This window comes from Leucopleurus acutus (genome assembly GCF_964270905.1).
Source record: "Leucopleurus acutus genome assembly, chromosome: 18".
NCBI classification, from domain to species: Eukaryota; Metazoa; Chordata; class Mammalia; order Artiodactyla; family Delphinidae; genus Leucopleurus; species Leucopleurus acutus.
Genome location: NC_139160.1, coordinates 23917895 through 23989983, shown reverse-complemented (window position 1 = coordinate 23989983; position 72089 = coordinate 23917895). Strand labels below are relative to the sequence as shown.

General features: G+C 41.7%; 1 protein-coding gene across 1 annotated transcript; it reads left to right on the top strand.

Moving 5' to 3' along the window:
* Positions 1-25810: 25810 nt before the first annotated feature.
* Positions 25811-60074, top strand: TNFSF11 (TNF superfamily member 11; the record flags this gene model as incomplete). Its single annotated transcript, XM_082859365.1, has 5 exons — positions 25811-26047; positions 33026-33193; positions 54034-54079; positions 54159-54257; positions 59653-60074. The coding sequence occupies 5 exons, from the start codon at positions 25811-25813 to the stop codon at positions 60072-60074; spliced, it is 972 nt and encodes a 323-aa protein (XP_082715491.1).
* Between the last annotated feature and the right edge of the window lie 12015 nt (positions 60075-72089).

The window sequence follows — 72089 nt, the reverse complement described above, 5'->3', positions numbered from 1 at the left end:
TCTCAATTTGTGTGAACAAGCTAAAATTTTCTTTTGAACTTCCATGATACTGGAGGCCCTCGTTCTGCTGGAAGAATTTTCCTGAAGCTTGGGGATAAACGTTTATCCAACATTTTTCTCTTTTTCCCCTAGCATATGGTAGACATCATAACAGGAATATGTTATAAAGTTTTTGTTAAGCAAGGTGGTATTAGACAAAGACAAATATCATAGGATATCACTTATTCATAGAGTCTAATGATACAGATGAACTTATTTACAAAACAGAAATAGACCCACAGACATAGAAAAAACCTTATGGTTACCAAAGTGGAAGGTGAGGAAGGATAAATAAGGAGTCTGCAATTAATAGATACACTCTACTATATATAAAGTAGATAAACAACAAGGACCTACTGTACAGCACAGGGAATTATATTCAGTATCTTATACTAACCTAAAATGGAAAAGAATCTGCAAAAGAATATATATATGTGTATATGTATAACTGAATCACGTTGCTGTACACCTGAAACTAACACAACATTGTAAATCAACTCTACTTTAATGGGGAAAAAATAAATGAGGTGTTGTTAAGCACTAACTGGATGCCCAGGATATAAGGAATTGTCAATGCATGGTTCCATTGGGAGCTGAAATGTGGATACGAAGCTAAGTATCTAGTCAGGGACAGGATATTTGCACAATAAAAAGGTTGAGAGCTGACTTTACTTTCACTCTACTCAGTCTCACCAAAGGTCTCTGCTGCTCAAGCTTCTTATACCCACCACGTCCTGCTTATATTGCTTCACCTTCCTTCTCTTTTCCAATTCCCAGGCTACGTCATGGCACTAAAGATACAAACTCCCACTCACACAATATACACACGAGCAATTCCATGGCTACTCTTTTAAGATCTCATATTTTTTATTGCATGATCTAACAGAGCTATTCCACTATTTTTGAGTCTGAATCACTCACTGCGAATTTGTGGTGTGTTATCGATTGTTTAGATCACTAATATCTCTGTGTCCATTTTTTTACATTTGCACCGTGAGAATGTTCTTATTTATACCACAGTATAGGTCTAGAAGAAGAAATGCTGGAGATACAAGGAGGAGGAAGCAAGTCATGTTTCTATTCCCAAAGGAAACTCAAATAAGTTTTCAATCGCTACCATATTTCTTTGAATCTGTCACCGTTGATTTTTAGCCTAGCAGTATTTATGTACCACTAAGAAAGAACAAAAAATGCTGTCAATTGAACTTACCACTAAGAAAGAACAAAAAATGCTGTCAATTGAACTATGACACATGATTTCTCAAAACATCAATTTTAAGATACGTATCAACTTTGGAGATGTTAAAGTGTGAAAAAAAAATCAACGAAACATGTATGTTCAACTTATATCATTAGAGCTAGTGGTGTGTCATGCCCAACCCAAGCTACATTTCCAAATTATAAAGTAGGCATTATCAGTTAGGTGTGTTATTATTTTAGAAGCATTTTTGTTTGTTTGTTTTACTACGATTATTGTCATGTGAATCCCGAAAGCACTGAAAGCACAGAACCTGTGAGAGCTGTTTTCATGAGTAGTGGATGGACGCGGTCTAATGCTCGGCATTTGACTTACATTACAGTTTTATTCAGCTTCCATCAGCCCATTTATTTATTTTAAATCCAACATTCTTTCTATGAGAATTTCTTTTAAAATAATAGCCACTCTTTCGTGCCTCCCACAAATAACCATCCTTGCACACTTGCTGCTGACTCGGCATTGGCAGTTAAACACAGTCTGTTTCCCAGGGCTGTCCTGGCTCTCCCATCCAGCAGGGGGGACGCTAAGGCAGCGTGGGCCACAACACTGTAACTCCAACTGGCCTTGGTTGTACAAGCTCATCAATCAGACTGTTGTCAGTCTGCATTTAAAAGTACAGTGAGGTTTATACTTTCTGAGAGAAAAATCTAAACGTATGGCCTGCTTCCTTTTTTCATTTTATAATAGGAAATTTTGCTCAGTAAATAATATATACATTCAAAGCTGTGAAAGGTGACTTAGGAACCACTGTGACCACCTTCATAATGAACTGTCATGGAATTTTGATGGTTTGCTTACACATCAATCAGTCCAACTTTCCTTTGAAAGCAAGGCATGAGTGATCAAGACAGATGGTCAGGGTTAGAGAACATTCTATATTCCTTTGTTAATTTGTGTAAGATCAAGTCAGATGGTCAGGGTTAGAGAACATTCTATATTCCTTTGTTAATTTGTGTAACACTAGCTATTATTTTCTAAGTACTTACTATGTGTCAAGCACTGCTAAAAGGAAATTAATAAGCTCTAGTGACATATTTCTCATAACACATATAAGAGGTAGGTAACACTACCAGGGACATCTCACAAAGAAGGAAACAATGATATGTACCGAGTTGCATCCCCTCAGAATTCATATGTTGAAGTCCTAACCCTCAGTGTGACCATATTTAGAGATAGAGTCTTTAAAGAGGTAATCAAGTTAAAATGAGACCACTAGGGTGGCGCCTAGTCCAATAAACTGGTGTCCTCATGAGAAAGGATAATTTGGGCCAAGACACAGTCATAAAGGGAGAGCCCTGTGTGAACATGAAGAGAGCCATCTGCAACCCAAAGAGAGAGGCCTGGGACAGATGCTTCCCTCACCACCTTCAGAAGGAACCAACCCTGCAGACACCTGGATCCTGGACTTCTAGCCTCCCCAACTGTAAAACAATAAATGTCTATTGTTTAAGCCAAGTTTGTGGTACTTTGTTATGGCAGCCCTAGCAAACTAATCAAACCAAGCTAATGGAGGTTATGCAATTTGCCAAAGGTCACCCAGAGAATAGGGTCTGTAGCTCACACTTGAACTTCTGTATCTGAGTCTGGAGCCTGGGATCCCCTTAACACCACTCACTACAACCTCTGCTGAGTCAGAATGGACTCTCTTCCCTGGGCTTCACGCTCCACCAAAAAGGATGAGCCCATCAGTGTAAGGCTGGTGGTTCCTAAAAAAATTTTAATAATCACACAGCAATTGTTTACCTGCCATGCCATACTACTGGTGAAATATTGGTTACGTTATTATTCCCCAGGGAAAAGTGAGGGCCAAATCGACACCTTCCATCTGTCCTACAGTGTGTAGGCCAACACTGGAGCCAGAAACACTTCAGGGACACTGTTTCCAAGTCATCCTCTGGGTCTGATGATTAGGGTCACCATGATCTGCAGCTCAGGTGTACTTCCTGAGGACACTTTAAATCTTCTTAAAGCCCTGATCATGTCATTGAACTGCTCGGAAACTTGGATGACCACCTACTGCCACACGTGCAGGATAAAGTCGCTAATCCTCCAGCTCGTAGGGCGCTGCCCTGGCCTGTGTTTCCAGATCTCATTAGAGTACCCACCCCTTTTGTACCCACACGCAGGCACATCACGGCCCACAGTCATGCCGGCCCACCCCCTTCGTCCAGGACTCCCCGTGCAATCTCTCACACTGGGCTTTTACTCCAGGTATTTCCTTGAGCTGAAATTCCCTTCTTTTCCTTTATTCATCTTTTGACATCCTAGTCACTTGCAGAATCCAGTTCGTACCTCACATTCCCCAAAGACATTTCTTTCATCCCCTCAAATAGAATTATTTCCCCTCTAATTCAAAGTCCCAGGCCTATTTCCCAGTCTTCCTTCAAATGGGGATCGTTATGACTCTGTTATCCCCATGAACTCTTAGGAGACAGAGCCCTTGCCTTTTCCATTTTTGTGTGTCCGCCACAATATCTAGAATGGTCTTCTTTACACGGTAGGTACTCAAGAAGTTTTTGCTGGATTTCATGTAGTCTTCTGGATCATCTCAATGAAGACTTCTAAACGAGCTCCAGAAACTTCACCAACCTTCAGGAACAAAAAGCAAACCCCTGGAGCCTTGCCCTTGGCTTTCATTTTAAACAGAGCCAGCCCATAAGGGCACAGAAACTTTCTCATGTTTTTCCTGGAAGACTAAGTACGGGCCTATGATCACCAAGTATGCTTTGTGGTCTCAAGTTCATTGTCTACCAACTTAGAAAATTTATTTTGTTCCTAGACTTAACCACTTTGAACTCCAGGAGTCGATAATTCCCAACAATTCTTTCGATTTAGGTCAGGTGACAAAATGACAGCTCAGATAACATGGTGGCCCCAAACAGAAATGACATTCGGTGTCACACTGGAAGCTGCATATGGTCAACATCTATTTTATTCCTCTAGGTTGCTTTCTACTTAAGACATGTGAAGGGAGCACTTCCCAGCTCATAGGCCTCATTGAGGGTGACTGTCCAGTTTAAAACCACTCCAATTACAATTGCAACAACTTCATTAGCAGCAGGATCAAAAACTTCAGTTCCTTTTCCCTGGGATATGTTGTTTTTAAACCTGACGGCAATTGTTCAGTTCTCAATGGCAGCTGGGTGTAACTGTTAATTGCATGGAACCTGGAACCATCTGCCCTCAAACAAATCCTGGCTGTACCACTAACTAGACCGTTGGGATATTTGATAGGACTTAACTTTCTGGCCCTCAGTTTCATTATCTGTAAAATGGGGGCAGAGGACTGTTTTAAAGGAGTGTTATGACAAACTAACTGAGTCAATAAAGAGAAAGTGCGTTGACTAGTAACCAGGACGTAGTCAGTGTTGGATTTAATGTTAACTGTTATGATTTCAAAACGTTCCCTTCACCAAGGAAAGGAAAGAGCAGAGGATATTATTGGCTTCTGTTATGGACGCCATCTCAAACTTCTTTCCCGCTGCTTTTTTTTTTTGTCTTTTCAGAACATGTTGGAAATTATAAGCAAACATGCAAGTGATGCATGTATATTTAGTTTCACATACAACCTCATTCCTGGCATCCTTCCAAGATATCTTACAAGTTATCAATCTCGCCAAGACAGAGTGTGTTTTCTGACCACTTCCCCTTTGCAATTAAGGACTGTGACCACTCGCTTACGCAGACTGAGACCAGCATCCTTAACCCCAAAGGAGGTCAGAAACTCCCAGCTCTTCCCACCGCCGAGGGGGCTAGCTGAGAACCCTACACCGTGTGTTTCAAGGCTGTGGCTACAACTGTGACCATAGGAACTGAGAACACCCACCAACACCCTGTTTCCCCCAGCCCCACTTCCTTCGCTTCAATGCCATTAAGCATGGTTGCAGTGCATTTGTGAATGTTTTGAGTGGAGTTAGGTTTCTGGTGTTTATTATTGAATTGCTAAAGATTTGGAGAGAAGACAAACAGACAAGCAAAGCAAGAGACAGAAAACACCCTTGACAGACTAGCACTCTGAGCCGGCCTGGGGTCCACGAAGGTCTGGGCTCTCACCAGAGCCCCAGGATTTGGTCAGTTGCTCTACAAACAAAACCCACCCTAGACACACAGCGAAGATGCTTTATTTGCATAGGAAACCTGCCAGTCTGGCTCTGCAGATAAAAGATCATAGTCAGTGTGGTGGTGAGTTTTCCTGTTTACCTTCTACCTTCATGGAAGCACTGAATGCAGGGCCCGCAAGCGTCTGGGAGGGCCACCTCTTCTCCTCCGTGCAGATTGAAAATTAAATCCGGGGTGTTGCCTCTTGGCTCTCTGTATCACCTCTCCTCGATAGCATGTTGACATAGAGAAGATAAACTCACAGAGACTCCTCTTCTGAGCGTGTGGGAAGGCTTGGGAGTGGGGCTGGCAACTGAAAGGTCAGACTGCACTGTGTTGTCCGCAGGCTTTCCAAGCTGGGCAGGAAGGCTTCCCCATCTGACTTCTTGTCACCTCTTACACATATACTCATTCACCCACATAAACTAAATCCATGTAGGTGGAGGCTGTGTCTATGCTGTTTGCCATCTGTAAGCCCAACATCTACCACATGTGTGCCTGGGTCACATCAGACTCTTAGTGCATATTTGCTGAATAAAAAATAAATGTCTATTAATAGACAAATACATAGCCATCGATATGGTCTGGATTTAAAATATTCAGTCCCACTGTCTTTGTATGTAGGTTTATGTACAGTCATGCTAGTTTTTGGTTCACTGTGTCTGTTTTCTCTTTTTTATTGTTGAAATAGGCATGGCAACCTTCCAAGGACTGGGGAGAGAATACATTTGAGAGCAGCCTGTGATTTCCTGGGAGAATGGACTCCAAAGGCTCTTCCATCATAGCTGAAGAGTCTTGAAGTTTGCAAGCTTCTCCATCTGAGATACATTATATATTCCTTGGGAGTCTAGAATCTTATCACTCCTTTGAGAGGAGCTTAATGTTTAGAGAAACTGAAGTCCCTGGATCCGGTGAGGGGGAAGCTGAATGGCACATTTTAAGATTATGAAAGATTATGCTCTTTAAAGATGATGTTGGCTGCAAGAGTACAATTTATAGCTTAAAAGGCCTTAAAATTTTACCTTTTGTCTAATAATTCTTCTAGGAATATAGCCTAAAGATACGATGTGGAAATCAGCAAAGGATCCACACCCGGAAGTTCATTACATCATCATTTATGACAGCCAAAAGGTGGAAACAATTTTAAAGTCCAGCAATGGGCAATGGCTAAGTAAATTATGGGGTGTAGTCATTAAAGTGGAAAATAGGACACTTAGTTATGGCTGTTTTGATACCATGGATATTTTCTGTCCCCAAAGAACAAACTATTCAATTCGTAAGTTGGAAAAAAAGTGATGTATTTAACATGTGCTCCAACTCCGGAACCCTATTTCTTCCTACTTTGATCCTAACCCCAGGACTTTAGTGATTGGGTGGACTTTAGAGATAGGATGAGTCTATCTGATATACAAATAATTTAAAATCAAAAGCTTAACGAGGGCTTCCCTGGTGGCGCAGTGGTTGAGAGTCTGCCTGCCAATTCAGGGGACGCGGGTTCATAACCCCGGTCCGGGAAGACCCCACATGCCGCGGAGCGGCTGGGCCCGAGAGCCATGGCCACTGAGCCTGCACGTCCGGAGCCTTTGCTCCACAACGGGAGAGGCCACAACAATGAGAGGCCCTCGTACCGCAAAAAAAAAAAAAAAAAAGCTTAACGATTTGTTTTTAGTGTCACCAGATAACTGTAGATGTTAAACATGACAACTGAAAAAAAAGGGTCATATCTTTACTTATGAGGGTGATATTTATAAAGGGTATTTATTCATGAAGAGGAATACTTATAACAATATCAAGAAAAAAATCAGGACACACATGTGCATGTACAATGCAATTTAAATAATATAAACATATTTATATGAATATATAGGATAGTCACATGCTAAATTATTTACATGGATTTCACCAGTGAGAGATGATGAGTGATTACTTTCTTCTCAATATTTTAATGTATTTTTTCATATAGGTGCATACTGCTTTTTCAATTAAAATTTTATAATAAAAATATTAAAGTGACGGTGTATTGGATTGGGTTAACTACAAAGGAGAACATATTGATGGAAAATGTTTTTAAATACTTGAAATGAGATCCTCAAGGAAAATGTGTGCCTACTTTCTCCTTGAGAGTTATGGAGAAAGGATGACCACTCTTCTTCCGGAAGGGTTAGTGAATCTGAGGGGTGGGCAATCTAGACCACTGATACCTCTTGCGTTCTAAATATCTGTTAAATTATGGAGGCAAAGCAAGGATAGTTTAGTGCTGCAGCATGAAATGAGCATGCTTTTTCTCTTGACCATGGTCTTCTGGCAAGTGCTTTACCAGTGAGATGGCCCGAATATTTGTTCCAAGGGCCCAGTGCTATGAATAAGTTCCTTACTGTTCACATTCAAGCCCCCTTTCAGTATAAGCCCCTATTATAGATGGTGGAACCCTTGAGGGCTGGAGTTCATCTACTTCTCCCAAGGCCTCCTATACACTGTGCAGTATTAGGTGCTGGATTAGGTGATGGATTAGATGACAGCTTTAGATGACAAAGCCAGAGCGCCCTAAGCTGAAATTTTCTCACCCCGAATTGCCATAACTTATTCGCTACATTTTGGATAAAGGTATCCAGGGGAGGAAAAATAGCTCCCATCTGGGGAGAAGAGTGCCTTGGTGTTTCTTCTGGCTGTGTGTTCAAGATAGTAAAGGAAGATAGAAGGTAACGAGATCATATCCCTACTAAGAAGTTTATGGCCCTATATAGAGCTGGAAGAGGTCCGTATTTGTTTTCTGGGGCTGCCATAACAAGGTACCATAGACTAGGTGGCTTAAACAACAGAACTCCATTTTCTCACAGTTCCGGAGGCTAGAAGTCTGAGAGCAAGGTGTCAGTAGGGTTGCTTCCTTCTGAGGGCTGTGAGGGAAGGATCTGTTCCAGGCCTCTCTCCTTGGCTTATAGATGGCCATCTTCTCCCTGTGTCTTCCCACCATCTTCCCTTTGTATGTATTTGTATCTAAACTTCCTCTTCCTATAAGGACCCCAGTCATATCAGATTAGGGCCCACCCTAACGATTTCATTTGAACTTAATTACCTCTTTAAAGACCTTATCTCCAAATACGATCATATTTTGAGATACTGGGGGTTAGGACTTCAAAAAAATATGAATTTTGTGGGGTATACAATTCAACCGTAACAAAGCCTGTTCGCTTCTGGCTATGGTAGCCTCTGGCATAGGAGTATTTCTCAATCTTTAGTGTCTATAGGTCTGGGGTCCTCCACTCTTTATACCAGTGGGACAGGGATGGAGAAAACCAACGAGGAGACACACTGCATGCAAGGCTCCCGTCTTACAGCAGGTACTGCGTGAACCTCCCACTCAATCCTGGCCTAGATCGGACCTGCTCTCCTTCTAAATGGAGCAGATGCGGAACAAGCAAAGCTGTGCGGTGAATTCAAAATAGTCTGAAACCCTGAAGCTGGGCAGTTTGGCTGTGTGGTGGAGCCATTAATTACAGTGTGTCCTGATCCTGTTTATTCGTCTAAACTCTTCTTGGTGCTGCAGGACTGCCCGCTTGGACATTGAACAGCAAGAAATTGAGAGCCCATGTAGCGAGCGATAATCACCCGCCCTGTGGCTGCAGGTCTGTGGTGGGGAGGTGCAGGAAGGCGCACACTGCATCTCACTGGGCTGGGGCCCTGCACGACGTGAGTTCACCTGGGTCCCATGGAGAGAGATGTTCCTGAGCACAGCTGTGGGATACCTGGCATGGCCTCCAGGACCAGCTGCCATCTTGTTTATCATCAGCCAAAGGCTTTGCAAGTTAAAGTGATGGTTTGTGAGCAAGGGGGTTGGGTGATGAGGTGGAAGAAATACAAGTCCTTTCCTAAATGCCTTTTGTCCCTGTCCCAGACTGTGGTAAAAGAGAGCAAGGACCAGCTGGCCAGCCTTGTTTGTTTAAGCTGTTGACTAATCTCTGAGTTCATGTGCTGAGCTGGCTCATGAAGTTCTTGAACTTTTATTATCTTTGGACTTTTGGCACAGTAAAAATGAAATAAGAAACTGGTGCTTTCTTTTTGAAGCCTATGGCATGGGGTGAATTTAATGTTTGAATTAAGAGATTCAAGGAATTAAAAGAAAATGTGCATAATATTTTTGACAGATACTCTGTGCCAGGCACTGTGCTGGGATGTGGAATTGGAGTCAAGTGGAATTTTCTTCTCAGTCCCATCAAGAAGTCTACTCACTTGGGCTGGCTCTAGAATCATTGGGTCCTAGTGAACCTGAGTTTCTGTGAAATGATGTTTTAAATGCTAAATACGAATAAGCATTTGTAAATCAGAGATAAAGAAAAGTGAATATAGATCTGTGCTTTCCAATATGGTAGCCACCTGTCTCAGTGGCTGGTGAGGGGCTGAAGAAACTCATTTCCTCAGTTGCACTAGCTGTGTTTCAAATGCTCCATAGCTACACACGTCTAATGGCTGCGGTACTGGACGGCACAAACCTAGAACATTCTCATTGTGGCAGAAGACTCTATTGGGCAGCACTGATGTAGATAATGAACAATGAAATATGGGTTCATATGGAATATTTTTCATTTCAAAACATTCTACAAACTGCAGCCTACGACATCTGGAAGGGCCAGTTAAGATTTTGAATTTATATCTCAGGACTGGAAATAACCTTAAAGATTACCTAGATTAACTACCCATCTGATGGTTAACCCACTCTATAACATCTCTACCAATTCTCTGTCTATTTTGAGCTCGAAAATTCTGAGAACTAGCCATTCACTTTTTAAGGCAGTGGATTTTGCCAGTGAATTCCCCCTAGTCCAAAATGGTTGGTGTCATTCAGTACAAGGCTCTTAGAATGCTAATTTTTTCTTTGAAAACCTTATGGAAGTCCATATTGTTATCAATCCCTTTACAGATGAGTCACACAATTTCATTACAAATGTGTATAGGAAGAATAAATGTCAAATATGCAAATGTCAAAACTAAAATGAGGTTATGCAGTTGTCTGCCCTGTGTCTTGTGGTATGCTAATAATAATTTAAAAATTAGGTTTGGATGTATTAACACAGCCAAACAGATGACTTGCTACTAATAGTGATCTTACACATTTCTAACGATCTTCTTTCTCAAATACATTTCACCATTGAAAAATGAGTGAATTTTCCAGATAAAAAATTAAGTTTGGGCTTCCCTGGTGGCACAGTGGTTGAGAGTCCGCCTGCCGATGCAGGGGACACGGGTTCGTGCCCCGGTCCGGGAAGATCCCACATGCCGCGGAGCGGCTGGGCCCGTGAGCCATGGCCACTGAGCCTGTGCGTCCGGAGCCTGTGCCCCGCAACGGGAGAGGCCACAACAGTGAGAGGCCCGTGTACCGCAAAAAACAAAAAACAAAGTTTACCTTTTACAACAACCACATCATGAGAATGAAAAAAATCAAGCATGATGGAAATATTTCCATAGAATGTCTCTGATTGAGTTAACAGGGCATATTGACACACCCAAATTTTTCTGAAGGTCTTGTACTCAGCCCTGGAGCACTGAGGCTGGTCACCGCACCACCAAGGCTCACTGGCTGTTGAACTCTGCAGTCACCCTGCTGTGCGTTCCTTACTTGTGAGTAATTCTTCCAAATCTTCTACTGCTCTCACCAATCATTTCTAACTGTGGTTGGCTATCCTTTACTATAGGGGAGGTCTTACTGCTTCAATTCTTTTGTTTCTTTTCATGCACACTGGATTTATGTTTAAAGATAAGAACCTGAAACAACTATTCTTCTAAGATTGCTAATTACTGTCACTAAATAAAGTGCATAGTATTTGGGACAGCTCTTTTTCTCAGTGCCCTTCCTCTCACTTCCAGTCCTGACTGATGATGACAGAAAATCTCACTGGCTGATAAATGATGCTGTGTAGTAGTTACAGTAATAATAACAAAAAGAAGAAGAAGATGAGGAGGAGGGGGAGGGGGAAGAGAGGGGAGGGGAAAGAGGAGGAGAAGAAGAAGAATGTATACATAGAGCTGATTCACTTCACTGTACAGCAGAAACTAACACAACATTGTAAAGCAACTATACTCCAATTAAAAAATAAAAAAAAAAAGAAAAACAGTAACCTGTATGTATTAAGCTCTGAGGACTTTGGATAAGTTGACTCATATTGTATTCATAACAACTCCATAATGTAAATTTCGCATTCTATATTTTTCAAATAAGTTGACCAAGGCATAGAAACATAGGCTACCCTCCAGTAAGAGTCAGAGCCTGGATTTCATCACTGGACATATGGCCCTGGTGTTCCTGTTTTCAACCATTTAGTTTTAAGATAGATTTTTAGAGTTTTCACTCTGTAATAAAGTATGAATATATGTATATTAAGCAATCAGTTCCTTTCATCCTCTATTTTTTTTGAATTTTATTTTATTTTTATACAGCAGGTTCTTATTAGTTCTCTATTTTATACATTAGTGTATATATGTCAATCCCAATCTCCCAATTCATCACACCACCACCCCGCCACTTTCCCCGCTTAGTGTCCATACGTTTGTTCTCTACATCTGTGTCTCTGTTTCTGCTCTGCAAATCGGTTCATCTGTACCATTTTTCTAGGTTCCACATATATGCATTAATATATGATATATGTTTTTCTCTATCTGACTTACTTCACTCTGTATGACAGTCTCTAGATCCATCCATGTCTCTACAAATGACCCAGTTTCATTCCTTTTTATGGCTGAGTAATATTCCATCTTCTTTATCCATTCATCTGTCAATGGGCATTTAGGTTGCTTCCATGACCTGGCTATTGTAAATAGTGCTGCAGTGAACATTTGGGTGCATGTGTCTTTTTGAATTATGGTTTTCTCAGGGTATATGCCCAGGAGTGGGATTGCTGGGTCATATGGTAGTTCTATTTTTAGTTCTTTAAGGAACCTCCATACTGTTCTCCATAGTGGCTGTATCAATTTACATTCCCACCAACAGTGCAAGAGGGTCCCCTATTCTCCACACTCTCTCCAGCATTTGTTGTTTGCAGATTTTCAGATGATGCCCATTCTAACTGGTGTGAGGTGATCCCTCATTGTAGTTTTGATTTGCGTTTCTCTAATAATTAGTGATGTTAAGCAGCTTTTCAGGTGCTTCTTGGCCACCTGTATGTCTTCTTTGGAGAAATGTCTATTTAGGTCTTCTGCCCATTTTTGGATTGGGCTGTTTGTTTTTTAATATTGAGCTGTGTGAACTGTTTGTATATTATGGAGATAAATCCTTTGTCCATTGATTCATTTGCAAATATTTTCTCCCATTCTGAGGGTTGTCTTTTCGTCTTGTTTGTAGTTTCCTTTGCTTTGCAAAAGCTTTTAAGTTCATTAGGCCCCATTTGTTTATTTTTGCTTTTATTTCCATTACTCTAGGAGGCGGATCAAAAAAGATCTTGCTGTGATTTATGTCAAAGAGTGTTCTTCCTATGTTTTCCTCTAAGAGTTTTATAGTGTCCGGTCTTACATTTAGGTCTCTAATCCATTTTGAGTTTATTTTTGTATATGGTGTTAGGGAGTGTTCTAAAATCATTCTTTTACATGTAGCTGTCCAGTTTTCCCAGCACCACTTATTGAAGAGACTGTCTTTTCTCCATTGTATATCCTTGCCTCCTTTGTCGTAACTAATTCATCCTCTATTTTGCATGAGGACCTTTGGTAAAACCCGTGTACTGTTTTACGAGAGGCAGCTTGGTATAAAAGAAAGAACATAAGATGTATAGTCCAACAGAAAGGAGAGGACATTTGTTCAGGCATTCAGTACACAGTAGTTTGAACAAAGTCTCTTCAGTTTTTAGTTTTTTCTTCTACCTTTCCTAGAAGACTAACAGTGCCTTCTTTGCATATGAGTGTGTAATACATGTTTGTTGTGGTGGTTATGATATCTGCCATACTGGTTATTTCTGAAGCGTATTTGCTCAGAAACATCTTATCATACATATTTTTGCATATGCATTTCTGTTTCAATATTTTAAGATTCAGGAGGACTCACTTTATTCAACAACCTTAATTAAGTGCCTGCTGTGTGCCAGGCATTTTGCTGGGTGATGAGGCTAAATAATGAATAATACAGATTCCGTGTCCTCAAGGTTCCTATAGTCTATGGGGGAAGTCACTCATATGGAGAAAGTCACTGTAATGAAGAAAGTGATAGGATAAGTGTGAGTAAGGGACAAGAGAGGAAGGGCTCTTAGAAAAATCTAGTGTTTAAATTAGGGAGAAAAGCCTAGGAGGAGTTATCACCTGCTCTGAGACTTAAAGGTTGAAGAGTCAACCAAATGAACAGAATTGGCAGGAAACATCACAGGTGCACCTCAGCCCTTTAAGTGTAAGGTGGAGTGCATCCAACCCGGCCTTCTGCCAGGGTTCCTTCAGTGGATGGCAACACTCACTTGCAGAAGACAGAAACCTGTGGGTATCTTTGACTTAATCTTCTTCCTCTCCATCCACAGCCAGTCAGTCACCAAACCCAAGGCATTCCACTTCCTAAACGGCTCTGGAACCCATCACTTCTCTCTACCACTTTTGCCACCACCGTGGTCATTTCTTGCCTGTAGTTGGCAATGGTCTGGTAACAAGCTCCCGGCCGCCAGCCTTGCCCTACCCATCTTCTACTACCCTCCCTCAAACTCATTCTCCACACTGTAGTCAAAGCACATTCTAAATATTATTCTAAATATTTCCTTGAGGGGAAAATAAAAATCTTTCAATTATTCTCCACTGCTCTTGGAATGAAATTCAAATTTTTACCATGACTGACAAAGGCTTGATGATTCAATGTTGCTTATTTTTCTAGTCTCTTTGTTTTATGGTATTATATCATATACATATGCAACTTACTTTTTTCTTTAACATTACCTTTTTAAAAATATTTTAAATTTATTTTTGGCTGTGTTGGGTCTTCATTGCTGCGCGCGGGCTTTCTCTAGTTGCGGTGAGCGGTGGCTACTCTTCATTGAGGTGCGTGGGCTTCTCATCGTGGTGGCTTCTCTTGTTGCAGAGCAGGGGCTCTAGGCGTGCAGGCTTTAGTAGTTGTGGCACGCGGGCTCAGTAGTTGTGGTGCGCGGGCTCAGTAGCTGCGGCATGCAGGCTCAGTCGTTGTATCACCTTTGCCTAACTCTTTCTCACACTCTGATCAAGCTATACTGAACTTCTTAAGTTCTTTGAATACATCTTATTTTGCTTCTAGGCCTCTACATGTGTGTTTTCCCAATAGTTTGGGATAACAATGACTCATCCCAAAAGTCTCATTTTAAATATGGCTTCCTCCAAAAAGTGTTTTCTGAACTCCCAGATCTAGGTGAGGAACTACTTATGTTCTCCCAGAACACATTTTACTAATTACACTATATGATAAGTGGTTATTTCCTTGTGTAACAGAATGATAAGGTGGGAATAAGATGCTAGGTGGCAAAAATTCCCATATTTTAAAAAAAGTTACTTGCAGAAAAGGAATCTGGAAACCAGGTTAAGGATGTAAATGACTGAGGTTGAAGTAATCAAGAGGTACAATCTTCCAGTTACAAAATTAATAAGTCATGGGGGGACTTCCCTGGTGGCACAGTGGTTAAGAATCCACCTGCCAATGCAGGGGACATGGGTTCGATCCCTGATCCAGGAAGATCCCACATGCAATGGAGCAACTAAGCCCATGTGCCACAACTACTGAGCCTGAGCTCTAGAGCCCATGAGCCACAACTACCGAGCCCGCAGGCCACAACTACTGAAGCCCGTGCGCCTAGAGCCCGTGCTCCACAACAAGAGAAGCCATCACAATGAGAAGCCCGTGCACCACAATGAAGAGTAGCCCCTGCTCGCCACAACTAGGGAAAGCCCGTGGGCAGCAACAAAGACCCAATGCAGCCAAAAATAAATAAATAAATAAATAAATTTATAAAAGAAAATAAGTCATGGAAGTGAAATATACAGGATGGTGACTATAGCTGACAATACTGTATTACACATTTAAAACTTGCTAAGACAGTAGATCTTAAAAGTTCTCATCACAAGAAAAACTTTTTTGTAACTACATTTGGTGATAGATTTCAACTAGACTTATCGTGGTGATCATTTTGCAATATCTACAAATATTGAATCATTGTGTTGTACACCTGAAACTAATATCAGGTTATATGTCAATTATACTTCCATTAAAAATTAAAATAAATAAATTAAGGAGATACTTTGTTTAGAGAAACTACAGGAAGGGCTTTGAAAGAACCAGTTAGGATGCTTGCTATTTGTTCTGAAGCCTGAGATGACAAAGAGACCAGGATTTGGCCTATGTCTAAGAAGACCAAAGGGAAGTGGTATATCTAAAGCTGCCTGTCTGGTGGCAGGGCTAAGATGAAGCTGCACTGGGAGCAAAATATGCTTTCACGGACAATAGGTCAGAACTGTGTACCCAGGGACATGATGTGGGCAACCAAGGGGGAGACAATCTGAGGATAATATTTAACGGGACTCCAACCAAAAGGGCTTCTAGCCAGAGACAGGTTACAGAAAGCGAGGTGGGAATTATAAATAATTAGCCAGAGGACAGGGCACTTCAGTCAGAAGTTTTGGGTGGGAAAGTCTTCATGGGAACATGAAAATGCCCCAGGAAAAGATTAGCTCTGACCATTGACCCACCAAGCGCAAAGAGCACCAATCCAGGCTATAACTGTGCCCCTTCCTTGGCCGCTCTTTACTCCACCCAACCCACAGCTGCACCCCTGCTGTAAATTTTCCAGACTCATTTTTCTAAACTGTGGGAGGAAAGAGAATTTAACTTTAAATGAATCAACGTTGTTATTATTAAACTGAATTCCTCCTTTTAATGACTAAACCAAGGGTATTCTCATGACTAAAAGTGTCCAGAAGACATTTTATTATTTAAGTGTGAACAAAAAAATTATGAGACTTGCCTGAGATTTCCAACTAAAAGGAAAAGAAAAAATATGAGTTACTGTTTCTAAGAATATAGATGTTAGCAGTGTGATTATGGTGTGTCTAGGTGTGAATTTCTTTGTATCTGCCTGTTTGGGGGTTCCTGGCTTTCTGAATCCATGGGTTGATGTTTTTAATCAGTTTGGAAAATTCTCACAATAATCTCATTATATGTTGCTCCTTCCCTATCCTTTCCTTTCTTTCTGGAACTCTAATTACACATGTGTTAGATCATTTGATAATGTTCCACATATTTCTAATGATATATTCTGTTATTTTCTAATTAGTTTCCTCTGTGTGCCTCAGTTTGGAACTTTTCTGTTGAACTGCCTTTGAATTCATTGATCCCATTTTGTATTCAGTCTGCTATTACAAAAATCTAATGAATTCTTAATTTCAGGTGTCTTATTTTTATTTTATCTTCTAGAATATCCATTTGATTATTTTTAAACCATTCCATTTCTCTGCTGAAATAGTCTATCTTTTCATTTATTTTCCTTATCTTTTCCTCTATGTTCCTTATTATACTTAAAATATATATATATTTTTTTTTTTTCTGTAGGCGGGCCTCTAGCTGCTGTGGCCTCTCCCGTTGCGGAGCACAGGCTCTGGACGCGCAGGCTCAGCAGCCATGGCCCACGGGCCCAGCCGCTCCGCGGCATGTGGGATCTTCCCGGACCGGGGCACGAACCCGTGTCCCCTGCATCAGCAGGCGGACTCTCAACCACTGCGCCACCAGGGAAGCCCTGTAATAGTTATTTTTAAATCCTTGCCTACTATTTCCAATATTTGGGTCATCTGCTGATCTGCCTCTATTGGATGTATTTTTTCCTCATGATTATGAACCACACATTTAACTTCCTATCATGTCATGTAATTTTAAAATCTGCACACCAGACACTGTGTACTAAAGAACTGATGTAGATATTATTTTGCAGCTAAGGTGAGGAAGACTACAATCCAATCAGAAATTGAGCTAGGCTGTAGCTTTAATTAGTTTCAGCACAACTCTTGTTTCAAATATCTTGGAGGCTATATTTGCTTAGTGCTTATTGTAAACCTTTCTCTCCAGTAATATTCTCTCACATACACTGTGAGACTTTTGGGAGGTCCCTCTCTACCATCTCAATCTAGTCCCCCAGGCTTGTAAGCTGCCCAGTACTCAGAAAAAGTCCTGTGAAGGAGAAAACAAGTAGTTCGAGAAAACTACCTAGGCATCTGGAGTTCCTCCAGATTTTAATGTGTCATGTCTTTTCCGGTAGAATCTCTCTGCCTGTAGCAAACTTGACCCTACACTTGCATGTGTTTGCTTGGAAAATGTTCTCGGGGAGGAAAGTGGCTAGTGATATTTTCTCCCCTAGGAAAGATTTTTCATATAGAATTCAGTCCCTTTAAGTTTCCCTGCATCATTTTCATCTCTGCAGCTTGTTGATATCTTTTTTAAAGATAATTTTTATAAAGTTTATCTGGCTTTGTCTAGTTGGTTATGGTTATGATGCCAGCAATGGCCTGAGATCTTCTACCTAATAAATAAATAAAAGCAGAGTTTACTGAATGGTTTTAAAGTCCCATTGCAGGGACAGGAAATAGTGCACATCGTTTTCTTTTTGCATTTATTAGGTTTTTGTTCTTTCAGTGTAAGTGCAACATTCGTCTTAGAGTGTAAACTCTGTGGTGACAACTGTGTACCTTACTCAGCATCATACCTCCTATGCTCACCACGGTGCCAGACTCGGGGATGGTGTTCAGTCAATGTTTGTTGCATGAATAATTGTCAACATGAACAAAGACATAGGGGTTTGAAATAAATAGCACAGAGTATAGCGAAATTATAAATTATTCTTCATGTTGTAAAACTAGAACTTTAAGTACAAGGAGCGAGTGATGGAAGATGAGGCTAAAGATACAGATGGGAAAAAATTAAGAAGGGGTTTGCAGCTCGGATTTTATCTTAAGTAATCACAGGCCACTGATCAGTTTCAAATGGGAAAATGATACAGCCAGCTGCACATGATAAATAGATTCTTCTAGAAACAGGTTTAAGTAGGACGAGGTTGGTGGCAAAAAGGACAAGAGGAAAGCTGTTTCAGTACTATAGGCAAGAAATGATGAAAGGCTGATTTAGAGGCAAAGAGGAGGGAACAAGCATTTTGGGAAACTGGCATCAAATACCTTTGTCACCCTCTCACTCCCATCTCAAAGAATAAAGTATGTAGTATGTGGGGATGGTAGGTTTACCTGAGGCTTCACGTCCTGAGGATTCAGTAGAGAAATATAAAAGCACAGGCTAATTTCTGGACAAAATTACTGATAGCAACGAGTAGACCTAAGCATTAACAGACTCTGGAAAATCTGAAAAAACAATCCCATAGCTTCCTGAGAGGCTCTGGACAGGTGATCCGCATGCATCCTGAAAGACACTGGGAATTACTTGAAATTCCCAGGCCTGGGAGAATCCCACTGGCCCTCCTTAAGCCAGCCGCCTGGTAAGGTGAGGAAACACCTTCCTTACCGGTCACTTCCTGTGTGTCCACCATTGCCGAAGACACCTCCAGTAACCTGATAGACACAGGTCAAAAGGTCAAATGTCACTGAAAGGATCTCAGAAGCTTGAAAGAGGAACCTAGCCCAAGTAAACAAAACAGCTGCCTGTCAGAGGAGGTTGAGTAAAGGAGTAGAGGTGAATTTAAAAATGATGGTAAGGAGAATTCTTAAGGAGACACCAGAAAGTATTGCAAAAGATCAATCGGAGAGGAAAAAAACAGATTTCTTAAAATAAAATTTAATTCTGCATTTAAAAATCCAACAGATGGGGCTTCCCTGGTGGCGCAGTGGTTGAGAGTCCGCCTGCCAATGCGGGGGATGCGGGTTCATGCCCCTGTCCGGGAAGATCCCACATGCCGCAGAGCGGCTGGGCCCGTGAACCATGGCCGCTGAGCCTGCGCGTCCGGAGCCTGTGCTCCGCAGCGGGAGAGGCCACAACAGTGAGAGGCCCACGTATCGCAAAAAAAAAAAAAATCCAACAGATGACCTGAAGAATGGAATTGAAACTGCTGAAAAAGGAAATAAAGATCTAGAATATCAAATAAAAGAATATATTCGTGATGAAAAGCAAAAATAAAATAGATGGAAATTACAAGTTAAACTATAGGGATCATGAGAGACACATCGGAGAGACCCAATATAATGAAAACAGGAATTTCAAAGCAGGGGAAAGAAGAAGAAAGAAGGAATAATAATTATTTCCTGAGCAAAATTGAAGAGGAAAAAGATTCAGAAAACATTTAGGAGACAAATACAGTAAGGCTCTTTAATATCATGAATCCCATTTGATTATGTTTTTAGAAACAACTACAATCTCTCTGATTAATTTCTGTATTTCCCAAAAGTTTATTTAAAAGGTCTAATACTTCAGATGATTTCATTTTAAGAATAACTCTGAGATAATGTTAATGAATTAAAAAAACCGATCAAACACAAACAACAAGGTACTACTGTATAGCACAGGGAACTATATTCAATATTTTGTGACAAGCCATAATGGAAAAGAATATGAAAAAGAATATATATATATAAAACTCAGTCACTTTGATGTACAGAAGAAATTAACACATTATAAATCAACTATACTTCAATTAAAAAAAAAACCTATCAAACACAGTTGCTTCCTAGAAAGCTGGAGGTTAAAATTACTTTAGATAGTTCCAGCATTGCGCACAGAAGACACATACAGCTGTGGACTTCCTTCAAACATGATCAAGATTTTTTTTCACCTCCACCTCCCATTCAGGATTCCCTGGAGTCTCAGGGAATAGAGACTCCTTTAGGGATAAGGCAGTATATTTCATGATGACTGCAAACATAAAGCCTTAATTCAACTGTCTATTGACACAGGTCAATGTTAAGTTGATTAGTTAATTTGTTGGCACAAGGGAATGTGATGAGAACAGGTTGCTTATAAGAGGTAATGGAAATGGTGGGTTAGACTTTTAGGGAGCTCAGACCCAGATGGGAGATTTCAATGGGTCCTCAGTGAACATAAACAGCTTGGACCTGAGATCAGAAGAGGCAGGGACACCCAGGGTAGGAAGAGCATGTCCAAAATAAAACTCATTGTTCTTTGCCCCCAATCTACCTACACCTGATTTCTCTCTTGTGTTCTCTCTCTGTAAGATCCACAATGACTTGGGAGTTCCCTGGTGGCCTAGTGGTTAGGATTCTGGGCTTTCACCACCATGGCCCAGGTTTAATCCCTGGTCCATGCGGCACAGCAAACAACAACAACAAAAAGATTCACAATGACTTCATCCTCTGTAGCATCACTAAAACTTTGTGTATTCTTTATCTAGATTCACAGCACCATCATCTACCCTGTCATCCAAGCCAATACTCCTGCGAGCCACCTCTCATGTCCAGTCATCAAGTTCTATCTGTTTTATCTCTTAACCTATTTAAAAATGTCTCCAAGACCTTTTGACCAAGTGTTTGCCACATCTAACAGAACTAGGCTGGACTATGCAGAGTGTGCCAACATATGCCTCCATCCAACAGATCAGTGGTTCTCAAAGTGTGGTCCTCAGACCTCTGAGGTCCCTGAGACCCATTCAGGGGATCCTCAAGATCTGCGCTACCTTTATAGTAATACTAAGATCATAACTTGCTTTTCTACTTTGTAGGCATTTGCACTAATGTATAAAATGCTGGAGCCATAGCGTAAATCAGTACAGTTGACATGAAAACTGTGTTAGTAGTCATGTATTCTTCACTGCTACACACTTCAGAGTTTTTTTTTTAAAAAAATATCTTTGATGGAGTAAAAACTATTACTTTTACTAAGTCTTAATACTTGAATATACATTTTTTTATATTACATGGGACAAAATGGGATGTATGCATTGAAGCACTTCTGCTACATAACTAAGAAGGATTGTCATGAGAAAAAGCATTCAAGTCATTGTTCAAGTTGCAAAGATGAATTAATGACAAACATTTATGCTTTTCAGACTTGGGTATTTGTTCATTTGAAAAATGAACAAAGTGAGTCTGTCAGTTCAAGAAAAGCAATTGGCAGTATTTGTTGCCAATACAATTCAAGTTTTCAAGGACAAATTAGAACTTTGAAAAACTCCTATTTGCCTCTGTGAACTTAACAGCTTCCCAATACTAAAGACTTTCCTGATAAAATCAGTGGTGATATTAGTGAATGTAGGTTTTTGATATTGTATAATGAAATATGTCAACACTTAGAAAATCTGTGGAACTCAGTGAATGAATATTTTCCAAATGACCAGTGTTACAAATCACCCGTGGGTAAGAGAACCATTCAAATAAAAATATAGATCAATGGATATTATTGTAACAAACGAGGAAAACTCCATGGATGGTTTTAGATTCCATAGTGCAAATAATGGCTAAGAAGTGACCACTTGTTGAGTTCTGGTGTAGTAGAAAAGGAAAACACCACAATTATCAGAAAAGGCAATTAAAATATTCTTCCTTTTTCTAACTATATGTTGGTGTGAGGCTGTATTTTCTTCATACACTTTGAGAAAAATAATGTATCACATCAGAGTGAGTACAGAAGCAGACAGAAGAATACAGCTGTCTCTTATTAAAGAGATTTGCAAACATAAACAATGCAATCCTATTCACTTATATTTTTATTTTTAAAATGATCTATGTTTCATAAATAATGTTAATGTTGTTACTGCAAATGAGCAAACGTTTCTGTTTGAATTTTTAATATGGTAAGTCTTGACAGCTACAACTCACATTAAAAAAAAGCTTTTGGAAGTTTCCATTGTAAGAGAGTAAACAGATTCTGAGGCTAAAAAGTTTCAGAGCTGCTAGTGTTCATATAATTACATAAAATCTGAAAGTCACTCAGGTTCAAATTTTCTTAAGTTCTATAAGCTTGATAATAAAATTCTACAATATTAGCCTTAAAAAATACATATATCTATTTCTCCTTATTGTCTGGGCATGTTATGCCCTTAAGTTTGCTGTATGTTTTCCTAGTCAGATTAGGTTATCAGTATAATTAGAGAGTGATGTTATTTGGGGTAATTTTCTATTTAACACTCAGTGTTCTCCCCAGTTCAGCCCTCTGTTATTGGAATGTCAGAGATGTTTATTTTCTTTTTCTTTTTACTTACTCATTCATTTCACAGAGCTTCATGAAGCACTGTGTTAAGGCAGTAGGAATACAAAGGTCATGACTTCCCTCAGGGAGCTTACAGTCTAGTAGGTGAGACACAGAAGCAAAGCAAAGATCATAAAAAGAAGTTTCAGAACTATGGTGAACATATGCACATCATGTAATAAAGAATCAGATAGAAATAGTGGGGCGTGACAGACAGCCTGGGGGTGGTGGGCTATCAGGAAAAGCTTCCTAAGGACGAGGGACCTTAACTGAATGTTTGAAGATAAGGCAATAATCAGGTGAAAAAGGGTGATCAATCCTGGTAGAAGACACTGAATGACCAAAGGTATAAAGGCAAGAAATGGGAGGGTGCATGCAGTCCTGTGTTGCTGGGGCATAAAGTGTAAGGCTGCAGGGGGGAAAAGCGAGGCAATGAAGCAATAGGAACCAGAAGTTGATCTGCAACGTGGTAAGGAGCTTGAGAGTCACCTGCTGGGCCAGTGGTGTTTAAGAGGGGCTCCATGAAGCCCTGGCGAGGACAGAAAACTGCAGGTCTGTGGAAATGCTTTGGATGGCCAGCATGATGCTTTAAAATGGATCTGTACTGTATAGCACAGGGAACCCTGCTCAGTACTCTGTGATAACCTAAATGGCAAAAGAATTTGAAAAAGAATAGATACACGGATATGTATAACAGAATCACTTTGCTGTGCACCTGAAACTAACACAACATGGTTCATCAACGATACTCCAATATAAGGTAAAAATTAAAAAAATAAAAATTAAATAAAATGGATCTGAGTGCTTTTTTCCAATCTGACAGTCTTCAGTATCCTCTATGGTCCTGTTCTGGTCTCTTCTCTTCCTGTTCATTCAGTCCTTGTAGGTCCCCCGGGCTACTGACTATTTTACTGACATTCAGGCCATTTGTACTGCACTGTCCATTCGTGTTCTACAGATGTTTCTCATCTGGTTTTTACCAAATTTTGTTTCTTAAACCCTTGATATGTGAACCTCCCATCCCCTCAAAAAAAAAAAAAAAGATGAAAACTTTTTGAAAAACAGATAATACCAAACCCCTTTTCTGGAGATTTACAAAATACATTTGTACATTCATGTCACTGATACGATCCGCATTCAACAAAAAACAACTAATTTTGTTTAACGCAGGATTTTCCAAGCGAAGCCGACCACGGGACCACCCCTTTTATTAAGCGAATGTCGAGTTAATTAGGGAGTGAAATGTTGACAAATTAATTAATTAATTAATAGGCCAGAAAGTTTCATTACCTTTGAAGAAGCAACAAGTGGACTGACAGTGGAGTTTCCAATCCAGCCTGTGGATGCGGGAACACAGAGGGATGACACCTTTAGGATAGGAAAGGAAAATAACTGCCTTGCAGGAGGAATGTCGCATGAAGAACTCTGTAGGAATGTAATATACTGTCCTATCCATGAAGCGACTAGGTCAAACACAACTGAACAGATTCATTGATTTGAGGGAACGTCTTCTAATCTGAGGATCAAGATGCCAAGGAATAAGAGACATGTATAAAACATTGAAAAAGAATGGAAAGGGCTATACAGTAAAGTAACTGTGGGTTTAGTTGTTATAACACATTTTTAAAAATCTTTGATTCTAGTAGAGATTTATAAAAAGGATGAAATATAGAATTGTTTCCCAAAAGAAGAAAAAGGAGAAGGAAGAGAAAGAGAGGGAAAACAACCATTACTTCCCTAAGTTAACCAACAAAAAGGAAGAAGAGGCCCAGACTGCATGGAATAGAAGCTCAACATTTGTTGTTTCTCTATTGGAGTTTGAAAATTGTTTTTTTCCCTCTTTCCTCATCAGACTTGTGATACATACACAAATGAATGCTAAAAGCATCTTTGAATTTGAACAAATCATTTCACTTGGGTGTTTAGTTTTTACCCATCCTAGTTGCCCTTCCTCAACACGTGCTGAGTTCTAAGTGGTTAATTGCGAACACGAGTTTTAGTAACTCAGAGATGTACCATTTGTGAAAAAATCTTCCCTAGGAAATGCCCTTTCGAGAACTATGCAGAAAGAGGACACAAAATTCAAACGTAGTAACAAAAAGTGAAAACATCCTAAGTTTTTATAGGTGTTTCAATTGGCCAGTACCTCTGTTCCTTCCTGCTGAAGCTGTATCAGAATCTGTGAGCAATGTTCGTATTCTCATTTTCTTACCAAGGGGCACAATTCTGAAGACAGACTTTTAAAAAAAGTTGTCCTTAGCGAGGAAACCAACATTTAATTACACCTCAGCTTTGTGTAACATCTTTCTTTCCTGACTGACAGCTGGATGAGTGCTCCTGGGTGGCCCGCCTCTGGGTGTGTACCTCTCTTATTTTTAGGACACTGAAGGAGAGGAACTACCAAGCAGTAGGAATGGCATGTGACTCAATTCTCTTCATATATATGGTCCTATACGTAAAGTTACTGGTTCCTACCCCTCTCTCTGTACCAAATTTCTTTTTTTAAGTCACAGTTGGTGCCTATCGGCTCTCTGCTGCCACATTCAAAATCTGCCTCATTTAAAGCCACTTTGAGGGTGCAGAAACAGGGGTTTGGGAAGTGGGTTCTGGTTTCCTAAGCCTGCCAAAATACATATTTCGGAACCTATATTTGGAAACATGCTAGAGGCTGCACCCTCAGGATCTCTGAGGGTGTTCCTTGCTAAAAAAAAAAAAAAAAGTGAGGGGGGTGGTGGGAGGAGGAGAGGCAAATAGGAAGGGCCTTCAGACATCACCAAGTCCAATTTTCTAAATCCTATAGGGGAAACTGAGGCAAGGGGATGCCAAATGCCCCAGGAATGTCTGCGATGTCACCTTTGTCCTTGACCAAGGCATTCATCTGCATCTCCCCCAGCCCACCTCTTGGACCTCCAGAAAGGCCGCTGAGGATGGGCAAGTGGCCTCTGGAACCGCTAGAACAACCCACAGCCTCCTCCTCCGAGGGCCCCGATGGGGAGGGAGGAGGCCTTTCAGGGAGAGAGTAAGGGAGGGAGGGCGAAAGGAAGGAAGGGGAGCCAGGGGTGGGAGTGGAAGAGGCAGGCTCGGCCGGGGCTGATTGGCTCCCGGGGCCAGCCCTCCCGAAGCGGTTTATAAGAGTTGGGGCGGCCGGCACCCTCCTCGCTCGCCCGCGCGCCCCAGGAGCAGCGCCCGGCTCTGAGCGCCCCTACGTCGAGGCCCGCCTGGCCGCGCGCCGGCTCTGCGCTGCCTTTGCACTTGGCCGCCGGCAGAACAGCCCCGGAGGGAGGCGAGCGCCGGAGCGAGGCGGGCCGAGCGCCATGCGCCGCGCCAGCCGAGACTACACCAAGTACCTGCGCGCCTCCGAGGAGATGGGCAGCGGCGGCTCCGGCGCCCCGCACGAGGGCGCCCTGCACGCCCCGCCGCCGCCGCCCGCGCAGCCCGCCCCGCACCATGCCGCCGCCGCCGCCTCCCGCTCCACGTTCGTGGCCTTGCTGGGGCTGGGGCTGGGCCAGGTCGCGTGCAGCGTCGCCCTGTTCCTTTACTTCCGAGCGCAGGTGAGTGCTCGCCTCCCAGGGGCGCGCGGGCGGGGCGCACCCGCCTTCATCCTCCAGCACTTTGCAGGCGATGGAGTCTAGTCCCCCGGCTTGACTCCCCAGAGCTTGCATATCTGGGGAGGGGAAAGTGACCCTAAAAAGGGAGCGTCCGGCTGGGGGACAGCCAGGCGCGGGGCCCGGCGCGCCGGCCTCTGGTCCTCGCGCACGCACCCGGCCCCCTGCGCGCCGAAGCTGAGCTCGCCCGGCCTGGTGCGTTTGAATTTCCCCCGGCGAGACCGCATTGGCCGCTCACCTCTTCGGGAAACGACTGCACACTTTTCTCTGCTTCCACCTCCCACTTGAAGCAAAGAATGAACTTAGGTCCACTCAGGAAAAACAATTGAGCGCCTACCGTTGGGAATCGACCCTTTCCTTCCCACCCACCCCCGGGAGGATTTGGGGTCCTGGGGTTGGTTGGTTTTGCACCGCGCACTGCGTGCGCTGCCGGCAGCCGCTGGAGCCCCGGGGGGCGATGCCCAAGTCGCCAGATGGACCGAAAGACATAGCGCGGCCAGAGAAGCCTGGTCTTAGGACCCGGGCTCCGCTCGCGCGGAGTGAGAGAAGAAAGAAGGGCCCTCGTGCCTTCCCACTAAGTGGGCGGAGGAAGGAGGCAAAGTGTGTGTGGAGGTGTTCTGTCCCCTGGCACAGCCTAGCGACAATCTAGCAAGTAACCACATTTTCAAAGGTGAGGAAGCCGGTTAGGAACGGCAGAGAGATAGTAGAAAGGAAGGGGTAAATCTGTAACCTTATGCTTACTGGTGGTTTATGCTCTTGTGTTTTCTTGGAAATTGCAGTGCAGTTGGTTGGATTCATTCAAGTATTCTTGTCTGGTGCCGTGAACTCTTTCTCAAAGGAAGTGGGGGGCTGACTGTGCATTTTTTTTTTTTATGGGAAAAGAGACTTGGGTTTGGACTTCATTGGTTTTCAGATTCAAAGGTGATTACTAAACCAAATTGAACGCATCAGAACAAGGCATTGCCTGGGCTGTATGGGATTTGGACGTGTGCCAGGGTCTTGAACTCCATTACTTGTAATCATAGGCTTTTTGTTAAATATTCAGTATCCACTAATTTGCATTTTATAGAACTAGTTTATCTACTAAAAGGTAGACATACTATGTGCAGTGCTTTAGAAAACTTGTATTTGTATGTTAATAAAAATAATCTTTTCCTATTGAGAGGAAGTTTTTCTAAAACTACAACTTCCAAGTGGTTTACTTGCAATATAGATTACACAAATCTATATGAAAGTGATGAAACATTTTTCTTTCATTGGAGTATGCTGTAGCCAAGAATGAGTGATTTATCCATTTTCTCATCCAGCATGTGGTCCTGTCCCCCTCCTCCCCCTGCCCCGCCCCACCATTTAATGTCTGTATATTGAGTGCCTGCACTGCACATGACACTCTTAAATGGTATGGAATATGAATTAAGAATCGTTTATTCAACATACAATGTCCACATACTGTGTGCATTGCATGATGCCAGGTAATGAAGGGGCCAATAAACAAAAGACTTTAAATTCTTAGTCCAATAAGAGAGAAGCATTCAGAAAAGGGACAGAAGATTCAGTCGTTCTCTTTTATCTTTTCTAACAATTTGGGGTTATGGCATTTTCGTAGCAGTGGTAGTGAAGTGAGTATTCAGCACTGAAAGGGCAGTAGGGAATGAATGAGTTCTAGGGACCAGAAACAGCTTAGATTGGCAGGAACCATGGAAATCGGCGTGACCATTTAGGAAAGAATGACCTGTTGGGCTGTTGAAGAAAGTGTTCAGCTTCTTTGTAGGGATTCTCAATATTAATGGCCTGGTGGGCTGAGGATTCTAGCTTTCTGATGATCATCTAGCAATCTTGATGTCACATGGATAGAAAATTTTCAGATGGAGAATTTAATGTCATCGAATTTCTGGGTACAGTTTTCCTAAATGCCATGAAGATTGGGCTTCTCCAAGACTTATGCAAATATATATTAACCATTACTCTGAACCCAACTGTGTATTACATTTTTAAAAGGTCATCTCCTTCAGTTAAGAAGTAATATTAGGAGGAATGTTTTCATAGGAGGATACTCCACTAGATGTGGTTACGTTTTGCTGAGTACGGTATCTACAGTTAATACTGAAAGGGGTCCTAATCATTTAGAGATACATTCGGAAGTAGTTACAAATGAAATAAGATGTTTGGAATTCGTTGCAAAATAATAGGTGGGGAGCCTGGGGAACAGGGAAGTGGTTGCTTATAGATGAAACAAGATTGGCCATGCACTGGTAATTGCTGAAGCTCGGTGATGGGTACCTGGAGGTTCTACAAGTCTACAATTCTTTCCACTTTTACATATGCTGGAAGCCTTCTTTCAAAGTTCTAGTTGAGAGAGTAGATTCAGTTTGACCTGACACTGATTTAACATTTTCACTTATATCAGCTTCCTTGGATTAGAACTTGGTACCAAATAGACAGTTTTTTGATTTCCACTAAATTTGTGGGTCAACTACTTGGGGCTTCTGAATGTGTTTGAACTAGAATGAAATCATCTAATATCAGGTAATATGTTTGCAGTTAACAGTTAAAAAAAAAAAAGAAAAGAAAGGGAGCCAGTTTTATTGTTTTTGTTTAAAGATGGGAGGGGAGAGCCACGCAAATCCTCAAGAAAAAACAATTCAATTTAGTCTTAAATGCATTTAGAAAAATGCCCCCAAATAATGTAAAAATTATAGTGACAAAAAATTTTCCCCTGCTCCACTCATGTTTGAATAGCTAAATGTGAATCAGCCTCCTGGATGTTTGTAGATTGCTTGTGCCTAGATTAAGAAAAAAAAAAAAAAAGTACTAGATCCAGTGTAGATTAGCTTTTCCCCTACCAACCTTGCCAAAGAAAAAATAGCATATGGCTTGTGCTATATATTTACCACATAGTATTCATACTTTGGTTTACAAAGAAAAAAAAAAACCCTTACAAAAAGTTGCTTTTAAAATTTATGTGCCCTTTTTTTTTTAAGCATCCATATAACCATATTCAAAATTTAGAGCTTAGCTACAAGATAAGCTTTTCAGGAAACTCAATCTCTGTCCCCTTTTAACCCCTTCCGCCAAACCCCCAACATGCACACCAACCTCCCTGGGCTGTTTGTTACCCAAACAGGAGCACCGGAAATCTGATGTGGAGGTGTGTAGGCTGCCTGCTTGAAAAAAAACAGAAAACAAAGTAGCACAAATGTCTAGCATCCTGCCTCATTTAACCCTACAGATGATTAAGTTTCAAGGAAGTTTGTTTTTTTTTTAAAGATTGAGTTCCTTTCACATGAACTACATTGTCTGATCACTGTATTTTTGAAGTCCAGTTTAAATCAGATATTCAAGATTCACTTAATATTTTCAGTCATTTCTAGGTACAATGAATTCATTTACTGTTTACTGTGTTTTGTTTTGTTTTTTTTACTGTGAATTTTGGATGAGTTTCTTCATTCCTCTGTCGAGTGTAAGTTCCTTGAAGGTCAGGACTGCCCATTTTGCTCACTACCTTCTTTACAGCATCCAGCCTAGGGCTTTGCATGTTGAATTTACTGAAAAAGCTTTTCAAATGATTTGCAGCACTAGAAATATACCTTCTTCTAATTTTTAATGTGTAAGTGATCTCGTTAGTAGCTAAAATAGACTAAAAAGTGCAATTTTTCCATCATATAAATTTTCTATCCAGACTGCTGTGTCAGGGGATGGGTTGTTAGGGGAGAGGTTACATTTGTCCAGCCGCTCGGTGAGTAATGTGGAGGGTCCACTCAGTCCGACGCCCTGCCCTGCAGCTCCTGCAGTGCTGAGACCACAGGAGCAGAGGCCATCATTTGCCTGTGTGTGTTGCTGGCCCTGCACCCCTGCACCTCTACGCCACCCTTTCTCCTGGTCTCCATCTTCAGGAAAGGAGAGCTGCAAGGGCACTGGAATAAGAAAGACATTTGCTTGCAGGTTAAAAATAAATTTCTAAGACACATGCAACCCTATGTTCATAGCAGCACTATTCACATTAGCCAAGACATGGAAACAACCTAAATGTCCATTGACAGATGAATGGATAAAGAAGATGTGGTACATATACACAGTGGAATATTACTCAGCCATAAAAAAGAATGAAATAATGCTATTTGCAGTAACATGGATGGACCTAGAGATTATCATACTAAGTGAAGTGAGTCAGAGAAAAAAATACCATATGATATCACTTATATGTGGAATCTAAAATATGACACAGATGAACTTATTTACGAAACAGAAATAGACTCAGACATAGAGAACAGACTTGTGGTTGCCAAGAGGGTGGGCAGAGTTGGAGAGGGATGGAGTGGGAGTTTGGGATTAGCAGATGCAAACTGTTATATATATGTATAACTGAATCACTTTTCTGTACACCAGAAACTAATACAACATTGTAAATCAACTATACTTCAATAAAATAAATTTTAAAAAATAATAAAAATAAAATTCTAACATATGACCCTTAAATAAACAAAATAAGTGAGTATATCAAAATTAATTATGCCATACTTTCATTTTGGAAAACAATTGGTGACATTTTATATATGTTTTAGCGCTAATGTGACTTTCTGAAACAGTGGTTCTCACCTGCACATTAGAAACACTTGGGGAGAGGGACTCAGTTGACCCCTCCCCTTAGGGATATTGATTAAATGGCCAAGGGTGGGACCTGGGCATGGACATATTTTTAAGAGAGAAGAGACAAAAATCTTTGCATTATATTTCTTTGCATTAAACCCTTAGCCATTATTGACCATTTCAGTAATTTTGTATTAATACTAATTGGTATTACTTGTGAAAAACTTTTAAAATTGGTGTCCAAAGAAATTTGGAGACATTTTAATAGCAGACAATCGATATTTGTATCTTTGGTATTTGAAAGCATTACTTCTCAAACTTTAACGTGCATCAGAATCACCTGGGATCCAGTTAGAATGCAGATTCACAGGCACTGCCTGGGGTGGCGCCTGAGCGTCTGCCTTTCTAACAAATTCTTGGTGAGCCTGTAACGCTGCAAGTGATTGGACTCTAGTTTCCATAGCAAGGGTCGCCAGTACTGCTGCTTCTGTTGATGACACTTAGCTTGTCAGTGGGACTGGAGCTTAACCAATGTTAGGGTACCCAGGCACTTCCCCACTAATATCACACTGTTCCTTTAGCTCAGCGACTTTCTGGTGGTGAGCCAGCTGAGGCCTTTTGCAGGATTCTTTCTTGAGGTCTGAACCCAACGACTCTTCATATCAGTTGTCCAGGCTTCTCTGTTTTTTTGTGAAACTTATTGGTATAAGTGAGCCTTTTAAAAAAAGTATGCAATTGAACACTTGCCTTATATAAAATCTCAGGTATTCTGATTCATACTAATTATTTTAAAGAAATAAAAAGTAAACTTGGATTGCAAATAGTTTTGCTTCCCGAGTCACACCGTGCAAAAGTGGAATGATAAAATTTGTATTAGCGGGTGCACGTTTGTTGAAAGGCTGTTATTTCATTTTGAGAATCTCAGGTATGTATAGGGTACTTTCTTCGCTTCCTTCTGACAGCTGGTTAATAAACCTGCACATCTTCTGATGACTTTCAAAAAGATGATTAAACCAGGGAACGAGAGACTTGATATTAATTGACTGGGCTTTGGTTATTGTAAACTTACATAATTTTCCCTTTTTTTCATCTAGCCTGTACCTAGTCATAAGCAAATGCACATGAAGCACCTTGAATTTTTTGAAAGAAGAGGACAATAAATTAAACCACTTAAAAATTAAACCAATTAAAACAGTCAGGTAGCTAATTACCTCTACTATGTACTTGGCAGTTGAAACCACTACAAAGGCTTGTAGGAGCCCCAGGAGGAGCTGGCAGACAATTTTAAGAAAAGAGTAATACTTGAAGAAATGCTTACGTTGGCACCTGTTTTAACCAGGGGACCAGCTAATAACGTAATGGGGATATTTTGGGTGGGACTATCTAGTACACTACAAGAATTTTAGCATCCCCTCAGCATGGGTCCATAGAGCTTGTTCACACCATGAGCCCTCCTCATCCCAGCTCACACCAAATACCACCACACACATTCTCAGGCCCCCTCTGACAGACGTACCACTCCAGGTTAAGAAAACTGATGAGAGGTTCAACGAAAAGGGAAATAATGCTTCTGGCTTCAGATTTTCTTTGGGGCTAGGAAATGGATTTCTCCCTCCCCTCTTCAGCTGATTAAAACACACATTGGGGCTTCCCTGGTGGCGCAGTGGTTGAGTGTCCGCCTGCCGATGCAGGGGACACGGGTTCGTGCCCCGGTCTGGGAAGATCCCACATGCCGTGGAGCGGCTAGGCCCATGAGCCATGGCCGCTGAGCCTGCGTGTCCGGAGCCTGTGCTCCGCAACGGGAGAAGCCACAGCAGTGAGAGGCCCGCGTACCACAAAACAAACCCCAAAAAACCCACACATTGATTAAGGGAAAAGGCCAGGCAAACATGGCAGCTGAACATGATGTTAATTTCACGTGATTTATATAGGTTTCATGCTTTGAACATCCAAGTGGGCTTCATAATCCCACATAGCGTGCTGCATGGGGTGGGGGGGGACTTAAAGATAAAAGGCTGTCTCTCCCTGTACTGAACACATGTAATTTCTTTGATTCCCCTCCCCTCAGTGAGCACTTTTACAATGTCAGACGATTTTGATAATTTCCCCATGAATCACATGTGTACAGGTGTGTTGTGGATGGTAGTCAGCTACTCATAAAAATGAATTAGAAGTCAATTTTTTCACCAACTCGATGGTAATTGTATTAACTATTAGTTGTTGGGGACATAATGACTCTTGCAAGAATGAATTCTTTTGTCCTTAAGTCACACTTTATTAAATAACAGAATGATCAGTGATAACCACGCTGACGTCCTCACATTTTTCCCCCCTCAGATGGATCCTAATAGAATATCGGAAGATGACACTCACTGCATTAATAGAATTTTCAAACTCCATGAAAACACGGATTTGCAAGACACAACTCTGGAGAGCCAAGACTCAAAATTAGTACCTGATTCGTGTAAGAGAATTAAACAGGCCTTTCAAGCAGCTGTGCAAAAGGTGAGTCCACATTGAGATAAGTCAAGGGCCCTCACTGACTCTCCTAATATTGAAAATTAAAACTGGCTAAATGCTGTTGACTTTGTTGTTTTTTATTTTAATAATCTGTAAAAGAGCTAAAGAGAATTTTTTGCGGGATTAGCAGAATTCTTTTGAAGTTGGTAGTGGTTAGTTTTGGTGACCAGCAACATTCATGCAAATATTCTTTTCTTTCCTTCCTTTCTCTCTCTTTCTTTCTTCCTTCCTTCCTTTTCTTCCTTTCCTTCTTTCTTTTTCTTTCTTCCTTCCTTCCTCCCTCCCTCCCTCCCTCTCTCTCCCTTTCTTTGTTTCTTCCTTCCTTCCTTTCTTTCTTTCTTTCTTTCTTTCTTTCTTTCTTTCTTACTTTCTTTTCTTTCTTTCTTTCTTTCTTTTCTTTCTTTCTTTCTTTCTTTTCTTCTCTTATTTTGGAGGAGGGATTTACATTCACACTTGGAAAGAGGACAAACATGGTTTGTGGTAGTCATTGGGTCAGTTTGCTAGTTTGAATTCCCAGCCTTAGAAGACATTCCTTTAGCTCACAGGATTCTCTGTTGGCTACTTCCTTTATATCTGGTTTTGCAATGGTAGGAACCTCTATTCCACATCTGTGGATCCAGGTCTCTGTTGAGAATAACTATAGCTGGTCCACTGTTGTCATCCGAAGTGAGGGGGTAAAGCGCATAGAGCAAGAATTGGTGTGGTGGGTGAGATGGAAATTCTCTGTCCATTTTTCATTCTCCGGGAGAGCTGGGTGAGAAGGGAGGAGATGGGGACAGAGAAGACGGAGGACTTCTCTACACCGACAGCCTCAATTGAGAAACCCTGTAATAACTGCCTGTTTTACTTTCCTGGATAAAGTCACTTGAGAATTCTGCAGCCTCGCAATTATTTTACTTCTCCCCAAGAACCGGGTAGAATCTCGTGACTCCAGTGCATGCACATCTGTATACATTGCATACTTGTGTGCACATCTGCATGGATTCTTGCATCCACTCATACATCCCAACGTCTAGTTTGCAACTCCCTGGGCTATCTCTGATCATCTTAGAGTAAATACTAAAGTTCGCAAATGCCTTAAATCTAAACTAAAATTGAATTAGTTTCTTTTTTAAAGTTTCACAAATAGTAATAGCATTTTTTAAAAACAGAATATGTATTGGACATAGAAGTAGGGCGATAAAGCTGTTTTGTATAACCCTTAAAACTGATATTTGCTATATTTCAACAAATCTAAGATACCATGAATTTTCAGCTTACTTTATCTCGTGCATCACAAAGAAAGAAAAAAATTTGAACTGGAGAATTAAACATGATCATTATAGATTCTTGTTGCATCAGTTTCAGAGATTCTGAAATATAAAAAAAATACATCATAGAATCAAGGAAGTACATATCGTTCTAATATCTATAAGAGCTATTGCTTAAAAATATTACATTTTCGTTATAGTGTGTAGGTGCTTAGCTTTACGCAGTAGATGCATATTTTAAAATGTGCATTTAAATTTGATCTTTTTATCTTACTTTGTAACTTTTGAGCTATAGCAACAGCAATTCCACTAGTCTAATTCATTTTTTAAAGTTCTATAACATTTTCTTTTTCTGATTTTGCAAAAAATTAAACTACTAAAAATAAGAGAAAAATGAGTAACTTCTGATTTTTTACTATGGAAAGAAATTGGAAATTGAATGGCTACTATACTGTATTTACCTCTGCTCACATCATCTTAATTCATGTATATTTTGTGGGAAAAATTGTGGCATGTGAAGTCAGATAGACTTATGATTAAATAAATGTGATCTTGGAAAATACTTAACATTTCTTCGCTTTGGCTTCCTTATCTTTAAAAAGTGGAGCTCACAATCCCTCTGTAGCAGGACTGTGGCTCATTTGAAATAAAAGATGTAAAGGACCTAAGCACAGTACTGGAAATATAGTATGCACTCATTAAATGTTTGTATATTACTTTTATCACCATTATGACTAATTCATTGTCATTGCTGATGATTTAATCAAAGACATATTTTAAAAGTTTAGATAGAGCAGGTTTGATCATTTTTCTGAACATGCAATAGGACAAAACAATAGAACACTGAAGCAAGTTGCAGAAAACCACTGTGACATTTTTATCACCATCAGCAATAAACATGTTGATTATATACTATCCTTAGGAAACTTCTAGGTCTATTTAAGATGTATAATTAATTAATTTAATTAATACAGTAAGAAATTAAACAGCCTATTCTTAAGGCATTTTAAGCTATATGTTGAAGGATTGTGTATTAGTGGAGGAGGGAAAGACATAACATTTGCAAGACCCTCAATTTAAAATTATCGTCAAAAATCCTGACCTACATTGGGAAAAAGAGGATCTACTGAGCTATATATTGTGAAATCTAATACTCAATTTGCTATTCTTTTCTTATTGAAGTATAGTTGATTTACAATATTGTGTTAGTTTCAGGTATACAGCAAAGTGATTCAGTTTTTTTTCAGATTATATTCCATTATAGGTTATTACAAAATGTTGGATATAATTCCCTGGGCTGTACAGTAAATCCTTGTTGCTTATTCTATTTTATGTATAGTAGTTTGTATCTGTTAATCCCATACTCCTAATTTGTCCCTCCTTCCCTCCCTCTCTCCCTCTGGTAACCACAAGTTTGTTTTCTGTCTGTGAGTCTGTTTCTGTTTTTGCATATACATTCTTCTGTATTGTTTTTTAGATTTCACATATAAGTGATATATTAAAAAAAAGAATGAAATATTGCCATTTGCAGCAACGCGGATGGACCTAAAGAATATTATACTTAGTGAAGTTAAGTCAGACAGAGAAAGACAAATTCTAATTCATTTTTTATTGTTTTTGTTTTATGTTTCATTTTCAGTAGTCAGTTTTTTATCTCACCTCCTAAATACTGAGTGGTCTATCTATAAACATTGACATGTACCAGAGGTAATCTGTTAGTTCAAAGCTGAACCTCTAATTAAGGTAATTCTGGTTAGGCAAATGATTGTCTCCTAATTTTCTGTTTAAATCAACCCATATTGTATATCCTTACAATGAAAAAGAGATAAACTTTTAATTTCGATGGTGTTCTGGTTCTTAAAAATTATACTTTGGGTTTCCTCTGGAAGAATAAGTATGCAAGATTAGCCAAGATAATTTGGAAAATAAGTAATATTAAGAAGAACAGGGGCTTCCCTGGTGGCGTAGTGGTTGAGAGTCCGCCTGCCGATGCAGGGGACGCGGGTTCATGCCTTGTCCGGGAAGATCCCACATGCTGCGGGGCAGCTGGGCCCGTGAGCCATGGCCGCTGAGCCTGTGCGTCCGGAGCCTGTGCTCCGCAACGGGAGAGGCCACAACAGTGAGAGGCCTGCGTACCGCAAAAAAAAAAAAAAAAAAAAAAAAGAAGAACAGATACCATTAACATTTACCTATGAGAATACAAGGATGGTTCATCTTCACAGGTCAAAGGAGAAAAATGTTATCATCTCATAGACACTGAGAAGTGATTGACAAAATTTTGCACTTATTTCTGATGTTTAAAATCCATTAGAAAACAGAACGTGATGGATTCTTGATGTTATCCTAAATAGCTCAAACTAAAAGTTAGCTAATGATGAAAAACAGGAGCATTTCTCTTAATATCGGGAATACACCAAAGATGCCCACTGTCCCCATGTCATTTAACATTGTTCAGAATGTGCCAGCAAGTGTAATTACACATGAGAATGAAATAAACTATATAGAAGGTAGAATCTGCACATGATATGATTGTGTAGGAAAATTCAAAAGAACTGAAAAGCTACAAGCAAAGTAAATCAGTTTGTAAAAGTTAATAGGTAGGGACTTCCCTAGTGGCACGGTGGTTAAGAATCCGCCTGCCAGTGTGTAGGGGACACGGGTCCGGGAAGATCCCTCATGCCGCAGAGCAACTAAGCCTGTGCTCCACAACTACTGAGCCCGCGAGCCACAACTACTGAAGCCGCGCACCTAGAGCCCGTGCTCCGCAACAAGAGAAGCCACTGCAATGAGACGCCCATGCACAGCAACGAAGAGTAGCCCCAGCTCGCCGCAACTAGAGGAAGTCCGCGCATAGCAACAAAGACCCAACGCAGCCAAAAATAAATAAATAAATTTATTTATTTATTTAAAAAAATAGTTAATAGGTAATAATCACTAGCTGCCCCCATTTCAAACAATAATTAGAAAACATGAATGAAAGATTTCATTCATAATTTTTTAAAAGCCTGAAAAATTAGCTTAACAAGGAACGTACAAAGCTAGAAAACTCTATAGAGGCATTTAAAATAGGATTGGGTAATGTAAAGACGGAACTATGCAAAGCCGTACTCCATGAACGAGAACATACACCTTGGAGTAGACCTCATTTTATGTGTGTGAATGTATGTGTGTGTATAATTTAATATAATAGAAAATTATTTTGAATGAGTGAGTGTAATTTGGGTTATTCAAAAATGGGACTAGGACAGTTTGTTTGCTGTTTTTTTTTAAAAGTCATAGCCTTATCTCACGTCCTAAGTGAAAACAAATGCCAGATGGAGAGACATGGCCAATAGCTGCTCCCTGGCAGTCCTACACTTCTGTTCCCTCGGTGAACTTTCCGCTGCTAACTCCCCCATCAGAACTTACTTGTTCATTGTCCCATTTCCTTTGAGCTTTCTGACTGTCTAGAGGATACGATAAGCCAATTTGTACTTAAAGATGTTGATGAACAATAATGAAAGAATTTTCACTATTTTAGGAGCTTGTGGACAGGGTGCCTCATTCCACATGAGTAACACTAATTATGAGAGATTCAGTGCCTGGGAAGCCAGAAGGAGAAAGATTTGTGGGCAGACAAGAATAGTCAACTGCTCTTATTAAAGACACACAGTTGGTTTTTTTTTTTTTTAGATTTTTTGATGTGGACCATTTTTCAAGTCTTTACTGAGTTTGTTACAATGTTGTTCTGTTTTATGTTTTGGTTTTTTGGCCATGAGGCATGTGGGACTTTAGCTCCCCGACCAGGGAATGAACCCGTACCATCTGCACTGGAAGGCGAAGTCTTAATCACTGGACCACCAGGGAATTCCCAAGACACACAGCTTTAATTATACTAACAGACTAGTGTGACTCACAGGATGAGTAGAACTTTATTTCATTAATTTAATATTTGCTTTTGTTGTGCTATACGATTGTTACTCATGGGTAACAATATTACACACGGGTAATTCTTTTTAAGGAATAAGAAGTTGTCATAATATACCATTGTGTGTTTGGAGGTAGAAGATGCCATTTCTTCCCCCAGACAAGAGACTCTTTAGGAAGGAGACACACGTTAATCATCTTATCATTAGACTCAAGCAGTTTTATTCAGTGCACACACTGTGCTAGGCACTTTGCTATAGCTTGTCCTTTAACCAAGGACTTACCCTTCTCTTACCTTGGCCAAATAATGATTTGCCAAATGTGTTATCCTTTGATGAGGATTATTGGTTAAGGTGACAGTCTACACATCTTGTCAAAATAATCAAACTTCTCATTTCTCTTGCTGATGCTAAAAATAGGATGGATGTATCAGGCATTCATAAGTAGGTTTGTATCTTAGCTTCAGTTCTAATATAGATATTGGGTGAACCCGTAAAACACAATCACTTTTGTGGCTGCAATCATTACTGAGAGATCTCCGCACCCCATGGTAACAAATGCTAGACATAAGCACAGTATCACATTCTATGTGTGCAAAAAGTGCTGTTTACCCAGCCCGTCTTTGGTCAGACAAGTAATGCTGTTCTTTCTGCCTTTTTGTTTGTGGCTGGGTTTTCTTGGCTTTTTTTCCCTTCAGCACAGAACTCTGAAAGCCTCTTAGTGATCCAACCCTACCAACCACAATTTACAAAGTCTCTCATAACAGTCTATGACAATAAAGAAAACACTAGTACAAATACGGTGTCCGATTTATAAAGCAATTCTTGCTCCAGCTTTGGCCGCCTCTCTGGCCTCTGCCAGCCTGAGGAGCAGTGCGGGGGGCTCAGGCCTGAGTAGCACTTGGTCTTCAGACCTCCCGACCAGGCTCAGTGGAAAGCCATCTGTTTATACATATTTATACATCCTGAGCCCTGGGATGTGACTCTACTTGATGTTAGGATGCCTGCTTGTTGATTTCACATTGGGTAGCTGTTTGTGAAAGACTTCCTGAAACTTACTTTGAAATGTATCTGAAAGGGTGATAGGGAGGAGAGAGATCAATATACAAATCACACCAATCCCCTTGCTCTCCAACCTGGGGTGTTCAGTGCCTTCAAGGTGACCTCCCTAGGATGCTGGAAGGAAGCAAGGTGATTTACAGGTATCTGTATATTTTAATATTGGCTTCAAAATATTTTTGTGAATATTTTATAAGGTAGCTACTATACAGGAACGTTTTTATTTAATACTTAGATAAATAAATATGTGCGTTTGGGAGCATTAAAAATTTTTCCCTGAAGAAGCTGCACAATCAGAAATGCCTAGAGATCTTGGAACGAACCTGCGGTTAGTTCCATCGGGACGAGAACTGCAGCCACTTTGCTCACATCTGAATATATCACAGCTAATTTAGACCCAAGATTGAAGGAAAAGAACAAGTAAATGACTGATGACTTCTTGAACTCTGTAAACTCATATTTTTAAATAAACATGAGTCATTGACCAACTCACAAAGCCACTCAGAATGTTATAAGCCCGGTTCACATCTACTGGATGTCTCACCAATGTTATAATTGATAATTATTAATATTATAGCCTGAAGCAATAACGCCTCTATATCATCATACTACAGGTTAATTTTTGTTGAAATTTCTGTTCATCTGGACTTGTTGCTTTAATCATGTTTTCCCCAGGTCTATTTGCCTCTTCATAGCTTATAAACTATACAGAGGCAGGTTTACAATGTGAACCAAAAACACAGCTCTGGCTTCTTATATGTTTTTGTAAAACTCTCTTATTTCATCCCAGAATATGAAAAGCCAATGGTGATGATGACTACCAGGAAGCTATGTTGTTAGCATATTCTTGACTAACCATTTCCTGGAGTCAGTAAGTCTCTGAGCCTCCAAAGATTTACTGGAAAATGGGGAGTAAGACCAGAGCCATAATCACTGAACCATTAATTCTTACCTGGAATTCTTATTTTATTCCCTGGGAATCAGTGCATAGTTGGCCTTATCTCCTGCAGGATTCCCAATATACATGAAACTATCTCCTGGTACTAAGAATGATGTACCCAAGATTCACAGCCCTTTGATCCTCAGTCATATATTCACTGTTATTTCATATAGTCTGTGCTGCCCTAACAAAGAGACTCATCACTCATTGGACAAAATAAGATAGAAGATTTTTGTCTCGTGTGCAATAATCTGGAGGTGGCAGTTCAGGGCTGGCAGGAAGGCACCTCCATCCTCAACAGGTACCTTCCATCTCTGGATCCACATTGGTTTCTCCATACATTGTCATCTCCAGACAGAGGAAAGGGAGAAAGAAAAAGTCAAGGCGGTACCTGGAAGTTGAGGCGTCAGTCATTTCTAGTAGCATCTTATTGGCTGAAACTTATTCATAAAATGACACATGGATGTCATGTCAAAGTAGGCTACACATTGTAGTCTCTAGCGGGGCAACCATTTGCACCAAAGCTTGAGGAAAGGGGTTGCCTATAACTAACTGGAGAGAGGAGAGGATGGATTCTAGGGGGACAATAAGTGGTCTCCAGTACTCATTAAACCCTATTAAGGCAGGAAAGTGGGTTCAGTATATGAACAAGAGGTAATTCTGTATATATACACGTCTATGAAAAATTGGAACAGTCAAGATTTTATTTTCTAAAAGTTAAAGTACTTTAAGATTATTTAGATTCCAGAAGAGAGAGAAATTTGAAGGTAGATTTAATAGCATGCATCTTTCTGATGAACTTTCAAAGGTTCATTTAGTCATATGCATCTGCGATCTGTGAATAGACCTTGATTCTCACTTGTCCAGTTTTTAGTAGGTTTTGTGGATTCAAGAACATTAATTTAAAACCAGAAAGTTCATCAGATTGAGTGGTTGTTTTTTTCATCTGTGAAGCTGATTCCTTAGAATTCCAATGTCAATTATTACAGGAATCCTATTCCTATTTTTAAAACTAAAGTACATAAGAAATCAATTAAAAGTTGAGTAGATCTTAACTGTTTATGAAATTGTAATCACTGGAGTTGTAACATAGCCATTATTTCTCATTTGCTTTTTAGTTAATACACACACAGCAGAAACAAGGGGAAAAATTAAACCCCGTTCATTATCTCTTTGCTTTTGTATATAAGAGTATGTGTCCCAAGAAAGTTTCTTGTAAACCCACAAGGCAACTTGGGGTTTGGGGGCACTGATGTTCCCAAATCAAGATGTTAGTCATGTAGTGGTTTTCCAATGGGATTTCATCTCTGCCATAACAGTTTTGGGAACTGCAATTCAATCAACCCCAATCATATCTAGCATTTATAAAAGCTGCCTTCATGGGAAAGCCAAAGTATGACCCACAGAATTTTCCTGCAAAACCAAGGCCATCTACTGCCTTTTGCCCAACAACAGGCCATTGGCCATGATGCGCTCAATCTCAGGGGAGACCCAGGGCAAAAGGTAGGAGGGTCTGCACGAGGGAAATAACCAGGGAGTGATGTTGTCAGAGGTGGGCTTATCTTCATGCTAGAAGTACTCCAGGGTGGAAGGAAAGATATTCTGGCTTGACATTTCTAAAGAAACAGAGAAGAAGAAGGACGTTCCTGAAAGAGGAGCATCTCGTTATGTGGCATGGGGATCTTGAGCTAAGATTTGAGCTAAGATCTGAGCTCAGAAGTCAGTAAGACTGAGGGTCCTCAGTTGGAGGGGACTTGGTAAAGGATGGTTGGATTGCTCCACCAGGAGTGGCTCGTCCTAGGAGAAGTACAGCCTGTGGAACTGGAGAGAATGGCGTGCCCTAGAGCAGCGTTTTCCAAACCTGCTTGATCTTAAGAATCACTTGGGGACCTTATTTACAAAAGAAAGAAAAAGGTTCCCAGATCTGTTACGAAGATTCTGATTCGGTTGTTTAGGAGTAGACTTTGTGACGTGGGAAATCCTTTTTTAGAAGGGCTGAGGGCTGGCCCATCTTCACAAGAAGGCTTCAGGGTGGATACTGACCAAAGAGGTGTTCTAAGCATCCTAAGAAGAGTTGAGGGCCACTGGAGGACAGGGGAGCCATTGATGAATGAATGACTATATTTAAGAGGTAGGATTCAGCCTGTGTTGTGTGGAGAAGACGGGTCTTGGAAGTTGCAGAGAACAGTCTGTATCTGAGATGACCTGACAATATATGTTTGCTTGAACTTTCTGAGATTCAGGGTTTGGAGAGATCCATTCTCTCGTAGCTTCCTCATCACAAGGGTGCTACCCCAGTCCTTAGTCATTGCCCTTTGAGAACACTAGGTGGGAATAGCAGCAGTAGCAGCAGTAAAAATAATCTTGATAATTATAAACTGTAAGGCTTATCTTCATCAGAAAGTTGAGGTGAACTCAGAATCTCTTCTCCTCAGTGCCTGTACCTGCTTCTCATCTGATCTACCCTTTTGTGGTGAATTACTATGATATTATCTCCATCACCCCGAATCAGAAGCCAGAAGATGGTCTTAGACACTTACTCATTGGCTTTTCACCTCACCCCCGTCCTGGGAATTCTACCTCCTTACTAAACCTTCACATACTTTACTCTGTGTCACTGCTGTTGTCACCTGAACACAGGTGTCACCATCACCATTGTCATTTTGCATCTGGACCACTGCAAGTGGTCCTACTGAGTAGGTCCTACCCCATCCTACTCACATTACCTCCAGTCCATCCTCTCCACAGCTGAGTGACTTCTCAAATTCAAATCTTACTTTCCTACTTAAGGAAATCCTTTGGTGGACCCCCTATAGTCATCAGGATAAAGTCTGAGCTGCCGAACACATAACACAAAGCCTTTAGTGTTCTGGAACTCTCCTTCCAACGCCAGCCTCTCCAGGCTCATTACCTTGTGGTTCCATCTCCTCACCCCACCTCATCTTGTGCTCAGTGGACCCACCTCAGGAAGGTGCTAGAAGTTCCCTAACCTGGCTGTGCCCTTCCCCACCCCACCCCCGCCCCCCTGCTACAGCCATAAACACAGTGAAGGCAGAGAGGATATCCGTCCAGGACACGCAGCATCTTAGCACCCTGCAGAGCATCTGGCCCTAGCAGCCATCAGTGAGCTTTGTGGGATGGATGGATGGATGGATGGATGGATGAATTATGGGTCTTTGCGCATGTTCTTTATGTGCCATTCCAGGCTCTTCTTTGTGTACAGTTTTCTAATTGTCTTTCAAAATTTAGCTCAGGCATTACTTCCCAAAGAGTCCCCCAATGATGCCCGCCTGCCCACCTTTGGGGTTAGGGGCCCCTTTTGTGCACACCTAGGGCTTCTTGTATTCGCCCCATCATAGCATTGACCCCAGGAGCCGGGTGTGGGTCTGACTCACCCAGATGTGAGCTTTCCAAGGACAGAGACTATGTGATGTTCGGTTTCTCCAGCCAATGACAGGTACAGTGAGTAGGCGCTCAGTTAATGTTTAAAGAACACGTTTAATGAACACATGAGTGATCTGTGCTCATCCCTGCTCTTGGTGTCATCAGTTGGCTGGTTGTTTAATATTGTCGGAAGCTATAGCCACATTACCAGTGCCTGGAAGATTCTCAACAAGGGGTGGAGGTCGCTCCCAAGTGTGGTGTTTTTCCTGCTTCTTCAAGAGGGAGCGTCTTCCCTCTTTGGGGCATGAACACCATATAGGGACTTTGAGTCTGGAGGACCTTCACGGCCATCCTGCCCCTTCCCTCCCTGGCCTCACTGGTCCACGGTGGCTGGCCTGGTACCTCTGTTCCCCTTTAGTTCCATTTGTAGCAGTCAGAAATACTGGGGAAGAGTCGATGTGAGAGTCAGCCTTCTGCAGAGGAGATAGGGCTTTGTGAATGTCAGAAGTTCTGCCAATGTGAGGTGGCATAATTATGTTTCAAGTGGCAGAAGAGAGCAGAGACGTGGTAAATAGCACAGTTAGCCCAAGATTCCCCACTGCAGTTACCCTGCCAAGCCCTTAGATGAAACTTTATAAATGAGTACCCTAGCTCAGAACACTGTAAAATCGGGCTCTTTATGAAGACTAATATTGCTGTCACAGGGCTACTTTACGAAAACCCGAAGGGACCTTTACCTAGAGCGGAAACTTCCTCATTTAAACCATGAAGGTTAAACAGTAAAAACTAATTTTCTATTCCCAGCATAGCCATCGCCCTGCCGGGAAAGCATCACTCTGCTTTAGGAAAACAAGGGCACCGTATTCTTCAGCCCGTCGGTGGGTAGAGTACATTACGTGTGTGCAAAGACATGTCTTTTCCAATCAGCAGACTTCTGGTAGAAATGAGCCCTCGCTGACTGTACTTGGGGTGGAAGGAGGAGGCCAGTCCACATTTTTCTTGGTAAAGCTCTTTCTTGAGAATTTCCAGAGATGGTCGTGGGTTGGTGGCTGATTCAGTGAGGAGACAAAGAGATGAGGGGGCTCAGAGCGGGGTGCATGAGGGCGGGGGAGATAGAATCCTGTGGAGAAGACTTTGGCTTTGAGAGAATTTTTTAAATCAGTAGTTCATAGTAAGAAATAAAGAATTTTAGGGACGAGAGGGTAAAGTTACAAATTCAAGTCTCTCACCTTCAGGATTAGGGGGACTTATGCCTTATCTACTGTCTCCCCAGCCCCGACACTTGCTGGACCCTGGGTCCCTCCTATCTCCCCCTCCCCTCCCCTCCCCCTCCCCTGTGGGGATTGGCCGGGAGCTGCCCTTCCCCCTTCCCAATGCTCCTGCCCTCTCCCTGCTGGTGCCCGGTGCCCTGTAGGGCTCTGCTCCAGGGGGTCTGGGCTGAGAAGCACAGGCTCCACTCTAGCTGAATGACATGTATTTAGGTGACAGAACCTTAATGTCTCCTGCTCTTAAAGTTCTTTGCTTTGAGGTGTTTTCAAACTGTCACCATTGACTCTTCATGACGAGCTGGGGGGCCTCCAGCTCCATCCAGGTGCATACAAAGTGTTCCCGCATGTCCCGTGGATTGGAAGTTCCACGTGAGCTTTTGGAGAGCAGGCAAGTGAAGCTAAGGCATCAGTTCTAATCCTGTCTCTTCAGTTGCTCCACAACACCTGGTGGCTATTGTTTCGGTGCCTTGTGAGCCAAGAATGCCAAGGGAAAAAAAAATCTTTACAATTAAAGATGAGCTATCGATAAGACAGCAAGACATTTCTCCAGGGGAGCAGTTGTACGCCAAGTCTGCGTGGATGGGAGGGCAGGAGACCTGCAGACGGAAATAACTCTAAGTAGTTCTGTGTGGCTTGAGTGTCCAGAGTGTCCTCAGGGGTGATGGAGTTTGGGGGTGCAGGGGAGGAATAGCTGGAGAGTCTGGAATGGTAACCAGCCTGGTCATGCAGGGCCTTATAAGCCCAGGTAAGGAACGTAGACTTGTTCCTGATGTCTGCAGGCAGCCCCTGGAGGGTTTTCAGAAGAGAAGGGACTTCACTGACAGAGGAATGGATAAAGGAGATGTGGTATATATACACAGTGGAATATTACTCAGCCATAAAAAAGAATGAAATAATGCCATTTGCAGAACATGGATGGACCTAGAGATTGTCATACTAAGTAGTATTTGTAGTATTGTCATACTACAAATGAACTTATTTACGAAACAGAAATAGACTCACAGACATGGAAAACAAACTTACGGTTACCAAAGGGGAAGTAGGGGGAGGGATAAATTAGGAGTTTGGGATTAAAATATACATACTACTATATATAAAATAGATAACCAACAAGGCCTTACCGTATAGCAGAGGGAACTATATTCAATATCTTGTAATAACCTATAATGGAAAAGAATCTTAAAAAGAATCTATCTATCTATCATCTATCTATCTATATAATTGAATCACTTTGCTGTGTGCCTGAAACTAACACAACATTGTAAATCAACTATATTTCAATAAGAATTTTTAAAAACCTTTCAAAAAAGAAGAGAAGGGGCTTGCTCGCATGCGGACTTTCTGATGCTCACTCTAGCAGCAATGGACCAGTTGGAGGGTATCAGGAGATCAGGAGAGGAGGTAGGAGGTTATTATTGGAATCCTAATGAGAAATGATGAAAGCTTGAAGGAAGGCAGTGGTCCTCTGGCTGGAGAGGAGAGGATGGATTTCTGAGCTATTTACAAGGTGGAAGTCTGCAGGATTTCTCTGCAAGATTAGGAAACTGCCTATTCGTTTTCAGAAGCAACCCACATGTGGCATTTATGTGCTAACTCAGCTGATGAAAACACTATTCTTGTAACTAGGTTGGAGAAGAATTACAGGAAGGGTATCATTCAGATGTTAAAATGAATGCATTACATATGTTAACAGTGTATGAACCCTGTATTATATCTGGCAAACGGGGTGTTAAATCCTTGTTCAACCAGCCAGATGTCCCTGCAGCTGCTACTGGGATTGCAGGGGGAGCCAGCCACCTGAGACCCCAGGTAGGAGCTGGTGCCAGTGGTTTCTGGAAGCATCTGGCTAGACAAATTGTTTCTCCTGTGCTGATTGACAGGTCCCACACGGATCACACAATTCACATCACAATGAACAGGTGGGATTTTCAGTCTGATAAGGCCAGACTCCAGGAACTTGACCTTTTTGCAGGGAATCTTTACAGCTGGGAGTGTCCTCAGTGCAAATTTAAATCTATTTATACATATGATTTTGTAAGACCAAAAAAAAAAAAATCACTTCAGTCAAACAAACTGAGGCCAATTTAATAACATTCGCTCTTGAATTGCTATGCTGTCAAAGTCTTGTTTGGGGCAGTTATCCAGCTGAGTTTGCAAAGGCTGGCTTAAGCGTTTGCTGTAAATGTTTATTTTTTATTTTTTTGGCGGTACGCGGGCCTCTCACTGTTGTGGCCTCTCCTGTTGCGGAGCACAGGCTCCGGATGCGCAGGCTCAGCGGCCATGGCTCACGGGCCCAGCCGCTCCGCCGCATGTGGGATCTTCCCGGACCGGGGCACGAACCCGCGTCCCCTGCATCGGCAGGCGGACTCTCAACCACTGCGCCACCAGGGAAGCCCTGCTGTAAATGTTTAAATTAACCTGGAGCAAAATTCCCATAATTACTCAAAAGAAGTTGAAAGTACTGATAGGTGTTTATGTTTATTCTTACGGAGTACAATCTCTCCTAAGTGGCTTTGATATATCAAGACTGAGCCAGTTCTGGGATGTCTCCCTCCCTCTTTTGAAAAAAGTTCCCAGAATATATATATATATTTTTTTAAATGTTGAGCCTTCTTTTAATTTATTTATTTTTATTTTTGGCTGTGTTGGGTCTTCGTTTCTGTGCGAGGGCTTTCTCTAGTTGTGGCAAGCGGGGGCCACTCTTCATCGCGGTACGCGGGCCTCTCACTGTCGTGGCCTCTCTTGTTGCAGAGCACAGGCTCCAGACGCGCAGGCTCAGTAGTTGTGGCTCACGGGCCTAGTTGCTCTGCGGCATGTGGGATCTTCCCAGACCAGGGCTCGAACCCGTGTCCCCTGCATTAGCAGGCAGATTCTCAAGCACTGCGCCACCAGGGAAGCCCCAAAAATATTTTTTAAAGATGTCCAAGGGAGCCTGTCCCAGCAGTCTCCCTGTCACACTCCTGGGAATTGTACTTCTGGGACGTTGAATTCAGGAGAAGTTAAAGAGAAGCAGTCCTAGAGACCACAGTTACACAATCATATTGATCTTTTGTGTACTTTCTTTCTTGGAGGAGAAATTGTGAAATCCCAACATTTTTTCTATGAGTGAAATAAAAAGTCGAAATTTTTTAAAAAAAAAGGAAAGAAAAATCATACCGGTTGTTTTCTTGTCTGTTCAGATGTACTCGGACAGCAAAGACGAAAAGTCAGTGCAGTCTAAATAGGAAGATACCACAAGGAGCAGATTTTCAAATGTTGTGAAACTTCCGCATCTCTCTTGTTTTTAGACTTTGGAGTTGGGGGCAAAACGGCAGTTTCAAATCTGCGAGGTCTGGCTGCGGGAGCCCAGGCTTGGCAATGCTAGACAGTGTCCACTAGGTGGCAGTATATCAGAGGATTTCTTCTATCCTTGAACTGGCAGCGATTTCTTTGGCTGTCTACCAGTAGGTCGGTTTTCCTTTTTGTCCTGTTTTGAAGGGTTAAATGAAGCTCTCATAATTTAGGCGCAAATTATGCTTATTTAAGAAATGCATAAATTCGCTGAAAAGCCTACTTGTTACAGTGTGACCATAAATAAGTTCCTTCATTCATGGGATTTTTCTTAGTAACCTACAGGTGATCCTAATGGTCATGAGTAGGTTTTGGGAACCAGGGGGTAGTTCTCTTTGTCCTTGCATGTGACAGATGCTAAACATGCTTTATTCTGAGAAGGTAGATCGCTGATCTTCCTGGGGAGCAGGGCATTGGGTTCTCTTTAGTAGCTTTCAGCCAAGAGAATATCGCAGAGAGGGCTGTCTGCCCAGCTTTCTCACCCTGGAAACTGTTTCCGGCTTCTGTTGGAGGCTCTTTGCTGGGAGGTGTATCAGAACTGCCTATACTTCTTTATGCAAAGCTGTGGGCATTCTGAGAGTGTAGACAACATACGAGTGCACTGAACGTGCATCCAGAGAGTTAACTTTTTTTTTTTCTAATTTACAGCTGGATATAAAATAAGATAAAACACATAACATTTTTTAAAAGATCTCTTTCATGTGAATAGTTTGTTCAGAGGAAAGGAGTTAGGATGTTCTTTGTAGTGTCTTCCCCAAATTATTAATAGATGAATCAGAACTTTCTGCATTCAAAGAAACCAGAAGCAATGTCTGAATGATTCCATTTGGGACTAAAGAACTCTGCAAATTTTAAAACACTCTAATTAATGGGACAAAAGAAGAGGACTACTGTGGATGAAAATAAACGTAAATGCAAAGCTTAGGAAATAGATGGAATTGTCTGTTGGGGTGAAGTTTGGGTACTCCTTTAGAAGACTTTCTTATAATTTTGAAAATTAAAAATATTAGGGGGCCATTCAAGAGAAAACCGTGCTTGGCATGTACGTAGCAAAGTATCTGAGCTTTGAGAAAAATGACCAAACAGAGTGGCCCTGCTCTGTGGAGTGGCCTTGTTGGAGTCACATTTGGAGATGTGAGGCCCCCACGTCCAGGGCCCTCATGGCTTACTTCGGAGGCTTCACCAGCCAAGCTCTGAACAAGTCTTGGAAGGTTCTGAGCCTGCTGTTTTCTGAAGCCCCCTCCCCAAGAATTCTGAGACCATATTTCCTGATGTTGAGGTTCCTTTTTGTCAGATCCCTGGTCAAGGTGGGTCTCCTTTCAGAGTTTCTACTTCAGGGAGGGGACCACCCTCTAAGAATTTCCTGACAGGTATAGAGAGGGAAAAAAAATTCCTTCCCTCTCCCCACTTAGGTTCACCAGTCGGGGCCCTGTAAATTAGACTGACAAGAGATAAATTATAAAAGAAAAGCATACCAATTTATTTAATGTAAGTTTTATGTGACGCAGGAAATGCGTCATTAGGAAATGAAGACCCACAGGAATAGTTAAGCTGAGTGGTTTCTATACCCAGTTTGGTGAAGGGTGGAAAGGTGTAGAAAAATGAGACAGGACAGGACAGGACAGGGTCTGAGCTAAGGATGGTAAACTGGGGGAAACGGAGCAAGGCCTGTTGCTTCAGATTCCTCTAGGCGTCCTCCCGTCTTAAGAGATGAAGATGCTCCTTTCTTCCCAGTGGTAAGGCACTTCTCCCGTGAGGGTCTGTGACCTGCTTCAGGGGAGAAGGACAAAGCCAGGCAGTCCTTCCTGCCTCTGCCATCTCCCAGAATCCTTTAGCTTAAAATATTCCACTTGCCAAAGCACCATATTTGGGGGTAGCATGTCCTGAACCCCATCCCAGGCCACTGATACTTTCCTGCCAGCTTCCAGGAGTAGAGTCGTTGACCACGTCTTGTGAAGGGGGGTGGGCTGATAGCTCTAGAAGAGGACTGGGAAGGTGTAGGCTCAAGCCCCAAGTTATTAGGGGCATCCTTATTCTCCCTCGGCCTCCATTTTCCAGTCTCAAAAGTGAGCTTAGTAGTAGTTACCCAGCCTCTGACTCTACCGTGAATCCAACGGGGTAACACAAGGGGAGATAGTTGGCTTTTTGCTGGCTGCACATGTAAGGGATGATTTAATTTTCAACACTTGTAATATATATAAATCGTGAGGATATAAGAAATCTAGGACTAAATAGAGCTGTCGCCAAGCAACCATTCACAGCAATGCTCAATTAGTAATAATGTTTCTCAACGCCTGCTGCATATTAGAATCACCTGGGGAGGTTCTTGTAAAAAGCTACCAAGTCAATATCAGACTAATTGAGTTAGACTGGCTGGAGTTGGGCCAGGGTACCCTAAAACTGTAGTCTTAGAAGAATGTTATGTTCCTGGTTGATATCTATGCACATAAATAACAATGATCTTGAGTTCAAAAGATTGGGGTGGGGTAGGGATATAAGAACAGATACTGAGACTACATTTTTTGTAGCCTGAGGCTATAGACACATCACGTACTTTGTTTTTCATGTGGAAACTTCCCTATAGGGTTTCATGAGAGGAATTGCAATTCTTGGATACCCAACAATATATAACATGAAAGCAGCATTACCTCATGGACCTTTAGCTCAAGTTTTAATTCATCTTGGGTCATGACACACTTTTTTTTTTTTTTAAGCAGACATTGAAAGTGTTTCTGAATGGCACTGGTTATTGAATTTTCTTGAAAAGTTTCCGTGACAGCTCTGACCTAGCACCTGCTGATTAAATGGGCAGGAGAAGTTCATTCCCAGGTAGGAGAGAACAAACTTTCCCTGCCCACTTAATCAGTGACTTTTGTCTGCTGCTCCTTTGGCCTGGTCTCAAGCTTCAAGAAAATCTCAGATTTGCTCATCTCCGAAATCTTTTGGGGTGTGAGAGGGATTGCTCTTCTCAAATGGAGGCCGCAGGTCAGCAACACCAGCTCGTCTGTTAGAAATGCAAATTCTCAGGTCCCGCCCCAGACCAAGCAGATCAGAAACTGTGTTTCAGCAAGCCCTCTGGGAGATTGTGTTGCATGTTCAAGGTTGAGAACCACTGAGCTAGCAAAATGGATCTTACCTTGTTTTTCTCAATAATGTGTGCTTTTCTCAATAGAAAAGCCCCAAGCAGGCATTTGTAGGCATATGTCATACTTTGCTTTGCTTCCTTCTTCCCTCTCCCCTCTTCCTTCTGAGGATGAGGCAGATCGGGGCTAGAGGGAAAATGAGGGGTAGCTTTAAATCTCTGAAATACTGTCATCCAGGTACCTATTTTTGTTTTTTTTGCGGTACACGGGCCTCTCACTGTTGTGGCCTCTCCCGCTGCGGAGCACAGGCTCCGGACGCGCAGGCTCAGCAGCCGTGGCCCATGGGCCCAGTCGCTCCGTGGCATGTGGGATCTTCCCAGACCGGGGCACGAACCCGTGTCCCCTGCATTGGCAGGCAGACTCTCAATCACTGCACCACCAGGGAAGCCCCAGGTTCCTATTTGTTCCAATCTTTTAAGAGATAGTAATCAGATAAAGTTACATTATATACACATATATAAGTATATAAAGAGATATACAATGTCTAAAGATATATTGTATCATAAATGTATAAAGCTATATACAATGTTTAGTAAACATTGTGTGTGTATATATCTCCATTATAAATGTAAAAAGATATATACAATGAATAAAGATACACTACATATATATATTATATATGTAATGTATTATGTATTTATAAAGGTAAAAGATACACTGTGTATATATAAATGTATAAAGGTATACACAATGTATAATAGGTACATTGTGCATATATAAATCCCTGTTGTGAATGCAGGGAAAACTAAACTAGGAAATTCCAGAAATCAGGGTACCATTGGGAATCCAAAGATCATGAGAAAAGACTTGGGAGACTGGCAGTCAGCAGGGGAGAGAAATAAATCTCGGATGGAGTGGGGAGAGGAACAAAGCCTGGTAAGGGCCACTGCATTGCACAACCCAAAAGAGCCAGCCATCATTTGCCTGGAATTTCCTGTAGAGATGCTCCCAGGGCTGTGCAGGGCAGTGCCCTGGGTCAAAGGCAAGGGCAGGAAGTAGCCTTGGATGAGGCTGTAAAGTTTCCTTCTAAAAGTCAGTCATGCTGTGACTTCTTTAGGATGTTAGAATAGGTAACTGAAGACAGCTGTGCTATCCTCCAAGGGTCTTTAAAAATAGAATTGAGGGGCTTCCCTGGTGGCGCAGTGGTTAACGGGGCTTCCCTGGTGGCGCAGTGGTTGAGAGTCCGCCTGCCGATGCAGGGGACACGGGTTTGTGCCCCGGTCCGGGAAGATCCCACATGCCGCGGAGCGGCTGGGCCCGTGAGCCATGGCCGCTGAGCCTGTGCATCCGGAGCCTGTGCTCCGCAACAGGAGAGGCCACAACAGTGAGAGGCCCGCGTAGCGCAAAAGGGGAAAAAAAAAAAAAAATAGAATTGATTCTCTTCTCTCTTGGGGGTCTTGAAGGCAGAGAGAAGAATCAATGTAATTTTACCACTAGAACCCTTCCAACTGTTAACAGTTAAGTTTTGTTATAGCCTCTATCTATCTAACTATCAGCTATCTCAAAGCCCTTCTCTCCAGACATTCCAAGAACTTAAGCTATCTGGCCTATCTCTCAAACATCATGAGGGGGTGGGGTAGTTAGCATGGATGGTCACCCCAATAACAGAGAAATTAGGAATCTCTCCAGAGTGTTTCTAGTAGTATCTAGATGTATGGAGTTACCATACATCTGCTGAGTGCCTACATGCATCGTCTCATTGAGTCTTCACAGCCACCGATGATAAAGGTGCTGTTAACATCCTCAGTATTTGTAGGTGACTGAGAAGGGGTTTGAACTGAAGTCAAAGCCTGAAGTTCCCTCCACATCACTTTACTATTTAATGGTAGCTAAGGTCTTGATTCAGGTGGGCCTGCAGTTACTTATTGGACCCTTCATTGTCAGGGCTCAAATTGAGATATGCAATTACCTACGTTCTTTATGTACTTGAGTTCTTTCTTTTACTGGCTTGCACTTCTAAACCTCTATTTGTGGCAATATTTTAAGCTAATGATTGGTAATCTAAAAAGCTCTTAGACTTCCATGTAGTACTTTAAATACACTGTGACTTTTTAAAATAAAAGATTAACCACTGGAAACCAAGCATCTTTCTCTTTCTTATGGGCTGAGCGTCAACATAACAGGAATTCACTAATGAAACAGACATAAAAAGAGACTCTCTAAAAATTTAAGAGGGTCATATATTCTGTGGTAATTGTTATTTTCCTAGTTAACTTCATCTCCATTTGTGTACCTGCTACAAAGGTTTAATTATGTTCAGTGATTCCGTGTTTTATAATTTACATTGTCTTTTATTTCCTCTTATTGTCCAAAGTATTTTATTGGATGGTATGTGTGTAGTCTACTTTTTAAGCACATCAACATAATTCTTTGGGGTGAACTTCCCTTTATAGCTACTTAGAACATCAAGAAATTTTACTGCCTGTGTACTTCCGGCATATTTTGAAGGAAAGAGGATTAATTTATTGTATGTCCGACAGTCCTGAATTCTTAACTGCTTTATCAAAAGAGTGTATAAATAAGATTCTTTTTTCTTTTTATTGCAGGAAATGCAACATATTGTTAAATCACAACACATCAGAGCAGAAAAAGGTAAGCATGGATCTGTATAAATATTTGAAAACCCCTGGGGGACTCCTCTTTGAGCTAACATGGCTTCTCTCATCTCCAGCCATGGTGGAAGGTTCATGGTTAGATCTGGCCAGAAGGAACAAGCCTGAGACTCAGCCCTTTGCCCATCTCACGATTAATGCCATTGACATCCCATCAGGTAAGTTCCATTTATATCCAGCCTGAAAAATATTTCAAGAGTAAGTCAGAAAGAGAAAAACAAATACCGTATGCTAACACTATATATATGGAATTTAAAAAAAAAATAGTTCCGATGAACCTAGGGGCAGGACAGGAATAAACACGCAGACATAGAGAATGGACTTGAGGACACAGGGAGGGGGAAGGGTAAGCTGAGACGAAGTGAGAGAGTGGCATGGACATATATACACTACCAAATGTAAAATAGATAGCTAGCGGGAAGCAGCTGCATCGCATAGGGAGATCAGCTCCGTGCTTTGTGTCCACCTAGAGGGGTGGGATAGGAGGGGTGGGAGGGAGGGAGACGCAAGAGGGAGGGGATATGGGGATATATGTATGCATATAGCTGATCCACTTTGTTATACAGCAGAAACTAACACAACATTGTAAAGCAATTATACTCTAATAAAGATGTTTTAAAAAAGTCATTTATCAGCCCATCTGAATACTCAGACCTATTCTTAGCCTGTTAGCAAAATTTTGAGAGCCCTTAACTTCTAGACCAGAAGAAAGATCATCTATTTCCACATCATGGAAACAGTGATTCTCGATCGTGCCGGAATGGACATCATCACTATATTCATTTTCAGATCATCAGAGTGAGTTTATTTTAAAAGACTGCTAGTTGAGGTTGCATAACTGGGAAGGATAATCCCGTGTTATACTCATCTCTATTTTTCCAAGCAAAAGTTGACACATCCCCATTGCTGGCCTGTGAGGTGCATGAATTCCTGCAGGTAGTCATATCCTCAGCCATCTCCTGCAGAGTTCCAGGCAGGAGCTCAACAGAGTGATATTTAAGAGGCAATAGCCCTCTAGAAAATGAGACATACTCGTTCTCCAGGGACTTATCGTTTTTTTCTGGCTAAGAATTTAGCTCAGTAGACTGGAGACCTCATTATCTTTTGGAAATGAGGAAACCCAGAGCTCTATGTCTATATCTACCTAATGTACCAGTGATTTCCATCATATAATCCCCACTGGTTACTTCACATCGGGTTAGGTGAGCATCAGAAAGGTCACAAAGAACATTATGATGGAGTGACAATGGAATATTATTGTTATTATTCTTATACCATTTATACACACACTTTGTATCAGACATTTTGCTCTGTATTCATTATCTCTAAACCTTACTACAACCCTGCAAGGTAGTGATTATCATTCAGATTTTGCAAACAGGGAAACCAAGGTCCACCTAGTGTTAAGTTATCTGATCGAGGTTACAACGTGGCAGGATTAGAAGTTGAATTCCACTCTAGCTGATTCGCAAGTCCATGCTTTTTATACTATAGGTTATTACATAAGTATCTTGTGGCCTGTTGCCTTTGTCAGAGGGGAATAAATTCAGAGCGCTTGTGTTCCTCTTTTCATGAAAGAAGTAGATTAATGTGGTTTTAATAGCAGGGCGTCTCAAGTCTGCCGGCCTGGGTTTGAGGTCCCACCGTACTACCTGGCTGGGTGACCTTGTGCAAATTATTGGAATCCTTTGTGTGTCAGCTTCTTCATGGGGATGGTAACAGTTTGTACGTCATGGGGCAGCTATAAAGATTTAATGAGGTTATATACTAAAATGCTTATATGGAAGTGGGCATATAGTAAGAATTTAGTGAATGTAATTTGTCATTATTTAAAGTTTAATTAAATCATTTTATATATTCTATTTCTTGTTTTACAAAAATGATTCAAGGCAAGTTCTTCTTAGAGTTAAAAAAAATCCAAGTTTTAATAAGCAGTTTTGAAGCTACTAATATAGTATGGGCCACAAAGGAATTTTTCCTGACTACAGACATAGAAAGGAGAAACCAACTCTTTGATTTTTAGATTTTCCTAAACTATACTGTCCCAGATATTTGCTTCATAAACAAATTCTCCTCTCTCTCTCTCTCTTTCTGTGTGTGTGTATGTGTGTGCCTTATGGTGGAACTACATTAATTTTCTGAGTGGAAAACTATTTTGCATGTTAGCAAAGGCAATCAAATTAATACTGATCTGTCAGCTGTGTGTGCGGTAGTCTGCATTTATCTTTTCAGTTCATTTTAAATGGCATATGATAAATACTGCATTAGACCGTGTGCCAAAGTCTATTTGGCAATAGCAAGCATGCTTTAGTTACATAGCTCTCCCTCCAGGCACCTTGCATCAAATCATTGCCAAAAAGAAGGCAAAACTCCTGGTTATTTTATGATGGTTATTGAGCTTGAGACAGAGTGAAATGAGTGAGTGTATGCTTCTGTTTAAGAAAATAGAATTTGCTCCTCTGGCTTGGCCAATGACTCCTTGAGTCCATTTATCTCCCAGTTTGGATACTTCAGAGGAAGATGGCTTTAATTTTGCATGTTCATTCGGGGACTCTGTTCCATACTTATTTGTACTTATTTACACATAAGAAAGAAATCAGAATCTGCCTTATACTGACTGTATTTCAAAGCTTCTCGAATAAAATGCATTGGGGAGTATTTTGTGAGGTCAGGATTCATGGCTTTCTTAAGGGCAGCTCAGGCTAAGTATCTGGAGAGACTTCTTCTCTGATGTCTAATAGCAGTGACCCTAGGGGCTGGGGCGGCTGGGGCAGCTGAAGGTCGTCTAGTGATGGAAGCCCAGGCTTGCTGTGTGAGGTCCTCCAACCTGATAGGGGGGCTGTTCTGTTCTCATCTCTTCTCCCACTATCGCTATTCATGAGCTCTCCAGTTCACACGGACGGCTCTTCTCCCTTTTCCTCTGCGTGCTGTGTGCATTCCGTTCTTTGCTCGAACAGTTTCCCTCGATCACAATCCTCTCCCTTTTCTCAGCCCGTCCACATTTGACCCAAGCCCTCCCTGCCCTCTGTCACTGGGCTGAGTTCACGTGGTCGCCACTAATTTCTGCAGCTTCCACTTGGCAGGTGCTTTAACTGAACTTCAGCCATGGGCTGTGTGACCTGCAGAAATGAAAATGTTATATTTTTCATTTGGTGTACCCATTTCTTCTTTTCTCCTCTACAAAGTGCCTTGAGGGTATACTGCTTGATGCATTTCTTAACTGTGGATAGAGTGAATGCCCGTAGAAAGCACCATTCAGATATCTACTAAATGACGAAATTGATCAGCGAATGGATAAATATAGGCATGTTTAGAAGGATATAAGGACACTCCTTCCACTTGACGTGAGCTGACAACAGGAGTGGTATGCGGTCAGGGTTTCTGTGTTCTCCTCTCTCTTTCATATCCTTCCCTGCCTTTCCTGGACTGTATCTCTGAGCCCTTGGTCTAACGCTAGCTGATCCAACCTGTCGAGAGGGTAGACGTCACCTTAGTCATTCTGCTGCTATCTGTTAAGGGCCGTCATAGGAGATAAACTATAAGACCGATAAATGATTGCATAAAGGATTGAATACAAGAGTAGGGGAAGAAGGAGGTAACCATGGGATGGTTTGAGATAGGAAACACCTTGAGTTTTCTGTAGCTCTGTCAATGGACTAGGTGGCTGTTTACCAGCCTGGAGACGTTACTTTGCTAGTGTTCATGAGGATGTGATGCATAGAATCTTACAGTCTCATTTTGACTCACTTGGGACCATGGAATGATATTTACATTAGGGATGCTTTAATTTAGGATGATCTGAGGTAGGACCTCAGATGAAAAAGGGCCGGGCGCTGTGCTGGGTTCTGGAGGCAGCAGTGCCTGTGATGGCTTCTCAGGCGCGCTGGGGCGCCCTCTTGTGGATACGATATGCAGTTCAGGAAATCTGTCCTGTCCCTGAGCACAGGGATTGAAACCATTGGCTTCTTTGCCTTTGCAGGCATGTCTAAGGATGGGGGGTTGCCCCACCATAGCTTGGACCCCGCTGCATTTTTTTTTCTTCCACTTACCCTACCATCTAGTTGGTTCTGGAACAGCCTGGTATTGAGGTCCCCAGACCATATCCCAGCTGCCCATGTGGCTCTCCAGAGTAAGATGCAGGTATTCAAGTTTTCCCAGGATTCAGGCCAGTCTTGAAAGTTAGCCAGTGTGGGTTTCTGGTTCTACAAAGATCTCCCAAGGACCCACTCTAGCCAAAGTGTTGTCAGCTCTGATGGATCCGTGGAATCCAGTTTAAGTCTAAATTCCGTGGGGGATTTCTCTTGGGTGACAGGCGGCAAAGAACTTCTCCCTGGCTGCAGAAACTACTCCTCACCCCATTCTGAGACTCCTCAGCTCTGTTTTGCCTTGTTGAAATCCTAGCAGATGACAAGCTTAACTTAGCATAAGTGTTTACAAAATCCTCTGGAGGAAAACTCTGGACTTTCCACAGTATAACAGCTTTTTTCCCACTAGCTGACATCTTTTCCAGTTGGCTAATAGGTATCCGTATAAATATAAATATTTGATTACTGAGGTTTATCATGGAGGTAGTCCCAATTTTTAAAGACCTAGTAAAGTACACTAAAGACCTGAAATATTCAAAGCGTTGGACACTTTGCTGACTTAGAAGATTTTCTAGAAACTTCTGCTGCTCCAGAAACAGTGACATGAAGATCGGTTGTCACATTTCAGGTGTGAGAAGGAGCTAAAGGAGAGTTCTGGTCTAATAATAGAAGAGGTTTTACCATCCTTTGGGCACAAAGGATTGCATGAAGTTGTGAAGCTGGGGAGTACAATGCCAAGGATATGTTCTTTGTGAACTTCTCTGGGGGTAGCTTTTCAGTCGTGTGACCTTGGGAGGCATTTGGGCTATTGGAGGAGGGGCAAATCAATGGTGATGAGAATATAGAGTTTAAGAGTTTGACTTTTTGGTCCAAGTTGCTGTGACCCAGATTTTCAGCTCCTTCTATATACCTCTCTCCATGAATTAAAAGAGAAAGTGGAGTCACGTGGAGTGTGGATATTCTCTTCCTGTACTTGTTTCTTGCTTTCTTGTTTCAACTGCCGCTGGCTGATTCTCTTCCCTCAACCTTGAATGACCTTTATGTTTCTGTTGGCTGAATTCCTCCTTTAAGTTATCAGGCTCAGTAGCACAGCAAAATCGTTCTTGAGCCCTCTGGGAGGAAGTAATCTCTTTCCTTTGAATTCCCATTGCAATATCCACATCTTTCTTACCAGGGCCCGAGCCTTGCTTCCTGTCTGAACGTATATCATACTTATCCCTTGTGTACTATAGGCTCCTTGAGGGCAGGAAAAGTGAGATTTTGTATTTGTCCCCTCTCAGGTGCCTAGCAGAGAGCACAAGTACTTCTTAATGTACTGGTACTCCCCTTTTAGAAAATAAATTCTGAGAAATTATTCTCCCATTGGAACAATGACTGTTACAGTAGGTCTTTCTCCAACCTCAGAGAATTGTGAGGATGTCCTCACAATTGGGGTGGGTTTTAAATCACGTGCCTCTCTTTTCCTCAGGTTCCCATAAAGTGAGTCTGTCCTGCTGGTACCATGACCGAGGTTGGGCCAAGATCTCCAACATGACTTTCAGCAATGGAAAACTAATAGTTAACCAAGATGGCTTTTATTACCTGTATGCCAACATCTGCTTTCGACATCATGAAACTTCGGGAAACCTCACTGCGAATTATCTTCAGCTAATGGTGTACGTCACCAAGACCAGCATCAAAATCCCGAGTTCTCATACCCTCATGAAAGGAGGAAGCACCAAATACTGGTCGGGGAATTCTGAATTCCATTTTTACTCCATAAACGTTGGGGGATTTTTTAAGCTACGGTCTGGTGAGGAAATAAGCATTGAGGTATCCAACCCTTCACTACTGGATCCAGATCAAGATGCAACGTACTTTGGGGCTTTTAAAGTTCGAGATATAGATTGAGCCCCATTTGATGAAGCGTTTTCACGTGTTTCCTAGGATGTATAGAAAACTTTAAAAACAAGCCAAGAAAGATATATGTAGGTGTGTGAGACTACTAAGAGCTATGACCCACAGGGTACAAGAAGACCCATGCCTTTGACTCTGTAGGGAGCGAATGTATTTACAGCCAATGGGAGATGTTGGACTCGAGGTGTGTTACGATCTAAGGGTTTTCTTACACAGTGGTTTTTAAATTTTGTAATGAATTCCTAGAATTAAAGCAGATTGGAGCAATTATGGTTGCCTTTTTGAAAAACTGCCTTTGGGCTATGGGAGGGGTTAATTCTCTGTCTCTAATCCGTGGTTAGGTGCCACGATGCAGCTGAAGTGGAAAGGGGGTCATCTAATTGCAAACTGATGACCATCTGAAGGGTTAAATTCTTTTGAATTGTTACATCATGCTGGAACCTGCAAATAAATACTTTTTTCTAATGAGGAGAAAAAAATATATGTATTTTTATATAATATCTAAAGTTATATTTCAGATGTAATGTTTTCTGTGCAAAGGATTGTAAATTATATTTGTGCTATAGTATTTGATTCAAAATATTTAAAAATGTCTTGCTGTTGACATATTTAATGTTTTAAATGTACAGACATATTTAACTGGTGCACTTTGTAAATCCCCTGGGGAAAACTTGCAGCTAAGGGGAAAAATGTGGTTTGCTAATATCAACTGTATGATACTTCTTCATTCTTTTTAACTTAATAGATTTTTCAGACTTCTCAAGTCTGTTTCCAAAAAATTAAAATGGATGCCTTGAATAATAAGCAGAATGTTGGCCACCAGGTACCTTTCAAATTTAGAAGCTAATTGACTTTAGAAAGCTGACATTGCCAAAAAGGATACATAATGGGCTACTGGGATCTGTCAACAGTATTTATATAATTATTGAACAGGTGTTTTTTTCTACAGGTGCTGCAAATTGTAAATTTTTTTCATGGAAAAGTTATCAGTGGCTTATAGCAAAAAAAAAATTCCATTTTTAATTTAGTGGAAGTTATTTTATACTATACAATAAAAACATTGCCTTAGAATGTTATTTTTTTTTTTTTGGTATGAAAATAAATTTATAGGAAAACCTGCCTTGTGATTTTGTGCTTCTCATTTATGTCTGTCTTGCTCTGTGATCCTTTCTCTCCAATATGGTAATGTGGCTTCTATCTTTCCAAAGGTTACCAGGAGAAATGCAGATTTAATTAAAAATTAGGAACCGATTCAATTAAATTGCTGAACCTTGGAATTTGAAAAATAATTTACAAGGGATTTGTATGCAAGAATGTAGCTGATAGAACACAGAGGCTTCACCACTCAAAAAAGAAAAGTTTATTATACCTATATCGTGAGAAAAAATAGTGCTTTGCACAAGTTCATAAGGCCCTGCAGAACCATCATTTGACCTGGAGGAAACCCTGAACGTTGTATCTCTTACTAGTGAAAAAGCATTAATAGTGGCTGGACGCTTGTCCTCATGGAAATCTATGTGAGGGAGCCATCTAGCCCATGTTGATTACTCCACACGAGACAGAAGGAAATGAACAGCTTGGGAAGACACAGGAAGCTATAATTCAAGACACTTGCCACTTGTGGATAAATGTTTCTTGATGGTTGGAACAGGATAAAAGGAGAAAAATGGCAGAAGTTACAAAGAAAAAAATTGTCAATTCTTTTTGGGGGTGGGACTTGATCATTGACCAAAATACACCTGTTGTTTTCAAACTATCAGTAAATCTGAGGTGGATTCGTACAAAATGTCTGTTACATATCCCAATTGCTGGTCCCAAATATTCTTTGTTTAAGGAAAAATTAACTTTGAGGGGCCACTGGAGAATTTCTCTACTCTCCACTGACACAAAATCTTGTTACATAAAGAGCCTTATTAGCTACCCTGGCTTCTAGAATATGACTCTATCATTTCCAAAGGTGAATAATTTCATTCATTCATTTGCTTGTTTGCTGCACATTATTTATTGAGCATCAACTATGTGCTAGGCACTGTACTGGGCACTGGGGATACTACGGCACTCCTCTTGCCCTGCAGGAAACTTCATTTCAGTGGGGAGCCAGCCTAGTAAGAGTGTGGTAATCTCCAAGTCTTGGGCATCTACAGAATGCTGTAGGAACAGAAAGGAGGCCATTGAACCCAATAATGGGGATCACAGAAAGTCTAGAAATGAAATCAAAACTGGATGGGAGGTGGGCTGAATATCCCTTTCCACGTTTAACTCAGAGGCAACTAACTTGCAGTCTCTCAAAAATGAGCTAAAACACAAGGCCTAGGGATGGAAAAAACCTGGAATCTAGTAAGAAAATATATGGTGGTACTTCGTTGCTGAGCACAGGGTTTCTCTAGTTGCAGCGAATGGGGGCTACTCTTCATTGCGGTGCGTGGGCTTCTCATTGCGGTGGCACCTCTTGTGCCTGAGCACGGGCTCTAGGCACATGGGCTTCAATAGTTGTGGCACATGGGCTTAGTTGCTCCGTGACATGTGAGATCTTCCTGGACCAGGGATCGAACCCATGTCCCCTGCATTGTCAGGTAGATTCTTAACCACTGTGCCACCAGGGAAGTCCCAGAAAACCTTTCTTATCTGTGCTTCACAATAAAATCCTTTGAAATTTGTTGTGCACTGTTAATATCATAGCCTTTAAATTATTTTTAAAAAGCCATAATATGACATAATCTTGTTTCTATAGGGGGCTTAGGGAGATTTCTGTGGTTATTGGTACCCCTGGAAGGAATGAGTCATTTAATGTCCTGGGTCTACCAGAATACAGGTCCTGACCCAGAAGTGGTAGACCAATTTAGTCCACTTAAATAAATCTTGAACAGATATTTTAAAATATTATTTTTAAGAGAGAAGAGTGATGAATATGTAAAGGCAGAGAAGGGAGCTGCTGGTGGCAATATTAAGCCTCCTTTTGGCTGTCCTGAACAGTTCAGATCTGGCCCAAGCTTGCATATCACTCAGTAAAAGGACTCCTGAAGTTCATCAGAGCCCCCGTAAATAGCACAGCAGCTCCCTTTCATTAGAGGAAGACACCCCTTAGGAGCCAGATCTCTACGGATGCCCCAGGGGACAAACATGAATTCCTTCCTGGCACACAGAGCAGTAAATATACTCTTTTCATCTCTATCTTCTTACATTTCAAGGGCCCCAGCCATGAGCCCCTCCAGCCCACCCAATTTGGCTCTGTAAAAGGTACACTGCAGTCACCAGTCTTTCAAAAAAAAAAAAAATTCCCTTCTTATCCCAGAAAAGGGCTTATGAACTATAGTACATCCAGTTGTCAAAAATCAAGTCTATTCATGCATTTTCATGCACTTTTCTTTGCCTTGATCAATGATTAAGAAATACCTGCATTTGTTTCTTCTCTTTTACCAAATCCATGCCAGCATTAGTCCCATGGTTAAAAATTGCGAATCGGGCAGTAGTAAGACATGCTTCTTTTCAGGTTTTGAGAGCCTCCTATATATTGAACACTATGCTAGGCTATTTTCATACAAAATATATTATAATCCTCACTACAATTCAATGTAATGACTGTTATGATCCCATTTTATAGACTCGTAAATAATAAGTGACATCTGGAGTGCGCATGTGTGTGTGTGTCTGTGTGTCTGGGATTTGAATGTGAAAATGTAGTAGGCTTTTTTTGGCACTCCTGCAGTCACAGACAATGTGACTGCTGTCATTCCTTCTACCTGAAATGTCCTGCCACTTCTCCCCTGACCAGATTCTCACCATCCTTCAAGACCTTGTGTAAGCCCCACATTCCCCATGAATCCATCAGTCATCTTTTCCTTGTGAATTCCTATTGTTCTCTGTGGTTGTGTGTGCGTGTGTGTGTGTGTGTGTGTGTGTGGTATGTGTGTCTATTCTAGTGACTCTGCTTCTCTCCTTTAACCTTGACTGATATACATACTCTCCAAGTCAACTAACGTTGAGTATCCAGTCTAATAATTCATTCATTTAACCAAGAGTTCTTTAGCACTGTTCTTTGTGTTTTAACCAAATCTAAGACTCAGTTGTCTCTTGTCTCCTACCACTTTTGATTGTCTCCTAAGTCGTGGTCATGCCTTCCAAGAGGGGTGTGAGCTGCTTCAGTACCAGGGAGGCTGTTCTCTGTGCTTCTCTTGTACTCCCAAATGTGCCAAGCAGATAAGGGAGGGGGGGCAGGTGAAAAGAACTTGATACAGGCTTGTTGAGTACATGACTGATGAATTCACCTGTGTCCTCTGTCAGTCGTAAGCATCCACAGCCCAACTTGTGTGTGTAGCTCTTAACAGCCCCTTGAATTTTGGCCCCAACTTCCTGCTGAGGCTACACAGAATGGGGTGAGTGGTGGGAGGGGGAATAGAACCAATGGGGCCACGTTTATGCGTTTTTTTCAGGTGTAGTGCCTTACATCAAATTCCATGGCAAGGAGATACGACAGAGTGGAAAGCAGAGCAAATTTCATGTTTTGAGATCAGAGAGCTGGTCTTGTCCCTGCAATAACTGTCTCAAATTTTGGATCAGACATTTAATCTTTCTGTAGCTTACCTTCTATATTCACAAGATTAAAATATTTGGGTTGGCCAAAAAGTGCCTTAGGTTTTTTAGTAAAAATAAAAGACACATTTTTCATTTTCACCAAGAACTTTATTGAACAACATATTCACCCTTTTGTTCCACTACCTTCTGCCATTTTTCAGACAACTTCATAATCCCATCTTCCCCAAACTTTTTATCTTTTTGAGCAAAGAACTGTTCCAGATGCCTTTTACAGTCTTCCAGGGAATTGACATTTTTTCCACTAAGAGAATTTTGTAAAGACCGAAACAAACAAATTCGAAGGTGCAATGTCTGGTGAATACAGCGGATGAATGAAGACTTCCCAGCCAAGCTGTAACAGTGTTTGCCTGGTCATCAAAGAAACGTGCGGTCTTGCATTATCCTGGTGGAAGGTTACGTGTTTTCTATTGACTAATTCTGGTTGCTTTTCATCAAGTGCTGCTTTCAGTTGGTCTGACTGGGAGCAGTAGTTGTTGGAATTAATCGTTTGGTTTTCTGGAAGGAGCTCATATTGAGGACTCCCTTCCAATCCCACCATATACACAACATCACCTTCTTTGGATGAAGACTGGCCTTTGATGTGATTGGTGGTGGTTCATTTCACTTGCCCCACGATCTCTTCCGTTCCACATTATTGTACAGTATCCAGTTTTCATCGCGTGTCACCATTTGTTTTAAAAACGGAACGTTTTCATTACGTTTAAGTAGAGAATCGCATGAGGAAATATGGTCAAGAAGGTTTTCTTTGCTTAACTTATGTGGAACCCAAACATCGAAGCGAATGACATAACCAAGCTGGTGCAAATGATTTTTCACGCTCGATTTGGATATTTTGAGTAGGTCAGCTATCTCCCGCGTGGTATAACATTGATTGTTCTCAATTAATGTCTCAATTTGACCTCTATCAAGTTCAACTGGTCTACCCGACCGTGGAGCATCGTCCAGCGAGAAATCTCCAGCACAAAATTTAGCAAACCACTTTGACACATTCAGTCAGTCACAGCACTTTCTCCATATACTGCACAAATCTTTTTGTGCGCTTCAGTTGCGTTTTTACCTTTCTTGAAGTAATAAACCATAATATGCTGAAAATGTTGGTTTTTTTCTTTCATCTTCAATATTAAAAAGGCTACACAGATTTCGCCAATTTTGATGTCTTTTTTAAAATGCATGCTGATACGACGGCTGTCACATACACTCTAACAAAATTGTTTCAAATTAAGTTAAAAATAACTAAGTGCTTCTAGAGCCATCTTACAGAACAAACCGAAACAACCTTTTGGCCAACGAATAATAATAGCCACTTCACCTGCCTTGCGTTTTTGAGAGTTCAAGTAAAACAAATGTGCAAACGTGTCAAAGGGAATAAATTATATACTATGGGCTGAATCGTGTCATAATCCTTGAAGGCAGTCTGACCAGTTACTCAATTGGACCTGATTGGCATCTAGGAGCTGTCCTGAAGTCCAGCTCATTCTCACTCCCTTTGGTACCATCTCCCAACCAGACATCATTTCTGGGGAAGATTTTAGGGGTCCGTGGGATCAATTCATGTGCTGGTCTCTATGTTGACCCGGATCTTCAAATGAATTCTATTTTGATTTGACATTTCAAGTGGTTTTTCTCCTGTTGAGCTCTGGTTTCACACTCTATAGGCTGAGCTCATCTCTTTCCAACTTTCCTTTTTCTAAAGGAAAGAAGAGAAAGGAGGAAAGGCAGAAAGGGAGTGCATTTTCATCACAGTTACAATGGATCACTTTCTCTTTCCTGCAGGCGAAGTAAAAATGTCCTTGAAGTAGCAATGAACCAGAGTCTCAGGACCAAATCCATCTTCTTCTCCCCGTCCACCGAGCACTTCTATACCTCTCGCTCTCAGCCTGGGAGAGCTGATCAGCCTTGTGGTAAAAATGAGGGGAGTCCATGGAGATGGCATCTGAGATAATTCTTCATTTCTTAAAAAAATGATTCTTTAGGGACCTCCCTGGCAGTCCAGTGGTTAAGACTCTGTGCTTCCACTGCAGGGGGTGCAGGTTCAATCCCTGGTCATGGAACTAAGATCCCGCATGGTGTGCATGGCATGGCCAAATTAAAAAAAAAATAGAGCATTTAAAGACCACCTCCATCTAAAATCCTCACAGCCTAGAGTGTCTAGCACTTAATAAGGACTCAGTAAAATACAGAACAAAATTTGAGCCAATTTTTAGAAAAATAAAAAGTCTTAGAGAGGATCTCCGAGAGATATGTGTGTTACAGTAGAAGGAAAATTCCCCAATAAAAAGAATGGCTCATAAGGAGAAGCATTTCAGACAGCAAGGTTGGTTAGAAAAGAGATATTTTGGGGGGTGTGCATATGTGTGTTGCGTCCACGTGTATTTGGAAAGTATAACTCAGGATGCTTTTATCTGTAAGTAAGAGAGTCACCCTCAAAGTGACTTAAACAAACAATGGGGGAATTAGGAAATTTTTTTTTTTTGCATAACAAGAAATCCAGCGGACGATCAGGCTACAGGTATAATATGTCAAGGCTCCAGGTCTGCTTCTTACTGTTCCCTTTGATCTGTTCTCCTTCACGTGTTGGCTTCACCCTCTTGGTGTTAGCAAAATAGTCGCAGCAGTTCCAGGCATCAAATCCGGATACAACAATGTTCAGAGGAAAAAATAATAAGCACGGCTAGCCCAGTCTCAGCCAGTGCCCTTGAGGGGCTCCCAGCAGTGAAGGGAGTAAGTTTTGCAATTCCCACAAACCGGTTTCTAGCTAGAAGCCAGATGAGAGCAGAGGAAGCTGTATGCACAGCTTCTGGAAAGCCATATTGATAAGGATTTTTTATACCACTTTTGTGTACAGAAGGCAAACTGGAGGATTTCCCTGCAGCAAAACCCCATTGAGCACTAATCCACTCACAGCTGTGTGACCTTCACCTGAACCTTTCCCTCCATGCTCACTTGGCTTAAAAGTAATGCTTTGGGGCTGGATTTCCAGCACGCACACATTTTTTCTGAAATCTGAAATACCCCTTAAATGTCCTGCTCTAGCCAATACACGAAGGATGTAACATGGAAGCTTGCTGTTCTTTTAACGTGAGCCCTTCCCGGCTTGCTAGAGGCTTGTTGTTCCAAACTTGTTTGGCTGCTCAGAACATGAAATCAGTAGTCATTCTGAGTTCTGAGATGACTGAACAATTGCTTTGGATCAACTGCACGACTGGCCCAAATGACTGCAAAAATTGGTCGTTCAGATGATGGAGAAACATGTTTCAGCTGAACAACAGTCGAATTCGTGTCAGCCAGCGGATGCGGCCAAAGCCCAGTCTGCTCTTCCTACCCGACCCCCACCTCTGCTGGCTCCCAACCCCGCTTCACAGTCCTCTCTTGACAGGATGATTTTCTAAAACACAGTCACAGTCATGACACTCACTGGAGCCGTACATCGTTTCTCAATGCCAACAGACTAAGTGCAAAACATCTACTGGCATCAACCTCTTTTTGCAAGCTTTTCTCCTGAAATCTCTGTCCCCTGGCCTCTACGGGCTATGCTCCAGTCACACCAAAATACCACCTGTTGGGAATTCCCAGGCGGTCCAGTGGTTAGGACTCTGCGCTCTCACTGCTGAGGGCTCGTGTTCGATCCCTGGTCGGGGAACTAAGATCCCACAAGCTGCGTGGTGTGGCCAAGAAACAAAAAAACCAAAAAGACAAAATACCACCTATTACCTCATTGGCCACACATGCCCTTCACACCTCTGAGACTGTGCCCACTGCTCTGGGTGGCCTTTCCCCCTCTCTGCCTCATATCTGTCCCTTATCCTTGAATGTACAGCTCCAGCGTCACCTTTTGCATGAAGCTTTCTTTATTCTCATGACCGTCAGCCAGTTGATCCTTTCTCTGGGCCCCTGTGGTGCTTTGGTTTAGTGCTCAAAGGTTAAATTGTAATTATTTACTTACTGTTTGTTCCCCTCACTAGAGCAGGGACTTTTTTTTTTTTATTCATCTTTGTGGGCATGGTACTCAGCCCGATGCCCAGAAACTAGGGGCTGCCCAAGGAATATTTAATGAGGAAAGGAAGGGAGGGAGGGAGGGAGGGAGGAAGGAAGGGAGAGAGGGAGGGAGGGAGGGAGGGAGAGAGGGAGGGAGGGAGGGAGGGAGAGAGGGAGGGAGGGAGGGAGGAAGTAAGGGAGGGAGGGAGGGAGGAAGGAAAGGAGGGAGGGAGGGAGGAAGTAAGGGACAGAGGGAGGGAGGGAGGAAGGAAGGGGGGAGGGAGGAAGGGAGGAAGGGAGGGAGGGAGGGAGGGAGGAAGGGAGGGAGGGAGGGAGGGAGCAGTAATGAAGGAAGCTGGTCAACCTGCTGTCCTAAATCCTAGTACTCCTCATCCCCCTCTCAAGTCTTATCTCTGGCCAAGAATACACATGAAGACTGAAGGTAATGAAAAGATCTGAAGGTAGCATCTGGAGGGTGTCTAGCTGCCCCAGGCAGCTCTTCAATAGCCAGCCTAAACAGCGCGAGCAACAGCCTTCTCTCTGTGGAACAGATGCTCCTCACTCAGCAAATGTTATACTGAGAGTCTTTTCTGTGCCAGTCATGTGCCAAGTGCCATTAAGAAAAGAAAAGAATTAGACATGGCCTTCAGTGGTCTACAATTTAGTTATCTCAGTCTTCTCTTCTGGGTACCTCAGATTTCATCATCCTCTTGTCTCACCTCATAAACTTTCCCTGCTCTTTAGTTCCCTGTTGTTTCTAAACCTTGGATGTCATGCACAAGGTCCCGAGAATGCCCCTATTTTCACATCTCACTGAACCTGAATGCAGAAGTCAGATGATGAGCCTCTTTTTTGTTTCTCTGGGCTTTCCTTTGCAAATCTGCTTTTCTGCTTTTCTTTCTCCTCTCTTTCTACAACTCCAATTTCATGTATATTAGACCTTTCACTCTTTCCATGTGCATCCCACACTCTCTTCTTCACTTTCCATCATTTTTTTTTTTAATATGGAACACTTCATGAATTTGCATGTCATTCTTGCACAGGGGCCATGCTAATCTTCTCTGTATCATTCCAATTTTAGTATATGTGCTGCTAAAGTGAGCACACTTTCCATCATTTTTGATCTCCATGCTTCAGTCTGGGTATTTTCTACTGATCTGTTTTCCAGCTCACTAATCCTAGCCTTTACTGTGTCTTATTGCTGCTAATTCCTTTTAATGTATAGATTTTAATTATTGTATTCTTTAGTTCTAGAATTTCTATTTTTATATAAATTTATTTTATTTTATTTATTTTTGGCTGTGTTGGGTCTTCGTTGCTGCGTGTGGGCTTTCTCTAGTTGCTGTGAGCAGGGGCTGCTCTTCATTGTGGTGCGTGGGCTTCTGATTGCGGTGGCTTCTCTTGTTGCAGAGTGCGGGCTCAAGGCGAGTGGGCCTCAGTAATTGCAGCGTGTGGGCTCAGTAGTTGCAGAATGCGGGCTCTAGAGCGCAGGCTCAGTAGTTGTTGTGCACGGGCTTAGTTGCTCCACAGCATGTGGGATCTTCCTGGACCAGGGCTCGAACCCGTGTTCCCTGCATTGGCAGGCAGATTTTTAACCACTGCGCCACCAGGGAAGTCCCAGTTCTAGAATTTCTATTTGATTTTTTTCATAAGTAGTTTTTCGCTGAACTTCTCCCTTTTGTCATCTACTTTTAAACTGATTAATCTGTGTTTGATATGTTTGATAACTTCAATATTTGTGTCATTGTTCTAATTATTATGGCTACATAACAAACCACCCCAAAACTTAATGGCTGCATAAAGCAACCATTTGGCTGGAATCATTTAGAGACGTCTTCCCTCAGGGCTGGCAGCGGACGCTGTTGGCTAGAGGTGCTTTCTCCCACGGCTGCCTCAGGGTGGTTGAATTTCCTACATGGTGTCACTTTAGAAGCTAAATAGAGATTATGGGGACGAGGGGGTGGGAAAGTAAGAGTGTGGGGAGAACAGTCAGAAGGTTATTGCTGCAGGGTCAGATTTCAGCATCCAAAATACTGATGTTCAAAGATGGTAAGGACACATGGGCACACACCTCATTCCACCCCCATGCCAAGCTGCCGAAAAAAAAGTGAAAGATTGTATTGTAACAATAATTATATATTATCACATTATGATAATTAACATTTATTGAGAGATTACCAGGTACCGTCAAGCCTAACATCCCCACAAAATAACTGTCACCAACAGATGAATGGATAAAGAAGATGTGGCACATATAGACAATGGAATATTACTCAGCCATAAAAAGAAACGAAATTGAGTTATTTGTAGTGAGGTGGATGGACCTAGAGTCTGTCTTACAGAGTGAAGTAAGTCAGAAAGAGAAAAACAAATACTGTATGCTAACACATATATATAATATATATATATTGCACACATATATATGGAATCTAAAAATAAACAATCAAAAATGGTCATGAAGAACCTAGGGGCAAGACGGGAATAAAGACGCAGACCTACTAGAGAATGGACTTGAGGATACGGGGAGGGGGAAGGGTAAACTGGGATGAAGTGAGAGAATGGCATGGACATATATACACTACCAAATGTAAAATAGATAGCTAGTGGGAAGCAGCCGCATAGCACAGGGAGATCAGCTCGGTGCTTTGTGACCACCTAGGGGGTGGGATAGGGAGGGTGGGAGGGAGACTCAAGAGGGAGGGGATATGGGGATATATGTATAACTGATTCACTTTGTTATAAAGCAGAAATTAACACACCATTGTAAAGCAATTATACTCCAATAAAGATGTTAAAAAAATTGCTATTATTATCCTCACTGTATAGATTTGGAAATGAGGCAAGAAAGGTCAGCAACTTGGCCAAGGGCACACAGTAAGTGGCAGAGCCCAACTTCAAATCCAGGCAGTTATATTCCATAGGCCACTAGGCAACATGGTATTATACACAATACAATGGGCCAGGTACACACTGTCTTCCATTTTCTATCCACATCCTTTCTAAACACCAGGCAACAGCAGTTACTGAGAGCTCAGTGCAGCCATTACCTTTAGAACCGGAGAGGTCGGGCAGGAATTGGGCTTCACCATCGTTTATTAGGTCCTCTAATCAAGGCCCCCAGTGACCACAGTGGGGGGAGGCTGGATCTGGAATTTGGATTTAGTCACAAGATCCAGCTCTAGTCTAGGCTCTGCCATTTGCTAGTTCTGTGACCCTGAACAAGCCATGTGACCTCTCAGTGTAAAGTTTCCTCATTACTAAGATGAAGATACTAAGGCTGTAAATGATGACTATTATCTTCATGACTATGGAATTGGAGGAGAGAAAGAAAGAGTGAACAGGCACACCCCCACTGCTGGGAGAGGTGCAGAGAGTGGCAGCAACCAGCCAGAGGAAGGCAGCATTCAGACATAGACCCCTGTGAGCACAATACTGAATTAG